Here is a 72,089-nt window from a genome sequence, read left to right as displayed (position 1 = left end):
CTTTTATTGTGTCGTAGATGACGTCGTCTTTTCATCAATCATCCAGGCTATAACCACTTGAAAATAAATGCGAAACAGCAAAGAATGCATGTGCCGCATGTTCGCGTGTCTTTCCATCCCCGCTGTACGTATTCCTCAGGCAGTCTGTCAGTCCGTGCTGCCGGTTCGATACTTGCACTCGAGTTTGATAGCATTCGCGTTTTATTTTCTATTTCAGGCTATTGCATCCGCCCCAATGCCTTAGTATGTCATACTGTTTTGTTCCACTCTGCAAATGGAACTGAAATAAATCACGATTGTCTTTTCTTGATTTCCCTTTATTGATAAAGAAAAGAAATCTCACAGGGTCCCTTATGTATTCACCTAAGACGACTGAAAGGTGAAAGCCATCTTCTTCTGTTTCTTCCAGTCAATGTATTGAACATTCCCTGCCTCCCTCCGAGATATTTCTGCGACTAACGTGGTTTTCTTACAGCCGCAAGGATCGGAGGCAGTGCAAGCTTTCTGCACATCAGCGGAGGCATGCACTGCCTTCGTGATCGGCCCATTTTGACCAAGCGAAGATGTAATATGACGACGTCACGTGATGTGACGTCACGATGATGTCACAAAATTGTATTATCTGTGACGTTATATGATGACGTCATCACGTAATTACTTTTTGAATCACTCGTGCTGACGCCGCCGACGGTCAATTTTCGCGTTTGATGAGGCATCTAAGGCTTTCGCCTTAATACATTGTTCGGCTGCCATTCCATGAAATTCCAGCTGCCGCTGGTGTTCGGTAGAGGTGGCTTACAGTAATTAGGCGGGATAATTGCTCTCCTATTACATCTTCAAGCTACACTAGAATATGCAGCCGTCGTTTACGACGCGAAGATTTCATAGAATATAAGAAGCGGCGGCTTAAGAAGGATGCAGTAGCGTCACTCTTTGCAGACTACCCTTCACGTTTGCAGCCCAAGGTAACAACTGAACCAAGCATGCCAAGTATCCCTAAACGTGACCGTGTTGCGTCCGAACAGTCAACCAATGGATGTAGTACCAGTAGCAACGCTGCCTCGCGATCGCCGCCGTGTGCATGCAGCGCTGACATTAGGTCCAGAAGCTGAAGAATCGGAGCCCATGGACACCACATGCGCTACCGGCGAAACAACCGACAGTCATTATGTACATTGTCACAACAGATGAGTGCACAAGGCTGAGCAGGCTGCCCTATGCGACAAAAGCGTCCAGGTCGACAGCCATTCGGCCTCTATACTTTGCTCACTACCGAAAAGGGCAAATGGAAGAAAAAAGAAAGATACCTGAGGAGCCAGATACAGAGGCTACAACAATCCGCCGACAAATACAAACGACTTGCTCAAGCAACTGACAACAGGCCGCGCCATTTTTCACGCCTTTCACATTCGCTCAAGTTTAGATTCGGCACTACGACTTTATACCTGAACGACAGCGTCTGTTCACACACATCGGTCAGTGTTGCAGGAAGCGCGCGGCATATGTCGCTGTTTTTATTTGTTTTTCATACCACCATGATTTAACTGGTTGAAGCTCTGTAATCGTGGAATCACTTGGCATATAGTTCCTCTTTTTCTGGCACCAGCTGTTGCTTTCTCTCGGTGGCAACAAATGTAATTCTCCAAAGCTTTACGAAGGGAACGGGCGATCACGTATATCCCTGGAAGCAATCTAGTGACATTTCATGCTATTTAGCGCATGAACTCCAGGTTTGCGTATAGTGTGCTACACCAGTAGACGGTAGCACGCATCGCGGAACTTTAAGCGCCCAAGCTTTCAGTATTAGCTCTTAGCAAACGCTGCTTTCGAAAATCGACTGTCAGACAGTCAAAAACCAACTCTCAGTCATGCAAACGTAACGGTGACAAAACAATTTTCCGCGCATCACTGGCATGCGCACGCTATCGGTCTAGCAGACGACGCGCGAACGTCTCGATCAAATAGCCGCCAAAGACACATGTCTTCGAAATGGACTGGTTGCCCAGAACGACAAGTGCTTCATGATTCCCGTTTACAAGTTTTCATTATACTTTAAACAACGCGAATACAGCTGAAAACTGAACCATATAGCAGCTTCGAATGCAGCCACGGCATTCGTTTCCACGAGCGACGACGCGTCGGCGGGTCTACTTCGGTGGCGGCGCCCCGCGGCTAAAAGCCGCACTAACGCCGACGGTCGGTTCCCATTGCGCTCCGCTCCTTCGCCCAGGCACAGAAAAATAGAGGAGGCGCTGGTTAGAGTCAAGTCCTCCGTGCCGCTGGAGAATCACCCGCCGATTAAGACGCGAGGCAGCTAGCCGAGCTTTGACCATTGTGAAGCAAGATGAACTTCTCGCCTCGTTTTTTCGGCTCTCGCGTCATGCTTGCACTCTCTTTTTATTAGGATATCGACTTGACAGGCGTATAAAACCTGCTGCGCCAACGCGGCTAGAAAATCGCACAAAGTCAGAAGGTGGTTACTTCAAGGTTACAATTGCAAAGCATGCATTAAGTGCCAGTTATATTTAGCGGCTTAAATATATATCACCCTAATAAAGTGATAAAACAAAGCAAACCTGCAGAACGATGTCAAAGCTTGCTGAAAATGCACAGAAGTCCATTCCGGCGTGATAAAGCAGCCTTCCCGACGCGTGAATTGCAGGCGCCGAACTTCTGACAATGTGCCGAGTTCAGTTGAATTCAACCAACTGCGAAACGCTAAACGACGGGTAGGTCTCACGAACACGGGGAATCAAAACACAAAGTTGTTTCACCTACAACCGTTACTGGACTTTCACAATGCGAGGAGACAGCGAGTAATCATTACTGTAGTCGCTGCGTGCATGCGCCGAGTTACGTGCTGATTCATGTAGTCGAAATGAACGAAAGCGATGAACTCAGACAGCCAAAATATAAGGCGAGACAGCGCTGTCAACTATCCACGCTTGCCGCCTTTATTTCTCGTGCGACACGCCCGGGAACCGATACAGTTTCACACGTGAATCGCGTGCCTTGGTGTTGCCTGCTCTGTTCTGGCAGGCCACGACACCGCAATACTTCGGACCTCGCTTGCGCTTCCGCGGGGTCGCTTCTGCTAACGTGAAAATGCAGCTTCGCACAGCAAGCCTCTCGGTTCAGCGTGCCAAGCTGTTGGCACGGCGCCCCAGTTCCCCGTACCGACTGAGCAGCGCGCGTGTTCCCGCTGCCGACAAACAGGCTGAGTCGCTGAGTCGGCTGCGCTTGCACCCAGTTGCGCCAGAGCTTCTCTCCAGAGCCGCAGCGCGGCGCTGTCGTCGCGCCGCAAACTTGAGTTTGGGTTCCCTATCACATGTGAGCCAGGACATTATGCACATTTCTTTTTCTGCACGCAGCACAAACACTGAGATGTACGCACTTGCAGATGCATCGCGTCAAATTCACCTTAACTAGAATGGTCACTACAACTGGCCCTGTTAGACACAACGCGCGCCAATGTTTTCGCAAAGGAGGAGCATCGTTGTTCACACAGCACACACCACACACAATATTGTCATTTTCAACGTGCGCAAAGGTGAGCCGATATCGTCGCTGCCTTTCAGCGCACAATACACGCCACAGTAAACGCGGCACACTTACAAAAACGATGCCGCTGTTCCTCGCACAGGCCACCACGTGGGCTCACAACCAGCAGCGTGGCAAATTTTTCGTCACGCAATCTACCACACATCTATATGTTCTCTGACACATCCCACAACTAATCTTGGAACGGAAAGACCAAGTTAGAGGTTCAAAAGAAAAAAATTCACAGCATATCCACGGGTGAATGATGAAGAGCTCAGGCGAAGCTCCTGAAGCAATCACGGTTACACCGTGAAATCTTCAGTGGTTTCGCCCAGTAGTAATCAAAGCAATAGCCCAGTACATCCTCAAAGACGTGACAAACACTGTATATATTTATACAATTTAGATGCGAAGTATCTTATGGCGGAGTTCAATCCGGTGGTGGTGGTGTGCGGCGTGACCACCCTTACTGCGCATGCGCATACCCTTACCCACTCCCCTCCCCCTCTCCACATCCCCTCTCCGCTTTCCCCTCTTCCCTTTCCCTCTCTCCTCTCCCTCTTCCATTTCCCTCTCCCCTTCCCCTTTCCACTCTTCCTCTGAAACGCGGGCTAGACATGCCGAAATTCTCTCCTGCGCAACGCCGCGATAAGCACCAGCGCATGCGCGTCCCCTCTCCCTCTCTCTCCTCTCCTACGCTGACCCAATCTCGCACGCCTGTCGACCGCGTTCCCCGCTTGCCCTGTGAGAATTAACGGCCAGGCTAGGGGGAAGACAAGACGCGCGTAGCGTTCCTCTACGCATTCCACGACGCGAGGTCGGTAGCATGCCCAACGAACGCCAACGGAACGCGATCGTGCAAGTGCTCCGGCTTCGCATCGCCTCATGGTCCCCTTTAGCGGGAAATGGTGTAATTTTTACTAATCGTAAGTGGTAGCTAGACGTGGCTTCCGTTCCCCCTTCATTATAACGGCTTTATGGTCGGTGAAGTGATGGATCGGTGATGGGTCGTAGTGGGATGTTTGCAAAGACGAAGTAGTGGGCAGTTTGCAAAGGTGGCTTCCGTTCCTCCTTCATTATAACGGCTTTATGGTCGGTGAAGTAATGGATCGGTGATGGATCGTAAAGGGATGTTTGCAAAGACGAAGTAGTGGGCAGTTTGCAAAGGATCGGTGATGGGTAGTAGTGGGATGTTTCCATAGACGAAGTAGTGGGCAGTTTGCAAAGGTGGTGACGCCGGACAACGGAGACGTGACAAGATTTGACTAAGAGGAGCTTCGCCCCTAAAAGAAAGCGTGCGCCAAGCACCGTGCGACTGTATACCACGCTGAGCCGGCAGCGAGGGTGTTTTGCCAACCGCCGCCGTTGCACGTGCGCCGGTAACGTCACGCGGTGACGTAAACTCTTAAAAAAATGTTGTAGTACTTACTAACTTCGGTTTACTAACTACTTGTTACATATGTTACTACCCTGTTAGTAAGTGCGGTTAGTAACGGGGAGGTTAGTAACCGTTACTGCCCTCGCCATTACAAACACACTTAGTAGCGGTTACTAACCTTCTCGTTGCTAACTAGTAAAATAGGTAGCAATGGTTACTACCAAAAAAGTTAGTAACCGTGATCCTTTGGCCTCACGAGTCTCTTGTTCGGTTAAATTCGCGAGCATCAACATTGCGATATATCATTAGGTAATTATGCACAGTATGTCATGAATCAGAACAGTAGATTGGGCGTGTGGGATGCACATTAAAACTTGTTACACGTACTATCGGCTGCGAATGAAACGCCAGCAGTGGTGCGCGTGATACAGTTCGCACCCTTATGATTAGAGATAGATACGCTCTTGCGGTTTGCCGCTCGTGAGCCAGATTCATGCTTTCGAATGCGCAATGCTACTCAATCGGGTGCGAGTCCTGTCAATGGTGATGACAGGAGGGCGCGCATTATACAGTTCCTGACAAAAATTACTTAGCGCAATGCAAACACAGCACACAAGGAAGGCACACAAGGGGCAAGCGCTGCTTGCAACTGTTTATCAAGCAGCGCTTGATAAACAGTTTAGCAAGCAGCGCCTGTCCCTTGTGTACCTTCCTTCCCAGTCAAAAAATTCAAGTGGTCCAATTGGAAAAATACCAAATGGCACCAACTGGTTTTCAACCAATTGGAATTTCGCCACCCATTGGAACGTACCAATTACATCCAAGTGGTAAACCAGTTCATATCCAATTGGTAAACCATTTGGGTAGAGCTAGTGGTAATTGGTTGACCAGTTGATATAGACTGGAATCCAATTGGCCAACCACTTGAACACGCATGGTCATCCAATTGAAGCTAACTGGTGCCCAAATGGGCAACCAGTTAAAGTGAACTGGTGTTCAACTGGTAATCCAGTTAATCGTAAATGGTCACCCAATTGAAACTAGGTGGTGTTTAATTGGTTAACCAATTGAATAGATGTGGTCATCCAGTTGAAGCTAACTGGTGCACAAATGGGTAACCTGTTGAAGAGAACTGGTGTCCAAATGGGTAACCAGTTAAAGTGAACTGGTGTTCAACTGGTTAACCAATTGAATAGATGTGGTAATCCAATTGAAGCTAACTGGTGTCCAAATGGGTAACCAGTTAAAGTGAACTGGTGTTCAACTGGCAATCCAGCTAATCGTAAACGGTCACCCAATTGAAACTAGATGGTGTTCAACACGAAGAGCCTTTATTGCACAACAGTTGTTCGGTAAAAAGCTCGCATACAGAGGGGGCCTCATAGTACAGCTCTACAATTCCTGCTACCAAGGGTATTCGTTGTCAAACTGTTGCCCGTTCTGCTTCAGCTTCAGGAAACGAGGTCGCGGATATATTCTCGTTGCTTAGGGTTCTTTCTTTGTTCCGCGTTGCGTCAGCAATCAGACATGCTGCGTGAAAGAAAAATATGACAAGACTGAGGAAAATGAGCTACATGGCTGTAGTACAGAGGTTAACACACTTGTCTAAAATGTTGTAACAGCACGCTCAGTTTGAGATAGCCAACGCTCGAGAATTCACCCTAAGGAGTCATGCACGCAAACGTCGTCAGTGCAGTCCACAGCGCGCCGTTCGAGTGTTCTAGACAAGTGTGTTCACCTCTGCACGAAGGATGAAAATGTTCAATAAGGTGGTATGCTGAGCCAGTTGGTACAACATATTGTAGATTGTATGAGCGGAAAACAGCAGGAATAGAAGGAAGGAACTTGACATGACAGACGCTCAACTTCCAACTACAGTTTATTGGAAATTTTTCTCACAAGTACAGCCACCCACAAGAAAGACAAGGCCCCTAAAAGCAGTCTGTCGACTGGCGGCGATTACAGACGAGAACTTATCCGAACCCGGTGATCTCACACCTCCTTTACCCAGACTGGTGGACGACGACGAAGTGTCTATCACCGAACGCTTCTATTTGTGCTCCGTGCAAATTTATCAAGTTTTCCCCTTTTTCGAGGGACGCTGCTCCCTCCCTTGCAGCGACGGACGCGGAGCCTTCCACAGGTCCGCCCAGCCAGACGTCTGCCATGGCGAGCGCCGCTGTAAATCAACGCGCCTGGCTGAGAACCGGTGAGGCCAACACCGATGGCCACCACGTTGTGGCGATGGACGCGGAGCCTACTGCGGCGCCGAGCGGTCTGAGGTCAACCTTGGCAAGCTCATCGCGGAAGCGGACCACTTGCTCCAGCAGCAGCGAGGACACCGACTTGTACTCCATCACTGGCGACGATTCGTCGGATGACAGCTTTGAGTCCGTGAGGAGTAGGAAGGCAAAAAGAAGAATTATCAAGGCGTCTTCACCAGCGAACACCTTAACTTCGAAGGCAAAAGGAGAACGGTGGCCGCACACCATATTATTCATGCCCGAGGATCCTTCCATCAGCCTTCGAGCAGTCAAGAGGCAAGCTCTTTCTATGTTCCTTGAGGGTGTGGCGCCGGATGAAATCAAAGATGTCCGCGTGAACACGCGAAAGAATATCCTCGCCGTGGACACGTCTAATGCAACAGCCTTAGACAAGCTTCGCAGAGTAGCAGATCTGGCCGGCATCAAAGTCCGGCCGGTCATTCCAATGGACGGCGCCTGCGTGGCGGGTGTGATTTATGACATTGATTTGGCTATTGCGAACTCGGACCTGCCCATTCTTATAAAACCTGCCAACGAGGGAGTGGTCATCGCTAATGTGTTTCGCCTTGGAAACACCCGCTGCGTAAAGGTGATCTTCAAAGGTGACTCCATCCCATCGCATGTCAAGGTCGGCCACTTCCGACATCCTGTTCGACCATTTGTCCCCAAACCTCTCCAATGCCACAACTGCATGAAGATTGGCCATGTCAAAGGCGTATGCACAAACAGCACCGTATGCCCCCGTTGCGCTGAACCGCACACTGCAGATGCCTGTCTTGCAAAATATCTAAAGTGCAAAAATTGTAATGGCCCTCATGATGCCGCCTCCAAAACCTGCCCACGGATCAAAAGAGAAATCGCCATTATTAAACAAATGGTCAGAGATAGTTCATCCCACAGAGAAGCCGCGGATAAGGTGCGGCGTCGGCGTAATCGTCGAAGGAAGAGTGCACGAGAGAGGGCTAAACATATGCTACCTGCGCAGAACTCATCAGCTTTGAGCACAAGCAAAGCTGCAAGCAAGAAGCAAAATGAGTCGGAGAAGCCCAACGCTGCGGAAGAATGGCCTGCGCTTCCGCGTACGCAGCCTGCGAAGGTGCCTCCTTCCAGGCATCCTCGCCCTACACCTTCCTCTGAGCCTACTTCAGTTGATGATATGTCAAGGGTCGATCGGCAGATCATTCCGATGCTGCGATCCCTCGTCGCTGTCATGGCGGAACTCCTAAGAAGCCTGGGAACTCCAACCGCCCGAAGCGGTCTGCAAGTTTTGGACGCGCTGAGCCCGGTCCTAGCAACCCTCGCGTAGAGCCATGGCAGGAAATCAGCAATCTTTCCGCAAAGAAGTCAGACAAGCAACTATCATCCAATGGAACGCCAGAGGACTTAGATCTCGGATCTCCGATTTTCGGCAGTATGTATTTTCCAACCGTTTTCCAATCATCGTAATCTGCGAACCGAAGTTGTCAAACCCAATCAGGCTATCCGGCTATGAAGCAATGATGTCCGCAACCTACAACGAAAGCAGCAAGGTCCTGGTGTATATTCGTCGCGAGCTTACGTACCTCATTCAGCCCGTGCCACCTCACGATGACAACCAATATGTTTGTCTGACTGTCAAGAAGAAAAACCTCACCTTTACATTGGTATGTGTATATTTATCTCCCTCAGCGCGATTTGATAGAAAAAGACTGGATGGCATACTCGCACAAAACCCTGGTCCATGGATTATTACGGGAGACTTTAATGCCCACCACACTATCTGGGGGAGTTCAAAAGTTAACGCAACAGGTCAGCGACTGGCTTCGTTCGTGTCTGATCACGATCTGTCCATACTTAACGATTGAAGCCCTACATTTCTACGAGGCTCCACATATAGCAGCTGCTTGGACTTGACGTTTGTGTCACGTCGCTTCGCCACATCTGTAAAATGGTTTATAGACATCGAGACACATGGCAGTGATCATATCCCCTGTTACCTTAACATCAAAGGCTTCGCTGGCTGTCATTCAGTAGGCGCAATCCGAAGAATTGATTGGTCTGCATTTAAAACCAACATCGAAGATGCTTGTCGCAGAGGTCTCTCCTCTGGCCTAGAGCAAGCGATCAAGGAAGCAGCGCAGTCTGCAATGCGCACGCTGACATGCTCCTCAAGGCACTCGGAAACTGACATAGAGTTGGAACGACTTCGTGCGATTCGTCGACGAGCCGAACGAAGGTACCGACGCACAAAATGCATTCATGACCTAAGGACAGCCAGACGCTTACAAAAGAAGATTCAGCGTCGTTTAGATAAATTGGAGTCTCAACGGTGGGCAAAGTTCTGCGAGTCTCTGGACCCCCGAAAACCTCTATCAGAGATATGGCGGACTGTGCGAGGCCTACGTACATTTCCTGAACAGCGATTTCCTTTCAAAGCCTTGGCACTTTTCCAACACCGACGGGATATCGAAGTAGCTGAAGATTTTTGCAGGAAGATCGCGGGCCGTTCGACTTGCACAGGGGCTCTTGCTGCTGATTTCGCACCTCCTTCATTGGACTCATGCATGGACATGCCTTTCACGATTGAGGAGCTGGATGCGGCTATCGCCTTATGCAATCGGTCGTCGTCGCCTGGTCCAGATGGCATATCATACCGCATGTTATGCAACCTCAATGAGCGGGCACGAGAAGCTCTGCTAGATGTGTTCAACGAATCTTGGCGAGATGGGCAAGTCCCACAAGAATGGAAAACGAGCCGTCTAGTCCCGCTTCTAAAACCTGGGAAATCCCCACTAGAGCTGGCATCATACCGCCCAATAGCACTGGCTAGTTGTGTAGGGAAGCTGATGGAGAGAATGATCCTTGCCAGGCTAGAGTGGTTCCTGGAAAGCTACAGCGTATACCCAAATGCCATGGCCGGCTTTCGACGCGTTCGTTGCTCCATTGACAATGTCATTGATCTGGTAACTTACGTCCAACACCAGAAAATGAGCAGGCGGTTATCCGTCGCGCTCTTCTTGGATGTAAAAGGAGCATACGACAATGTTTCTCATGAGGCCATACTTGACGCCCTCGAATCGGTTGGTCTTGGTGGTCGAGTGTACCGTTGGATCTGTTGCTACCTGCACATGAGATCATTCTTTGTGCAAACTGATGATGGGCCAACGTCTCAGCACTACACACACCGTGGTGTTCCTCAAGGTGGCGTCTTAAGCCCCACGTTATTCAACCTTGTGTTGATCGGACTCGTGGAACGTATACCGAGTTCTGTTCATATATCCATTTATGCCGATGACATCTGTGTTTGGACATCAGTGTAACACGGCCTCAGGTGCGTGCAAGACTTCAACAAGCCGCGATTTCAATATCGGCGTACCTTAGTGAACAAGGCCTCGAGATTTCACCTGAGAAATCCGCGTTGGTCGCATTTACGCGGAAGCCAATGACAGCATATGCCGTATCAATCAATGGGCAAAATATTTGTTACGCCAGGACTCACAAATTCTTGGGAGTCATCATCGATAGAGACCTTTGCTGGAGTCCCCATGTGGCTGGTCTTAAGAAGCGCCTGACAGCCATCTCCCATCTTTTCAAATTCCTCGGAGGGAAAACGTGGGGTACATCGGTCCACGCTATGTTGCAATTATACCGGTCTCTATTTCTCGGGTACCTGCGGTACAGTCTACCAGTGCTGACGAACACTTGCAAAAGCAACATACGTACACTCGAAAATGCTCAGGGTCAGGCACTCAGAATTTGTCTCGGACTGCCACGTTGCGCATTAACAGCGGAGACTATTGCCATTTCAAAGGATCATCCGGCTAGCATTGACATAACCTTGGAGGTGCTTAGGGCACACATTAGGCACCTTGCTCGCGCCCCTGCCCACCACCTAGCCTCACTTCCAGAAGATCGGCCCAGTGCCTCCTTTTGCAAGAGGATTTCGAATTTCCGAGAGTGCCTTCCAACAGGCTACACACCTCCTGAAAGAATCATGACACCCCCCTGGTGCCTGGAACAGCCTAAACTTCGTTTGACAGTGCCAGGAGTTCGGAAGAAGGCAGATCTCTCGTCGCCAGCTTTAAAGCAGCTGTCTCTGCTGATGCTACATGAGGAATATGCAGACCACGTTAAACTTTACACGGATGGCTCTACAACTGTTAGGGGATCTGCAGGCGCTGTTATCTTCCCTGCAAAAGCCGAAATCTATCATTTTAGAGCGTTTCATAGGACTACGTCGACTGCTGTGGAGCTTGTGGCACTCCGCAGTGCACTTCGAAGAATTGAACCAGAGTCACCACAGAAATGGGGCATATTTACAGACTCGAAGTCAGCCCTGCAGTGTCTGTCATCAGCTTTACGTCGTGGTGCACAAGACCAGCTAGTATTAGAAATAAGAAAAACCTACCAGGAATTAAAGGACAAAGGGCATGACATAACTTTTCAGTGGCTTCCAGGCCACTGTGGCATCGACGGCAACGAACATGCCGATAGTTCTGCAAAGAATGCTCATGTAGGTGGCGTGCAAGAAGCCATTCCATTATCACGAACCGATGCAGCGTCAAAGATTCGCTCGCTCGCACATGATCTAATGCATTCAATGTGGAATACGTCCGGTTTTCAGCATACCCGCCTTCACCGTCTGGATCCATCACTTCAACTTCAAGTTCCATCCGGACTATCCCGATCCGAAACAACAGTCCTCTGCCGCCTGTGGCTAGGAGTGTCTTTCACGAACAGCTTTGCTTATCGAATCGGAATGGCAGACAGTGCTGCCTGTGCTCACTGTGGCAGCGAGGAAACCATTGCGCACGTCCTGTGTCACTGTCCTCATTATAGTTCCCAAAGACAACAGCTCTCAGCAACGCTAGCACGCCTCCATGACCAGCTGTTTTCGGAACAATCAATCTTGGAGTGCCGGAACGTTCTAGCTTCCAACCAGAAAGCGACGAAGGCGTTGCTGAAGTTTCTCCGCTCAACCGACCTCGTTAAACGACTATGATGCTGCTGTGCTAGAGTGTGTGCGTTTTCCCCCCCTCTTTTTTTTTCTTACTCTTTTTTTTTCTCTTCCTTACCTTTCTATCCCCCTTACCCCTTCCCCAGTGCAGGGTAGCAAACCGAAAAACTTCTGGTTAACCTCCCTGCCTTTCACTTAACCTTTCTCTCTCTTACCCAGACTTATGCAAGACAGATAAATGCAAGAACTGCGGTTCTACAGAGCCACGCAGCACACGCTGTGGGAATGTCGAGGGATAAGGAAAAATACTGGGGACGCAGCCTCCGCGTGTGCTAAGAGACTGCGTTGCAGAGCTCTGCACTTGACGATCAACTTTGGGCTATCCAGCGGGCCGAGAAAGCCGCCAGGACCCAAGAACTCCTGACCGTCACCTAGGCGGGACCTTTTGCCCATCACAAAAACTCGCAGGCCCTTTCATTAGAGTTATTTGTATGCGTACGCTACTGCAGTAAACACTTTGAAAAGTAAATTACAAACAAAAAATTACAGCATATCCGCGTGCGAATGATGAAGAGCTTGGGCGAAGCTCCTGAAGCAATCATGGTCTCGGGATCCGCTTCTCGTTGAGCCCGTTTCGCAGCGGCGTCCTTGTCTCGCACCGTCTCGGGATCCGCCTGGCTGCCGCCAAGCGAGCGCGGCGCCAGGCGGATCTCGAGGCGGTGCGCGCCCGCGAAGCCGCCGCCAAGCGCGCGCGGCGGCAGCCTCTCGAGCTCGCACCTCGGGATCCTGCCGACGAGCACGAGACGCAGCGGCCTTCCGCACCCGGCGCTCCTCGTCGTCCATGGTCCGCCAAGCAGCACGATCCGGCAAGCGCACTCCTCCACGTACGGCGACGATCAAGGAGAATGAGAAATAGATTACGAAGTTTCAGGGGCTTTAGCCAAGCGCACGATTGCTCCTCCCACCGGCGCTTCTCCGGCGTCTTCATCGTACATCTGAAGGGGGAAACAAGTTGACGGAACTCGCAGCAGACGGCACGTATCTCAACTGCCGTAACAAGCAGAAAGTCGATAAAGCGCAGCAAAATGTAGCGCGCATGTCGCACACCAAGATTCTACTCGTGCCGGGGAAACCCCACATGCTTACCTCAAACATTAGCGTCATCGACGCTTTGGTAAACGTAGCAGTGGGAACTCTACGAACGGGAACCGCTGGGTGATACGCACTTGCTCAGGTTTCGCAGTAGTGAAGCAGCACTTAGCGCAGAGTTTAGAAGTACATCAATCGCTACAAAAGGTTTTTTCCCTTGGGTGGGGGGGGGGGCAGCACCGCGTGTACAATACGCGTTTTAAATATTGCCGGACAACGACCTCTTGTTGGTATGTTATTGTGTTTTGTCTCAACCTATTTCGCTGTGCCGTCTCTGAGATGCGATCAGCGAATCCAAATGATCGAGTCCTCTCTTCACAGGATTTCGGCAGTATGACGAAGAAGGACATGGTGGTGTCTCTGGGCTGCTTCGCATTGTTCGCTATCACTCAGCAGATAGCTGGAACATGCGTAGACGCCAACCTGGTGAGTTTATATCTTGGTTTGGGCTATACTTTATGGTATTGGTTCATGACTGACGAAACATTTCGGTGCAAATTGAACGAGAACGAACAGCACACAAAACAACGGGCGGGCGCTAACTTCCGGCTCATTTTATTTGGAGAGGTGAGCTCACTCCGGACACGTGGTGGTAGTGCGCGCGCATCACGATATTTTCTTTTTTTTCCTTCACATTACTCGTGCCTAACAATGAACGAACGGTGAAGTGAAGCCTAACAATGAACGAACCAGGCCTGCGCGGAGCCGCAGCACAGTCACAGCGAAAACTAGAAGGGCGGACTTTCTACAGCCTTTTGTACACTCTTTTGGGGCAACTACTACAAGTACACTTGCATGGCACTCACATCGATCATCATAAGTTTTGTGAAGTAGGGAAGCACCCACTACGCCATTATTCGTTATGCTGCGGAGCAGCTCTTACGTTGTCCTCCATCTGTAAAAGTGTACTCGGTGGAAATAAAGATTTGATTTGATTTGAAGCGACGTAACCGCTACGTGCACTTTTTTGATGCTGTGGCTGTAGACGATGAAGTATTATGTCTGAGCCCTTTCTAATGGGTTGGAAGCTTTAAACGACCCACTAGTCACGCAAGTCGGATTGTGTGACACCTGGTCGTTATTTTACTCTTTACCACGCTATTTTGCATATATGTTAACGTGATCCCTCGGCAACTAATAAAAGCACACTTGCGAGGTCCCCACTACACCATAAATCATAATTTTTGTGAAGTAGCGAAGCATCCACTACGCCATTATTCCTCATTCTGCGGAGAAGCGTGGCACCCGCTAAACACCTATAAGGTATTATGTGCACTTTGTTGCTGCTGTGGCTGATGACGATGAAGAATTATGGCTGAGCCTTTTGTAATGGGTTGGAAGCAGTTACGCAATTCGCATTGTGTGACGCCTGGTTACTTTGCTCTTCTGCCACGCTGTACTGATAGCTTGCACGCGACGTCATGGACGCTCGACATGGCTTCAACATGGCGGCTTAGATGACGTCAAGGCAGTATAATCACGCGGCGATTAACCTGGCAAGTGTGATAACGACGTCGCTGGAACGTTATTGGGTCTTTGTGCATGAGTAACGAATTAGGAACAGGCATGCGATGTGTACTGGCACGGCCGCTACATAAAAAAAAAATCACAGCATATCCACGGAGTGAATGATGATGAGTGGGCGAAGCTGCGGAGATTCATCCGTAAACCGTGAATCTTCCGTGAATTCTGCCCAGTACATCATCACCGACGTGAGATCGGGCGCGTTTATACTAAAGGTTCGATGAGAGTTATGACGACTTGCAGCCCACTTTAATTTTACATGTACGCTGTGAATTTTCATTGTTTAATCACGCACAGGAGAAATCGCACACACGCACTACCTTGGAGGTCAAAATCCAGTGCCTATATATACGGGGTGGTCAGTGAATGGTTGTGCAGCGCGAGCGGTCGGTTTTTTCAATCAAGACGCTGCCGCGACGCTGCCTGCGTCGGCGCCGCTGCGCCGCGAGGCAAGGGGGGGGGGGACCGTAGGAGAGGAGAAAGAGGGGGAAGCGTAGGAGAGGAGAGGGCGATACATATCAGGGGGGGGGACCGTAGGAGAGGAGAAAGAGGGGGAAGCGTAGGAGAGGAGAGGGCGATACATATCACGTACTGTCGCAGCGCATTGTCTTTAGGGAGCCTTCATGTGTGCACGCCCCCTCCGTTTTTAAGACTGGTTACACACTACTACGACGGGGACGAACGGGTGCCGCTATTCGCCGCGAGATCGGGCTACAGGTGGCAGCACCGTCGCCGCGCTAGTGTGGATAGGCGGTTGTCGGCGCGTATACAAACGTGCACAACAGCGCTTCGTTGTGAGCGATGTGACCCGATTTCCGGCAAACAAAATGCGTTGACTGCAACTTTGTGGTAATATGTGCGCTCTTCATTCCCGAATTAATGCACGAAGCGCGCCAAACGTTACAATTACTTGTGGGAGACGCGCATTCTGCAAATGAACGGGTTGCTCGCCTTCGGCGACAGTCGGCGTTTTCGCAATGGGTGACGTTTTCTTGTTGTTGCTTTTTAGGGGCGAAGCTCCTTAAAGGGGCCCTGCAACACCTTTCTTAGTTATATTGGAATAGTCTCATTATTGACGTATGACTCTTCACGAGTCATATGCCGCAAAAATTTTTCGAATCCGTCAAGTCTAAGTGGTGTTACCAAATTATAGAGATCACGTTCCGCAGCTTTCTCCCTCAACTCAACGCCGCGAGCGCGCGGAGAGCTAGGCAGCGACTCGAGGGAGGGAGCGCAGACGAGCGAGGCTTCGCCCAAGAGCGCCGGCGGAAATTTTTTCTTCATTTTTTTCTCTCTGACGTCTGGGCGCAACCACGTGGTCTGTGCCGCCACTTCCGGTCGGCTTGCGTCGTTCTCGTCGAGCGGAGCCGATGTGTATCGCGCGTGCTTGAAAACTGCGCGTCGGTTTGGTAATGTTGGGTGTGCACCTCGAACGCCGTAGTGTTTTCATCGCTCTGCCAACCACGGAAGCAAACCTGCGCGCTCGTTTGGAACGAATGACAGCTGAGATCGGTTTCGGCCCATACTCCGATACACCGCCTCGTAAGACGGCACTGGCAGACGACCCCGAAGCGCCGCCATTACCGGACGCCAGCATTGTTATCGGAGACATGCTGCACGGCTGCCTCGGTCGGTCGTGAGAACGTGCCGACGATGCAGTTCCCAGCTGACGAGGCAACACTCGAACGGCTGCCACTCTCAACGGCAACCGGCGATGGTCAAAAGCACAGAAATATTCACGTTTTCGGCACTGCGCATGGCGAAGAAAACGGAACCACGCAACTACGAGCAGACGAGCTGTCGGTGAGACCGGAAGTGCTAATATTAATGTTTGTTCGGTGTTTTTAACGCGATAACAGAATATAAACATACATATTATCTACTTATTGAACTTAAAATTAACAACGAAAGTAATAATGAGGGTGTTATCGCGATTATAACATCAGCCAATGGTGGAACTGCCGACAATCGCGTCATATTTTGCGGACTAATACATCATTTGTCGAGAGAAGAGGGAGCGATTTTCAGCTGACTTTGAGAATTTATTGTAAATTCCAGGCCGTGCGCATCGCTATAATATTTGGCTCGCGTGTTCTCGGGAGCCTCGACTACCGATCGGCAGCGCTTTTTGAGCATGCTCGAAAAGTGTTGCAGGGCCCCTTTAAGGCGGCACCCGTTCGTCCCTCGTAGTCGTAGTCGTAGTAGTCGTAGTGCGTAACCAGTCTTACGCTTTGACCTCCAAGGTGGTGCCGGCGGGAGATTTTTCTTGTGCGTTGTTGAACAATAAAAAATTCGCAGCGTGCGCGTTAACTAAAAGCCGAATTCTTCTCTCTCATTCCCCATTAGCAGCCATTGGCATGTTCCAGTAGGAAACGTTAGTAGAAGTAGAAGTGTAAGTGTTAGCTAAAAGCCGACTTCTTCTGTCTCTCATTCCCATTAGCAGCCATTGTTTACCTCCAAGGTAGTGCCTGGTGAGATTTCTCCTGTGCGTGATTAAACAATAAAAATAAAAATAAAAAACAATAAAAATCTCACGTCGGTGATGATGTGCTGGGCAGAATTCACAGAAGATTCACGGTTTACCGATGAACCTCCGCAGCTTCGCCCACTCATCATCATTCACTCCGTGGATATGCTGTGATTTTTTGTACATGTTTAGCTTGTGTTCCACCTACTACGCACTGCTGTCTAGCGCGACTGAATTAACTATTTACTTCTTGTTCATTTGGATGCCCCTCAACAAAAAGAAAGCCCGTATTCCTGCAGGATACAAGAAGCTGCATACAAGAAGAAGCAAGTAAGCTAGGTATAATTTACAACAAATAATTGAACATCAAGTCATTCTAAAGACAGATTTCCAATTACAGATGTGCACAAATGCTGTCATGTATTTATTAACGACAATCATAACTACTCACAAAGCGAGGCACCTGTTGTAGAATGTTGCACTATTTGTCAGCGACAGGCCGGCATAGCTGTAAGCAAGCAAACGCTCGCTCGCACACATACACCCACCCACACACGAGCTGTAACCCGCAGAACAACAAGATGACCGACCTGGAATAGGGCGAGTAAGTCAGGCTTACGATTCGCAACGGCGCGTCCTCCGTATATAGTTTCGCGTTCGACCAAGATTCAACCACCAACCAAGAACTGTCAAAAGTTCTAGCAGTAATGAAAAGTCAGGCACACTTAATTTCACTTACCGAAAGAAGTAGGTTATCCGAATAGCTGCTTGCTAGCTGCAACGAATGTGGCGAGCAGATCAGGCCATTGTTGTAACGGACCGTCGGCGAAAACACACAGTAGAGCTTGTTTGACGAATCACTGATGGAAAATATGCGGCAAATGGCATGAGCACAGTTACTTCATGCCAGATAACAGCCAGTGAACCGTACAGAAAAGCTGGCATGCTACACAAAATGCGAAACGATGACAGCCGAGCCAACGCAAAACGACGCGACAACGCCAACGGCGTCTCCGCAGTCGCCGGTGCACAGCACGATCGCGAAGGACACGTTTCAACATGAGTGCCGCCGAAGCTGATTGCACGGTGCGCCGCATGGTGCGCCGGGTGCGCTGCGTGCGTAAAGTGCCTGCGTTTTGCCGGTTTTACTACTGTTGTCAGTCGCTGCTGTGCGAGCGTGCTGTTAGAGGCATCGTTGTGAAACAAATTATTTTGGGGGTATGGTTGTCTGCGTCATTTGTTTGAGTAAAACCGACGGTAACCGCTCTTTTGACATGCCGTTTTTGTATATTGGCCCTTCTAGAGAAAACATTCGAAGAATCATTGAGATAGTCGTTGTGCACTCGTACTTTCAGACAAAATGTCTGAAAAATGTCTCGAACTAGGCGTTATGAACTTCTTTGGCAAAATAGACTCTGGGTATGCCGTAGCTGTTGAAAATGCTAATAAAGAGTATGCAAGCACATCTGAGGGGCGAATTAATGCTATATTTAAAAAATACACATATTTTTGGTCTTCTCGTAAACTAAGACGTTTTTTAGAGGTTTTGTGTTTCGTGGGAAGAAATTGCAGTCACGTTTACGTATGTGCGTCACCCATTCACCTTTCTCCTAAGCACGTAAATAATCGCGAGAAATGCCACGAATGCAATGCATACATGCTCGCACAATTATCCATGAATTATTTCTTCAATCACATATTTTCCGAAAGATAAAAATTAGCGGCGGTTTCCATATGCTGCAAAATCAGTTTCACGCATTGTCAGATGAACTAGCGTGTAGCGGTTTGCATCCAAACAGCTTTGCAATGTCCGCACGGCCATCTCCTGTCGACGTCCTCTTGATATCCACGCCTGGATTATTGAAAACGTCCACGTGCTATATATTCTTGGACGTCTGTCGGAAGACCTTTTTTGGACATCCAAAACGCGACGTCCGCTGCACGCCCCGTGAACCGCCGTTCTGGGACGCGGACGTTAGGCTCTTCTTCGGACGTCGTCAGGATATTCGTTGTCCATTGGGAAAGGTCCGGTTATTTTACGGGACCAAAGTACGTTTTAAATGCGAAGCATTTCTTAGCGAACTTCTGCGACTTTGAGCGTATCTATCTATCTATCTATCTATCTATCTAGCCGCCTACGACTTTGTGCTCTCCTGGCCGTTTCGTTAATCGGATGTATACCAAAATTGGTGTGTCATAACATGGCCTTATTACGAACATAAATGACAGGTCATATCATGAAAATCATGACACGCATGTCATGAACAGCATGATTTACATTCCACGGCCTTTGGTCTCTTGCGGCCGTTCCGTTAATTTTATATATACCAAAATTGGTACGGCGTGACAAGATTTCATGACGAACATAATGACAGGTCCTAAAATGCAAATCATGGCGCGCATGTCATGTGCAGCATGATTTACATGACATGGTCTCGGGGCCCTCGTGGCCGTTTAAATGAAGGGATACATACGAAAACTGGTATGACGAGACATTTCTTTACGACGAACATAAATGACACGTGGTAACATGAAAATCATGATATGCATGTCATGTATGACATGATTTACATGCCACGCTCATGGCGCACTCGCGGCCGTTTCGCTAGATTGATATACACCAAAATTGATATTGTGCGATGTGGCTTTATGAAGAACGTGAATAACAGGTGGTAGCATGAAAACCATGACATCCATGACATGTATGTCATGATTCACATGCCACGCTCGTGGTGCATTCGCGTCCGTTTCACTTGCGTGATATACACCAAAATTGGTGTTACATGACACGACTGTATGACGAACGTAAATGAGACGTGGTAACATGAAAATCATGACATGCAAGTCATGTACGACCTGATTTATATGCCACGCTCATGATGCGCTAGCGGCCGTTTCGCTAGATTGATATACACCAAAATTGGCTTCGCGCGATGTGACTGTATGAAGAACATGAATAACAGTTGGCAAGATGAAAATCATGACATGCATGTCAAGTATGTGATGATTTAATTGCCACGCTCATGATGCATTCGCGGCCGCTTCGCTAGCTTGATGTATCCAAAATTGGTTTGCGCGAAGCGACTGTATGACGAAGGTAAATGAGACATGGTAACATGAAAATCATGACATGCATGACATGCACGACATGATTTACATATCATGCTCATGACGCACTCGTGCCGTTTCGCTTGCTTGACATACACCAAAATTGGTATTGCGCGACGCGACTGCATGACGAACGTAAATGAGAGTGGTAACATGGGAATCATGACAAGCAGGTTATGTATGTCATGCTTTACATGCCGCGCTCATGGTGCATTCCAGGCCGTTTCGCTAGCTTGGTATGCACCAAAATTGGTATTGCGCGACGCGACTGCATGACGAACGTAAATGAGAGGTGGTAACATGGAAATCATGACATGCATGCCATGTATGTCATGACTTACATGCCACGCTCATGGTGCATTCGCGGCCGTTTCGATAGCTTGATATACACCAAAACTGGTATTGCGCGATGTGACTGTATGAAGAATATGAATAACAGGTGGTAACATGAAAAACCATAATATGCATGTCATGTATGGCATGATTTACATGCTCTACTCATGGTGCACTCGCGGCCATTTCGCTCCTTTGATATACACCCAAACTGCTATTGCGCGATGTGACTGTATGACGAACATAAATGAGAGGTCTTAACATGCGAATCATGTTATGCATGTCACATACGGTATGATTTACATGCCACTGTCATGGTGCGCTTCCGGCCGTTTTGTTAACGTGATATATACCAAAATTGGTATGGCATGACACGAGTGCGTGATGAACATAAGCGACAGGTCATGCATTTATATACCACAATATGCGTTTCATTGGCACGGTGTACACTATTGTGCATGCATGCGTGCATGGCAAACGTGCGATATATGGTGGACTAGATGCCATGGCATGAATTATTTCATTTGGCTCAAAGACAAACAAGGCGACGTGTGCAGCTCTTTGCTGGCTGCTTCGCATTACATCCATTCCCACAATGCGTGGGATCTGCCAAATTTTTCATACGAATAATGTCCGCTGCCTTCCGTCAATCTAAACAACGCAACAGAAACGCTCACTAGATAACGTTAAAAAAAAAAGATATGGCTTCGCGTGAAATTACTGCGGCATAAATGTAAACTACGCCGTTTGGATTAATTTTGACCATCAGCGCTCTTTAACGCGCACCTTAGTCTAAGTACACGGGTGTTTTTGTATAAATTTCGTCACAAGTTAAAATTGCGCAAGGCAACTCAGTTTTGCGATTTCCGTGTCACTCATTTTCTGTTCTTTTTAGGGAAAATTTAAGTACCGAAGTGTCAGACGTGACTTAACAAAAATATTTCTCTCTAGTGAGACCAGGACCGTACACAACTAAAGCTCGTCGCGTAACGTATAAACATCTAACCACAACGCTCAAGTACATGCGAGCCTTTTAAATGCGAAGCATTTCTTAGCGAACTTCTGCGACTTATAGGTCATATCATGAAAATCATGAGACGCATGTCATGAACAGCATGATTTACATTCCACGGCCTTTGGGCTCCCTGGCCGTTCCGTTAATCGGATGTGTACCAAAATTGGTGTGTCATAACATGGCCGTATCGCGAACATAAATGACAGGTCATATCATGAAAATCATGACACGCATGTCATGAACAGCATGATTTACATTCCACGGCCTTTGGGATCCCTGGCCGTTCCGTTAATCGGATGTATACCAAAGTTGGTGTGTCATAACATGGCTTTATCGCGAACATAAATGACAGGTCATATCATGAAAATCATGACACGCATGTCATGAACAGCATGATTTACATTCCACGGCCTTTGGGATCTTGCGGCCGTTCCGTTAATCGGATGTATACCAAAATTGGTGTGTCATAACATGGCCTTATCACGAACATAAATGACAGGTCATATCATGAAAATCATGACACGCATGTCATGAACAGCATGATTTACATTCCACGGCCTTTGGGCTCCCTGGCCGTTCCGTTAATCGGATGTATACCAAAATTGGTGTGTCATAACATGGCCTTATCACGAACATAAATGACAGGTCATATCATGAAAATCATGACACGCATGTCATGAACAGCATGATTTACATTCCACTGCCTTTGGGCTCTTGCGGCCGTTCCGTTAATTTCATATATACCAAAATTGGTACGGCGTGAGAAGAGTTCATGACGAAAATAATGACAGGTCCGAACGTGCAAATCATGACGCGCATGTCATGTGCAGCATGATTTACATGACATGGTCTTGGGGCGCTCGCGGCCGTTTAAATGAAGGGATACATACGAAAACTGGTATTACGAGACATTTCTGTGTGACGAACATAACTGACACGTGGTAACATGAAAATCATGATATGCATGTCATGTATGACATGATTTACATGCCACGCTCATGGCGCACTCGCGGCCGTTTCGCTAGATTGATATACACCAAAATTGGTATTGCGCGATGTGACTTTATGAAGAATATGAATGATAGTTGGTAAGATGAAAACCATGGCATGCATGTCATGTATGTCATGATTTACATGCCACGCTCATGGTGCGTTCGCGTCCGTTTCGCTTGCGTGATATACACCAAAATAGGTGTTACGCGACACGACTGTATGACGAACGTAAGTGAGACGTGGTAACATGAAAATCATGACATGCAAGTCATGTACGACCTGATTTACATGCCACGCTCATGATGCGCTAGCGGCAGTTTCAGTAGATTGATACACACCAAAATTGGTATTGCGCGACGTGACTGCATGATGAACGTAAATGAGGGGTGGTAACAGGAAATCATGACATGCAGGTTATGTATGTCATGATTTACATGCCGCGCTCATTCTGCATTCCCGGCCGTTTCGCTAGCTTGGTATACACCAAAATTGGTTTTCCGCGACGCCACTATATGACGAGCGTAAACGAACGGTGGTAACATGATAATCATGACATGCATGAAATGTACGACATGATTTACATGCCATGCTCATGGCGCACTCGTGGCCGTTTCGCTAGATTGATATGCACCGAAATTGGTATTGCGCGATGTGACTGTATGAATAACATGAATAACAGGTGGTAACATGAAAACTATGACATGCATGCCATGTATGTCATGACTTACATGCCACGCTCATGGTGCATTCGCGGCCGTTTCGATAGCTTGATATACACCAAAACTGGTATTGCGCGATGTGACTGTATGATGAATATTAGCGACAGGTGGTAACATGAAAAGCCATAATATTCATGTCATGTATGACATGATTTACATGCTCTACTCATGGTGCACTCGCGGCCATTTCGCTCCTTTGATATACACCAAAATTGGTATTGCGCGATGTGACTGTATGACGAACATAAATGAGAGGTCTTAACATGCGAATCATGTTATGCATGTCATGTACGGTATGATTTACATGCCACTGTCATGGTGCGCTTCCGGCTGTTTTGTTAACGTGATATATACCAAAATTGGTATGGCATATGACACCAGTGCGTGATGAACATAAACGACAGGTCATGCATTTATATACCAGAATATGCGTTTCATTGGCATGATGTACACTAGATTGTGCATGCATGCGTGCATGGCAAACATGCGATATATGGTGGACTAGATGACATGGCTTGAATGTTTTCATTTGGCTCAAAGACAAACAAGGCGATGTATGCAGCTCTTTGCTGGCTCCTTCGCATTACATCGATTCCCACAGTGCGTGGGATCTGCCGATTTTTTTTTTTTACCACCGCGCCGCGAGAAGGCCATATTCACATGAGATTTAATACTTCTCATCGTTAGGGCAACGCCAAGTGCACTTTGCAATGCGCTTGAACCACAGAGCGGCATCTACACTGACTACACTGATATGACTCTCGTGAACGGAGGGTACGACGACCACACACAGCACTCTCGACAAGTGCACTCTGTGATCTTATTATTGCGATAGCAATTATATGGACAGTCTCGGCTGGAAAATGTCCGTCCCCGTCGCCGTCATTCACCGTATATGTATAAGTATGTATATATATAGAAAGGCCACAGAGAAAAATTAAGAAATTCTTTCCATAGAGTTAATATACTGACTCTAGAGGAAAAGCTCCCCATAGGGCCCATGCATTGAAACCTATAACCGCATGGGTTCCGCCATGATGGAACAAAACGATCGTTGCCAGCGTTGCCAGACCCTGAGACGCTCGCTATAATTGACGGTTGTAATCAGTTTTAATCTACCAACCTAAGCCAGCTACGCGCTGTTCAGAGAACATCAGCTGTGTTTGATGCGTGAAGCCGTGTGTTAGTGTACGGTTGTCTGTGCAGCTGGTCCGGTTGATAACAGTTAAAATTTCCACCTGTTTGTGCACGGTTTTTACTAGGCACTCCCTACCAAAGTTTCTCCGTTCGCTGGCACAAAGGTCACTCGACAGATTCGCAGCTCGAAGCAAAGTCCGTAGGCCGTGGTCGCGCGCTGATTCGATTTACAATGGCGAGACACCTGTATCCATGTTCTTTTTCAGCTCATTGCTGCCGTACTTCAGCGCAGAGAGCCGTAAAGCAGAAAAATGTCGATTGCAGCATGCAGCGGCGAGTGTGAGTGAGACATCTCCCGAAAGCTTCAATCGAAACTAAAGTTACACGGCCCACGAAGCTTTATCGCCGTTAAAAAGTGTAAAAAAATCGGTTGCGACTAGTTCGTACATAACCTTCAGGGCTTGTCTCATCTCTTCTTTGCCGTCCGTCCTGGTTCGCACTGATGCACTGAAGTTTCCAGCTCGAAAGAAAAAAGGGCTGTCGCATGAAGTCGAGTGGTATGCGGCGACAGAAAACGCACACAACGGGACACTATGACAACTACGAGATACACGACGCGAACGAAGTTTCAGGGGCTTTAACAGGACGCGCAAACCGGTGCAATCGGCCGCAAGCACACACTCGCGTACTCGCGAGTGTTGATATGGTGGTGCCATCTAGTTAATCAGCCTGCAAACGCTCCTTTCCGCGCGCAGTAAATTGCATAAATAGCCGTCGTATCCTTTCGTAGAAGTATTCAAAATAAACACAAAACAATATCCGCAAGTTTTTAATTGTGCAGATGCTTCTTTAAGATTGATATGTGATGGCAAGAATGACAACGTTCCAAGATGTCAGCGTTCTTGTGGTTATAGGTTTCGCGGCCCAGCTTTTCCTCTAGAGTCAGTATATTAACTCTATGATTCTTTCCGACGCGCGGAATCGAACGGGCGACCTCTCGCTTTGCAGCCCGCCGCGTTAGACGTTAGGCCACGACGGCACCGTCTCTCAGCCTGCTAACGGCGAGCTATTTATATACACCATGTAATTCAGCATGCTTTCTTAGTGGCCACATAGATGGCGCGACGTGCGCGCGTGTTGCGCGCTTTAGAGATCGTCGCCCCGCCCCTGCGAACGCCGTTGCTGTTCGCTCTACAGGGCATCGTCGCTTTCGTGCGCTTATCTCAAGGAAAGAAGGGGCGGCCGGTGGGGTGCTTCGCTTCACTCGCTGCAGCGGCCGCGTTTGCGAAAGGAGCGCGCTGTTCAAACAGAAAAAAGTAACAACTGTGACAATTAGTTCGCGCTCGTCTCGTGTGTACCTGTTCGTTTGTTTCGTGCGTCCTGCTTTATGTCTGAGCAGTGCGCTTCAAGTGTCGAGCTGTGACGCATTAGTTCGCGCTCGTCCTGTGTGCGTTCTTTTCGTGCGTCCTTTGGGCTCGAGCGATGCGCTGGCAATTTCGAGCTGCTTTCCGTTCTTCGCGTTACATTACAATTTATTGCTATCGCAATCATTGCTTCGCCGTTGCGGCGAAACTGTGACTTTTTAAAGTACATATGCAGCCGATCAAGGCCAAATGCTTCTTTACATCGTGTTAGGCATACGTACGAGCGGTTAAAGTTGCACTAACGAAACGGACCAAACCGCCTTTTGAGGATCTGCATGACGCACGCGCTCATGCAAACACAACGGGGCTAGCAGACGACGCATGGAGCAATCCACACTTGGCGCGGTTTAGCCAGAAGCCGCTAGGCGGCGACTCCGCTCGATCTCGCGGCCAATAAGGAGCTTCGCCCCTAAAACAGGTGCGGCCTGCTGCGTGGCGCCGAAACGGCGTCCGGGGCCTAGTTCTCCTTGCGCCCGCACTGGCGCCACCACACTGGTACAGCTAGCCGTTCACGGAGAAGCGCTTCGACAGCCGCGTTTCTACGCCCGACACTTACTCCAATTAGGCCGTATCAGGGTTGCCACTGACTTTGGAGTCAAAGTCGCCAAACGACGAGAAAAAAGTCGCCAAAAGTCACAATTTTTTTTTTCATATTTCGCCAAAAATGTCGCCACTCTAGACATGGGCGACGTACCTAGCAATAATAATTTCCTATTACTTATAGCCCCGCAGATACAATACCATTCAAAACCCTTCCGTTATACTGACGTTTTTCAATGCCACTCGCATCGCCCGCTTCGCCATGGGAGTGCTTCGTGCGCCTGGTTCCCCGACTAGCCGCGAGACGAGCTTGGTGCCGCAAGGTTTACCACCCATTATGAATGGAACGCTCATGATATCCTTCCATCCACGTCAGTTCCTTTCAAAGGTAAAAGTGCGGTAAACCTTGTGTGAAAACTATGAAAGCGTTGTTTGTAGACAATGTTACGTTCCCATATCTGAATTAAAAGGTTTATTGAAGGTGACAGGGCTGGAACCGATCATTAGTGAAGTATATAACTTTTCAGTTTCAACTGATATGATACCGGTGATGGGATACCACATTTCAAGCTTGCGCTTGAAATGTGGCGCGGACACGTTCTTTATGACAGCTGCGCACTTGATACGGTGCATTCAAAAATTTCCGTCGAATTCTTCTGGCAGAATTTCACCAAGCTTCTCAACCGCACTTGGAGATGCGCGTGTAGCTGTGTACAATGCAATTCGGACTTCGCGCCTTGCTTGGTCAAAGTTTGGCTTGCTAACCTGAGCAAGAACTGCTTGAGCTGCTGACTGCTGTGGGGGACGCGCCAGTACCTCCTGCAGTACCTCCTGCATCTAGATTGATTGAGGAGATACACACGAGTTACAGGGCGGACGTACCAAATGGCGCGTAATGTGTGCCTTTTATTGGTAGGTCTAAAACCAAGAAAAATAGAGAGAACGTTGTCGCTTATTCGTTGGGAAGACACTGAGATTAACCGCGATGAGACCAAGGCCGAAAATCGCCAAAAATTCGCCATGTAGTCATTCATAATTTTACGTCGCCAAGGGCCTCTCAAATTCGCCAATTTGGCGAAAAGTAGCCTCCACTGGCAACACTGCCGTAGATAACGCGTTTTATAGTTGCACATTACAGGTTGAATGTTGAAGTCGTTATTAGAACTGCCGATTACCCCACATCTGTGAACAGTTTGCCATAGGAGTACCAGTGTTTTGTAGAGTGGGCCTCAATACTCTCCACGAATGCTGCCCGTTTGACTCACCTGAAATGATAAGTGTCACTCAATCACAGATCCCGTTAATGGGCAGGCAGTCGTCGGGCAGATTCCAAGGGCTGACTTATCGGCCCATCGAAACGCACCACGAAAGCACACAAAATTTAAATGTAGGTCCTGTTAGTGCGCAAACAAATGCCGGTTGTGGTCCAAAGCAAGAGTTAGAGCCAAGAGTTGACAACACAAACAAAATATATTCTCAGTTAAGGCAGAAGCATCACGCAAACATCCACACTCGACAGGTATCAATTACAACTCACAACATCGCTTAGTGGTGTTTAAAACAACGGCAACAAACTTACCATGGTACAAATGCACTCTCCTCCATTACAAACTATCCAAGAACACTTAAAGGCCTTGAATATTCACCAAACGTGTGCAGCTCACAACTCTTCCAACGTTTCTGGAATATCTCTCTTCCAGGAAACACTCAAACGAACTCCAGCTCTGGTCACCGTCATTCGGCGACACTCTTCTAAACAGTGCTCCCACGGTGTCATCACTAGATCATCCAAGATCGACTGACCGCACTACACGACTCACACGAACAACATAACTTCTTCGCCGACTTCACCATACCGTCCTACCCTCCATCGTCTCTCGTTTGGGTCCTTCTCGGTCTCGCGAACATTCCAAGTGATTGTTCGGCTCGTAGCACGTAGCGCAGCGACAGCTAGGGGAAAGGGATTCGTCTCGCCGGTTCGTCTGCGGAATCGGTCGGTTCCACTTTGATTTCTTGAATTCTCCCGATCTGCGCGGGTGTTAGCCTGTTGCGACCGCGACGGCGTCTTCGGTGGAGGGTAGGGGTTGCCCTGGGCGCCTTTTGATGCTCGTCTTTTTAGGGGCGTAGCTCCTCTTAGTCTAACCTTGTCACGTCTCCGTTGTCCGGCGTAAACGGATCTCCCGTATGATGCAATAGATGGCACTGTCTCATAGAAGCGCATACAAACTGCAGTTCAGGGACGATATTCTAGATGGCGCTGTACACAATCTGTGTCGTCATCACCATTTCTCGTCTCATTTCCTAGATGGCGTTGGTCCAATAGAATTGTGTGCAATATGGCGCTTGTGTGAATGGACACCAGATGACGCTGGAAGTGCCGCTGCTCTTCGATTGGCTGCTGCGCGGGCTGCGCGGGGATGCGCGGGGAGCGAGCGCCTCTCTCATTCTCCTGGAGCGTCGCCGTACGTGTCGGATCGTTGGCGGAGCGTGGACGATGCGCAGCGGCGGGCGCTCGCTTGGCGACAGCCAGGCGGATCCCGTGACGGTGCGTGCCAAGGACGCCGCTGCGAAGCGGGCTCAACGAGAAGCGAATCCCGAGACCATGATTGCTTCAGGAGCTTAGCCCAAGCTCTTCATCATTCACCCGTGGATATGCTGCAATTTTTTTTTTCGTTGTGCGCACCCGTTGGGGGTAACAGTCGGCGCAGTGCCTTGATGCTGTCGGCAGGATGCGGCGGCGCGCGCCTGTTTTAGCGCTCGCTTGTGACAGAAAGAAGTGCTCTGTTACGAATATTACGCTTCCCGACACTGTAGATCGCATGGGAATACTTGGTACTTCACCGTAGCGTCTTTTCACAGGTTCGAGTTGCACAGCGGCACACAACAGCTTCGCGTCATCACACCGCTAGAAAAAACCGTCTGCCACACACGCGCGCACCAAAAAAACGTACTCAAGCGCAGGAAACATGAGGCAAGCTGCTCACACGCGCGGTCACACACAGAAAGACACGAGAAAGCACACGACAATGCACACGGACACGCATAAATCCTGAGGCGACCACATAGTAACACGAACCGGCGTCTGCCTTGAGGACCGTGCTAGTGGCGCCCTCACCCAAAACAGCTGCCGCTCAGCCGACCCGCGCTCGCCCATTGACGGCGACGCGACGCAGCAGGCCGCACCTGCTTTTTTTTTATGTAGCGGCCGTGGTACTGGAAACACTAACGTGACATCTCAAAGTTGGCGTCCCACCATGTTGGCGCTCCAGCGTGGCTGTTTCAGTGACGTCAGTGCAAACGGTCCAATGTTAACGTGGTTCCTTGCCCGACATGAGGTATATGTGCAGGGTCTTTTTGCGAAGGAATACGAACCCCAGAGCCACGCCGGTGCTTCACGTTCCTTCGCAAAAAGTCGTCGCTTCCTCGCGACGACAAAGGCAATTTATTTTAAAAGACAGGGCGTGCAAACACGGACACAAGAAAGAAGTCAGGACACCACAAACGCCGACTAACAGTTGTTAGTCGGCGTTTGTGGTGTCCTGACTTCTTTCTTGTGTCCGTGTTTGCACGCCCTGTAACTGTTAGTCGGCGTTTGTGGTGTCCTGACTTCTTTCTTGTGTCCGTGTTTGCACGCCCTGTCTTTTAAAATGAATACTTACCAACTAGCTCAGCTCTCTGTTATTCTAAGACAAAGGCAAGCTCGAAAGATAGCGCCTCGGCGCGGGCTGAAAAAGCAGCAAGGTGTACAAATGTGAAGAACCGGACTGGCATAGGTTGGAAAGAATGATGCCTCAGTTCTGACTGCGTCTCTATGATTGCCTGGTGTGTATCTGTCTGATGTGTCTGTTTGAATTGAAGAAAGGCAGTACGGCGTTGTTTTGTGGTGGAATACTCGGCTACCACGCGGAGGGCCCGGGTTCGAATCACATTTTGCCCTGGATATTTTTTTCTCTTATCTCGCGCTATAGCGGTTACGGACTCCGGCGGCAGCGGCGGACAGCTACGGCACTGCTGTTGTGATCTCACAACAACTTTCGCTGTAAAAAGTAGTGCGCATACTATGAGGTATTAAGTGCTTGTCACAATATTTATTACCTTTTTAGTAGCTGAAAGTAGTAATTGCCAAGTTAGTAACTACCTACAGGGAAGTAGTAATACAAAGTTAGTAACTTTACTACCCTGCCAAGTCCAAGTAAAACAATGAGACCGTTCACTCTCATAAAAAAAGATCGTTATATTCACTAACTTAATAGTACTAACCGTTTACTCGTCGCAAAAAGCACTAACGTCTTAGTAAGTGAAGGTAGTAAAATGCAGGTTAGTGAAATTCGCTTAGTGGTTATTACTGGCGCCAAATGGTTAGTTATATAGTGAATAGTTAGTAACCGCACAAGCAACTCAGTAACCATAATTTCTAGTGAACAGCAATTTGTCAACTAGAGGTTTGTGCCTATTTTGTTTATATGTGCGTGTGCATTGCCACGTCAAGTTGATTCTATTGCAAAAGCATATACCAGATGAAAAAAAAATTCGGCAGATTCACGTACCATGGGAGTCGATGCTATGCGAAGCATGTGGCGGGAAGGTGGCTGTGGCGTAATTTTTTTACTGAGCGAAACGTTGCAAAATGACGCTAGGGATTTGTATAAGTTTTATACGCACACATATATGTTGAAGAGCCGCATATGTGTTACATAACCAGTTGTTTACAGTTGGGTAACGCTGCTAACGGCAACGTCAGTATTATACCAACACCAGAAGCGGTAAGCTGGCATGTAGTGCTTACACTTGTCCCTTATGATGGAGAACGCACGCACGTTTCACGAACCCGTGTGCATGTGTGGAAGAAGTTCTTGACAGTTCTTGAACAAGGTCATCATCCTCGTGATCAGCAGCTGGTCATGACTTGTTATCGGATCAGGTCGTGATCGCGGTGACGAGGGGTCCATGTGTACTGAAGTATGAGGTATAGTACAGCTGTTGGAAATCGTGGATGCCTCGGCCATTTCGTCGACACATTATCTGTCGATAGAGCAGGAGACATGTCGGTATCTGAAGTCACCCTTCGCGTTGGTGAGGTATAGGCCGTCGAGGCTGGTAGGCCTGGACAGTGCTACGTAGGCCAACAACAGTGGATGGCGCTTGTCCTATTCGTAGACTACCTGGGCGTACGTGGCCTAGAGCACTGCACGGGCTCGGCCCTACCCGGAAACCCGGGCCCGGCCCGGCCCGTGGGCCGGGTCGGGCCTCGTAAAGTAGTTCTCACGGCGGGCCCGGGCCGGGCTCGGGCCTGAAGCTCCAGGCTTAGGGCCGGGCCCGGGTTTGAGGTGGCGGGCTCGGCTCGGGCCGGGCTTGGACTTTCCTGGGTTCATAAATGGACACTATAGCGAAGCAGTGAATCGGTTTAGACTGATAAAGTGAACTCGAAGAACTCGAATGTCATTCATTTCACCATCATCAGTTTATTATCAGACGAGAAAATCAAGGTCGAAATTCCATTTTCTAAATTTCGCGTCGAAATCTCTGAGCCTGACGTCACGAATTTCAAACTGTATTTGTCGTATTTGGGCACATTGGCTGAATAAAATTTTCTTAAACTTGGTATGTTAAGTCTATAGCCCCCTCAGAGGTCAATGTACTTCATTTTTAGTGATTAGGAACTACGTAGGCCCCATTAGACGCCGTCAGAATCTAAGGTGTCACGGTGTCTGCTGCGCGAATTTAAAGGGGGCGTCGCCACCCGCATTTACCTTTTTGCGCGTTGTCTCACTTACCAAGAGTCTTGTCCCGGCGAGCGTGGTGTTTTAGGAATCGCAAAAGAGTAATGTACTGATAATAGAGAAATTGTTTTTCTTTCTAGTGCCTCATCAAGTTTGTTTCACATACGTTGTGCATACATACATATGTTTCACATTTTCTCTCGAAAAAAAAACGCTTTTTTGTGTGGGGCAAGATTTTTGGAGACATTTTATTAGAGACAGGGGCGTAGCCAGAAATTTTTTTCGGAGGGGGGGGGGGGGGGAGTGGGTAGGTTCGACCACACTTTATGTACGTTCGTGTGTGCGTTTGTATGTCTGCGTTGTAGGGTTTAGCGGTTTCATCTAGCCCTGAACCCTTTAGAGATGAGGCCGAGATTCAAAGAGACACATCTTTACTGGTCCCAGCCTTGGCCGCAACTGCCCGCTGCCAGCGGCTGCCGCGTGACACGAGCGCACATGCGATCGTCGTTCTCTTCTACTTACGATCGGCGCGCTCGCGGCCGCCGCTACCATAGCGTGTAATATACACATGCAAAATTAAAAAAATTCGAGGGGCGTTTGAACCCCCCCAACCCCCCCCCCCCTGGCTACGCCCCTGGTTAGAGACAAGTACTGAACTTATTTCGCTCCTTGCATATGGGGCTACTTGATTTATCTTAAATGGCCGAGCTAGAGGTAGATATACCAGACGCTTATATAGTTAACATGTCGTTATTCTGTGCTTTATTTACATTCATTACCATTTTATATCCCAAATGTTATCCTGTAATCGCAGTAATAAATGTAATATAATAAATATATACCTGTAACTTATCGCAAGAGCGATCACAGAGCTCCAAAGCGGGGAAGTGTTTTTGTTGCTGCCTTCCACTAAAACGAAAGGACTGCACGGAGTCTCGTTACCTAAAATTCCTATACAGACACATTCTTTTTCCGTGGCTTCGTCATGACCCTAGTGGTCATGTGGCGCGAGAAGGACGCGCGCAGCCGGCTTGGTGTGCCCAATTTTTTAACATTTTAACTTTCGCCTTTTTCTGTTATATCAGGGGTCTAAACCCACCTCAGCTAGCGGGCCGCATTCACGAAAATTCACTCCCGCAAGGACCAGGACAGTAACGCAGCTAAACGCGGGGGGAGGGGGGGAGGGGATAGGTCGTATCAAATGTCAGCTAACGTTGCCATTTAAAAGAACAGCTTTCCCATATATCACATATGTGTTGTTTCTGAAGGGTATTTGGCGGCAGGATTCCAACAACATATCGATACCTATCTTCAACATGACTAAAATCTGGACGCCGATATTGAAATACAGAGTTTTGTTTCACGGATGGTGGCCGCAGGGGATGCCTCACGACAAAAAAGCTTTAGTCCTGTCATGCCTATGTAGCTTAAGAACAAGACAGTCGTGTGCGGGCCGCGGGCCTTTAGGGAGAGGCCCACAGGCCGCGTGTTTGGGTCCTCTGCGCTATACAGGTATAGTGTGAGAGCTACATTACACTGCCGCAACACCGTTGGAATGTGCAGGAATAGCATAGGTTCAAACAGCATAAGGCGTGAGGCATAATATATTCGCTTGACGAAATATCGGGCTTGAAAAAAGACAATTACGAATTCCATGCCGGGTGATGTCCCTTTACCTCGAACCATAGGCATCCAATGAGTAAGCGTCGAGAAGCTTATTCGCGCCTTTATTACCAAACTGTAACCAACACCAAAAATAGATCGAAATCGCTTCGTCCACCTTCCTGCCAGTCCTACCCGCGTAGCGCAGTGGTCACCTTCCACCAGTACAATATCGTTAGGAAGGCACAGAGCATTATAATACGGGAAAAAAAATGAGCGCGGTGCAAGCCGTGCATAACATACACTGCTGAAAACTGCAAGCAGAAGCCCTCAAAGAGGAGTTTTATAGGTGATACTGAATAGTGTCACGACGTTCGGGAACGATAGAAATGAAGGGATAAGCTGCACAGCTAAGTTCATTCTGCAGAGGTCCACAAAGACATTTTAAATTTGCTTCAGTGGTGGAGGTTAAGAGCAACGACTGCCGACACCTTCACAATTCGCAAGGCAGATGTGCACCCCTGCGGCTAGCGTATGCAGTGCGAGAAATTTAGCGCGGTAGGGTATGTGATGCAACGGTGGATGGCGTGCTTAAAGCCGGAATCTCTAGATAATTTTACTTTTTGCACAATAACACGTGAAGAAATAAACTATAAAATATGCCACAAAAGACTTATAGACGGTATATAGTAGCAGTGGTGATATATGAAACATAAAATATATCAAAGGAATGCTACCACAAATACTTTTTTCGTTCTTTCGGCTGCCTATACGTATTTCTAAATGCATGCGTGGTGCACACGGTTCGTTATAATTTTTATCTAGTTTAGTGTATCTACAGCAAGATAATAAACTTGGCTTTCTTCCTCCATCTTGCTGTGGCAAGGTGCTGCCATGCTGAAGACAGGTGTTACATATCCGAAAGGGTGCTCGATTGGCTTTGTCGTTAGAGTATGTTTTAAGTTTCAGTAAAGAGCGCAATAAAAAATTCGGCAGATCCCATGTATCGTGGGAGTCGATGTTATGCGAAGCATGCGGCGGGTAGGTGACTGTGGCGTAACTTTATTTACTTAGCGACACGTTACGAAATGACGCTAAAGAGTTGTATAAATTTTATACGCACACATACATATATATGTTGAAGAGCAGCATATGTGTTATATAACCAGTTGTTTGCGGTTGGGTAACGCTGCCAATGGCAAGGTGGGTATTACCAACACCAGAAGCGGTAAGCTGATATGTAGTGCTTATACGTGTCCCGAGAACGCACGCACGTTTCACGAACCCGTGTGCATGTGTGCAAGAAGTTCTTGACAGTTCTTGAACAAGGGCATCATCACCGTGATCAGTGAGCACCAGCAGCTGGTCATGACTTGTTAGAGGATTCGGTCGTGATCGTGGTGACGACCCTGGTAGCACGCAATGTTGCCACAACGTTGAAGCAACTTTCTAAATGTTGCGGCAACGTTGTCTGAACATTTGGTGCTACTAGGGGAGGGGTGCATGTGTAGTGAAGTTTTTGGTATAGTAGAGCTGTTGGAATTCGAGGATGCCTCGGTCATTTCGTCGAGAAATCGTCTGTCGACAGAGCCGGCGACATGTCGGAACCTGAAGCCACCCTTCGCGTTGGTGAGGTATATGCCGTCGAGGCCGGTAGGCCTGGATAGTGCTACGTAGACTAACATCAGTGGATGGTGTTTGTCGTATTCGTAGACTACCTGGGCGTATGTGGCCCTACGTAGCCTAGTCTACAAAGCGGCTGTCAATCAATCTGGCGTCATCCTCGGTCGGCATGAGGCCATCGCCCAGCCTCGTAAGACATGAAGAGGACACTCCGTCGTTCTGGTGGACGAAGTGCACCTTACGGTGCGGTGATGTGGATATCATATGTAACTTTCGTTAATGTATACCTCCGGGGTCGAGCAATGCTTCAATATATCTTGCTGAATCATAAAAATACAAACATATTGTTTATTAGACTGCTATCAAAGCGGAGCCAACACTGGAACCACTGACATTAATCTGATATGACGCCTGTATCGTAGGAGTACACACATCGTAGGAGCATCGTGTAGTGTTTTTTGCTTTCTTGTAAAATTAGATAGCCACCACCACAACCACAATTGACGTTGTACCGATGTTACGCCTGCGTAGGCTGTTTTTCCAGACCAGTTTATAGACCTGGCGTGGCTCAGTGGTAGAATACCTGACTGCCAAGCAAAATGTTTGGGTTCGATTCCTGCTAGGATCCTAATTTTCATTCTTTCCATTCGTTGAGTCTACGCTGCCAATGTTCGTTTTCCTTAACGCTCTAGCATTTAAGATACCAATGTCTGTTCTCACCTTTCCTGGGTAGATATAAACTGTCAATCACCTGTGGCGCATACCCGTACACCGCGGCCCGTGGTAAACGGGTATGTGCCACACGTGTCTAGTGGAAAGGGTTTGACGACATACGCGGCAGGATTTTAACGTTATTCATGTCATGACCCGACAATCATATTCGTCAAATCCTCTCACCCTCCCATGCAAATTTCTGTCTACACCAATTTAAGGAGGCGATCATGAGAACACCTAGACGTAGGCGGCTAGATAGATAGATAGATAGATAGATAGATAGATAGATAGATAGATAGATAGATAGATAGAAACGCTCAAAGTGCCAGATGTTTGCTAAGAAATGCTTCGCATTTAAAACAAATTGAAGAGAGCATTCTGTTCTCTGTCTGCTCTCTTCTTATTGCGCTTCCTATCGAAACTGAACCCATGCTGCAAATCACTTTCCTTGCTGCAATGTCTGCTAGAAAACACTCTTGATGATCCCCATTGCATTAGCAAAAAAAAAAAAAGTTATAATGTACCATTGCCGACCAAACGTTCATTGTACCCAGTATGTCCACTCAGCTGTTTCCACTGTGAACCCCTTTTTACACGAAATTACCGTAGGTTAAAGTAGAATTGTTAGCGAAATATTCGCCAACAAAGCATAGATATTTGCTACTTCAAACAGTTTGCTGTAGATTCTGTGTTCTGGCAACACCACCTATATTATTAGCTCGGGCCTCTGTCGGGCCTGATCTGCCGTCGGGCCGGGCCGGGCCGGGTAGGCGAAACTTTTTGTCGAGTTCGGGCCGGGCCCGGGTCGCGTATTGAATCACCAGGCCGGGCTCGGGCGGGTGAACTTGAACGAGTTCCGGGCCCGGGCCGGGCCAGGACCCGAAATCACGGCCCGTGCAGTGCGCTAACGTGGCCTACGTAGCCTAGTCTACAAAGCAGCTGTCAATCAATCTGGCATCATCCTCGGTCAGCATGAGGCCATCGCCCAGCCTCGCAAGAAATGAAGAGGACACTGCGTCGTTCTGGCGGACTATGTGCACTTTATGGTTCGATGATGTGAATATTATACGTAACATTAGTTAATGTATTCCTCCGGTGTCGAACAATGCTTCAATATAGCTTGCTGAGTCATAGGAATACAAATGTAATGTTTATTAGACTGCTATAAAAGGGGAAACAACACTGGAACCACAGACGTTAATCTGATATGACGCCTGTATCGTAGTAGTATACACATCGTAGGAGTATCATGTTCATTACTTTCTTGTAAAATTAGATAGCCAGCACCACAACCACAAGTGACGTTGCATCGACGTTACGCCTGCATAGGCTGTTTTTCCAACCCAGTTTATAGACCTGGCGCGGCTCTGTGGTAGAATACCTGATTGCCACGCAGAATGCTTGGTTTCGATTCCTGCTGGGATCCTATTTTTTCTTCTTTGCATTCGTCGGGTCAACGCTGCCGATGTCGGTTTTGTTTAACCTCCTCGCATTTAATATCTGTTCTCGCCGTTCCTGGGTAGATATAAACTGTCAATCACCTGTGGCTTATACCCGTGCACCGTGGCCCGTGGTAAACGGGTATGTGCCACACGTGTCTGGAGGAAAGGGTTTTACGACGTCCACGACAGGATTGTCGCCTTAATCATGTCATGACCAGACAGTCATATTCGTCAAATCCTCTACCCTCCCATGCCAATTTTGGTCTACACCAAGTTAAGGAGGCGATCATGAGAGCACCCAGACGTAAGTGGCTAGATAGATAGATAGATAGATAGATAGATAGATAGATAGATAGATAGATAGATAGATAGATAGATAGATAGATAGATAGATAGATAGATAGATAGATAGATAGATAGATAGATAGATAGATAGAAAGAAACGATCAAAGTGCCAAAGGTTCGCTAAAAAATGCTTCGCATTTAATGAAAAAACGAGACATTGTCCTTGCGCACTAATTAATGACCACTAACTACTTCAAGTAATTACCATGGTAAGTACAAAGCACAACTACATAGAGGCAAGAACGGACCACAAACAACAACAAACACAGAAACGCACACACAGAATGTCAAGACTTATCTACGTACCCGATGTATACCCTAACAGCACCTTGAAGGCTATTTATGCTCCTACTTTGGGATAGCAAACAGTGTACCGGTTAGCAGTCATTGAATTTATAAGAATAATTAATGTTTTCTACCCATTGACAATTGTGCCCTTCTATTTACATATATGTGTGCCATCACGTAGCATGAAACTGTTACTCCAGCGTAATCAAGAAAATTAAAGTCCGTCTCAATTTTGCATAACACATTCCGCCAATCAACCTGGTCCTGTGCTTTCTGCTGCCACGTTATACCTGCAAACTTCTCAATCTCATCTACCCGCCTAATTTTCTGTCTCCCCCTCACGCGTTTGCCATCTCTTGGAATCCAGTCAGTTACCCTTAATGACCACCGATTATCCTGCCGACGTGCTACGTGCGCGGCCCATATCCATTTCTTCTTCTTGATTTCAACTATGATATCCTTAACCCCCGTTTGTTTCCTGACCCACTCTGCTCTCTTCCTGTCTCTTAAGGTTACACCTATCATTTTCCTTTCCATCGCTCGCTGCGTCGTCCTCAATTTAAATTGAACCCTCTTTGTAAGTCTCCAGGTTTCTGCTCCGTAGGTAAGCACCGGTAAGATGCAGCTGTTATATACCTTCCTCTTGACGGATAGTGGTAGACTACCATTCGTGATTTGATAATGCTTGCCGAATGAGCCCCATACCATCCTTATTCTTCTAGTTATTTCACTCTCATTATTCGGCTCCGCGGTTACTACCTGTCCTAAGTAGACGTACTCCTTTACAACTTCCAGTGTCTCGCCACCTCTCTCAAAGCGCTGTTCTCTGCCAAGATTGTTCCACATTACTTTAGTTTTATGCATATTAATTTTCAGACCTAATCTTCTACTTTCCGTATCCAGTTCAGTAATCATGAGCTGTAATTCGTCTCCCGCGTTACTCATCAATGCAATGTCATCAGCGAATCGTAGGTTACTGAGGTACTCTCCATTAACTCTTATCCCTAATTCTTCCCAATCTAGGGCTCTGAAAACCTCCTGTAAACAGGCGGTGAATAGCATTGGAGAGATCGTGTCTCCCTGCCGTACGCCCTTCTTTATTGGGATTCTGTCGCTTTATTTATGGAGTACTATAGTGGCTGTGGATCCGCTGTAGATTTCTTCCATTGTGTTTATATAAGCTTCGTCGATGCCCCGATTCCGCAGTGCCTGCATGACTGTCGATGTCTCCACCGAATCAAATGTCTTCTCGTAATCTATGAAGGCTATGTATAGGTGTTGGTTGTATTCCGCGCATTTCTCTATCACCTGACTGATAGTATGAATATGGTCTGTTGTTAAGAAGACTGTATGAAATCCTGCCTGGTCCTTTGCTTGATTGAACTCCAATGTCGTATTAATTCTGTTCGCAATTACTTTTGTAAATAGCTTGTAGACAGCAGACAGTAAACTGATGGGCCTGTAATTTTTCAGGTCCTTGACGTCCCCTTTCTTAAGGATCAAGATGATGTTGGCATTCTTCCAAGATTCTGGTATCCTCCCCGTCGAGAGACACTTCGTATACAGGGTGGCCAGTTTTTCTAACATAATCTCTCCACTATCTTTCAACAGGTGTGATGTTACCTGATCCTGACCAGCGGCTTTGCCTCTTTGCATTCCCTTTAGGGCTTTCTTTACTTCTCCTGTCAATACTGGTGGGATGTCAGATTCCTCTGGGCTATTACTGCTCCTTACGTTATCATCCTGACTGTCTCGGCTGCTGTACAGATCTCTGTAGAACTCTTCCGCTGCCTCAACTATTCTATCCATATGGTTGTGACCTTGCCTTCCTTGTCCCTTAATGCATACATCTGATTTTTGCCTATGCACAGTTTTGTCTTCATAGCTTTGAGACTTCTTCCGTTCTTTAGAGCATGCTAAATTCTCTCCATATTGTACTTTCTTATGTCGGCTACTTTACGCCTATTGAATAACTTCGAAAGCTCCGCCAGCTCTATTTTGTCCGTTGCATTTGTCTGTTGCACTCTCACGATTACCTCATAATACAGTGCGGCATCTACGAAGCATGTGACAACATAGGTGGCTTAGTAGTTACCTTGTCAAAAGCAGTCACAAATCCTCCGTGGTTAGTAACGGCAAAATTTACCAGCTTTATAATGTAGCTGCGGCTGGTAAAGGGATGCCGCGAAGGTAGTAAAGTACGCTCAAAACCAGTAAATACATGCGTTTACTGACTAACTTCTTTTCTAAGAGTGCATGGCATTTGTCTCTTCATGTGATTACCATGGTAAATACACACCACAATGACTTGCTCGGATAATCATGTACACGAACACACGCACGTACATAGGCACACATAGAATATCATGGCCTGCACGCTACACACACTCTAACAGCAGATATATATTGTCACGGGGTCGTGACGTTGACGAAGGCAGCAGTCGGTGTGTCCAAGATGAAAAATTTATCTGGCCGAACTTGTGGCCGGGAAACGGAAAGTCACACTACAGAGAGTGCACATACACACTGTACGGTGATAGCGGTGAAAAGAGCGTCGGCCGTCGATGAAACTGAACCGCGGCAAGGCGTGTCGGCATTTGTACATGCGGCATCGAACATTCCAGCTTTATCGCTGGTGCAGTGTTAATTCGATAATGAACTCGGCTGTTCGCGTTTGTGCGCTTAAGCATAAGAGACGATCCTAAATTAACCTGACATTCTGGCGCGGTTTGCGCAAGTCAGCAGCTACACGTGCAATGGGCCGGTAACATAAAAGATATAAAGAAAGGAGCGTGTGTGGCATTGCCCCCCTCTGAAAAGGTATCGTCCCGATGCTTGTAACAGAACATGGAAGGGGGAAAAAGTGCACACACAAAGCAAGCACAATAAAGCAAGAAAGTACAATAAGCAATAAGCACAAACAAAAAAGTGCAATATTGAAGCAAAAAGTACAGTCCTCAGGTTCGCCAACGCGCATAAAATGGCTTAAGGCGCACGACACGGACGACTTTAGGTCGTGCACGGCGCCGTTGAGAGTTCGTAATGCCGTCCGGGATAACCTCGTAGTCTAGAGTGCCGAGACGCTGAAGCACGTTGCGTGGCCCGAAGTATCGCCGAAGAAGCTTCTTGCTAAGTCTCCGTCGGCGTATCGGCGTCCAGACGCAACGCGGTCACCGCTTTGTTATTCTATGTGGCGTCGTCGAAGATTATAGCGACGGCTGTCGACCCTCTGCTGGTTCTTGATGCGCAGGCGGGCGAGCTGTCGGGCTTCTTCGGCGCGCTGAAGGTAAACAGTGACGTCGAGGTTTCCTTCGTCGGAGACGTTGGGTCACATGGCGTCGTAGACCAACTTGTAGGGCGTCATCTGCCTAGTTTCTTGCACGGCCGTTGTAAGGTCCGGCGTGTCGAGAACGGGGGGGATAGTTGTGTCTTTCCCCCAGAAGGCGGCTTCCAAGAAGCCAGCCTCGGAGTCGAGGGTCGAAGCGCAGCGACGCTCGGTTCGAGTGTAGGAAGCGCGGGAACAAAAGAACACTTCCGAGCTGCCCATAACCGTTCGAACAAAAAGACGCGCCCTATTGACCATCGGTTTAACGACCAACGCAGCGGCCCGCAGCCCGCGGGGGGTCCGGGAGCAGTGCGAAGGGAGCCAAGACTGGGACGTCAATAAATCTCGCATAGGATCCGTGAACGCCTGTCGACAGAGACGAGATGTCGCCGAGTACGGTGCACGTGGCATCAGTAAATCTCGCAAAGTGTCTGTTAAAAGCCTGTCAACGGATACGAGATGGTTCCGAGGAGGGATGGCATGGCTCCGCTAGTTAACCGGCCGCACAGTGTATGAACGAGCAGAGTAACTGAACGGCGCCACCATCGTGTATGTTTTTTTAGTGCACTTCTGAAAATGTCGTTTGCCGGACGTCTTCCACGTCTCTCTCTCAGGCAGGGGGCTCAAAAGGCTTCAGAGAGAGAGAGGGTGGAGGCCTCGGGCTGACCAATTTACATTTGACCCAATAAGCGGTCTGAGTGATTTTGATTTGCCGTGGGGAAAACTGGGAGGAGCAATGATGGTGTTAAAACCTGGCTCCCGGCTCCTCACGGGCGTTCTTGTCGCAGGAGCGGTGCTATGCACTTGTCGGCTCTGCCGAGTTATATTGCGAAAGTTCCAATGTACATAGCTGCCATGTACCCTTGTATATATACCCTGTATATAAATATCGAGTTGTTTTGCAAAGAAAGGAGTCGTCTCCATCCTTGAGGAGCGTGAACAACCACGATATGAGGCAAGGCAGCTACGGCCAACCTTCCACTCCCTTCTGCAACTGACAGCGGCTACGCAGCTGAGAGAGCTCTGCTCTGGAATCAAGAGGGAGTGGGGAGAAGGTTGGAAATTTACTGCCGTGTTCCATGCGAAGGTCACGTAAGGATAGATGGCATCCCAGGCCTTGTGTTCGACGTCGACGTACATGGCCAGCATGTCGGCAATGGTCTCATTTAGGCGCTCGGTGAGGTTATTGGTCCGTGGGTGTAGGCGGTGGCCCGGCAGTGGCTTGTCTCGCTGTATCCCAAGATCGCCTGAGTTAGGTCAGCAGTAAAGTCCGTACCTCCGTCGGTGATGAGGACCTCTGGGGCACCATGACGAAGGACAATGTTCGAAACGAAGAACTTGGCTACCTCGTCGGCTCTGCTTTTGGGTAGAGCCCTTGTTTCAGCGTAGCGCGTGATGTAGTCAGTAGCTGGGTGTGTCCAGATAAGATCGAACACGAGGTCCTGGTCACCATTCCCGATTTTGATGGAATTTGCTGTAGGTCTAGGCATTACACCCAGAACAATGGTTTCGAAGTTAGTTTTGCGAAAAAGAAATTTTGTTCGCCTGAAAAAAATATGCAAATTTTGGCCGCAAAAAACACTTTTCCGCCACTTTCGCGATTTCTGAATTTTGAGCGCGCCTAGGGAAAAAACGGTGCACTTCTCGGCCACAATATTTATTCCCCTTAAAGAACAAGTTAAATACAATCTTATGAGTATATTATTTTTCTTACTTGTCGGAGCACTTTTGAAGAAAAAAATCACAAACTTGGCAAATTGCACAAAGTGCCTGCATTTGAGGAATTTATTGCTCCAAACAAGTGAAAGTGAGGATAATAAAAAGCGGTACATATTAACTTTGATACTTTCGCTATCTTTTAAATTAATTTTCTTGGTTTTATCACGCTCCATTTTGCTCGATAATTGGGCTGAAACGTAAGTGATTTACCAAAAACACCGAACTTTGAAAACAGTTTTCTCAAAAAGGCCATTTTTAATTTTTTTTTAAAATCCCTCTGATTGAAGTCAAGGACGTCGTCTATCATTGCGCATAAAAAAACGTTGCATTATTTTGGTTGCTAACAAGTTATAGTGCGTCAAATGTGACCAAGTCAGCCTAGCGGCCGCGTCTTTCGTTATATGCCGAAACTCGGATATAAGTTGTTCAAAATACTTGTACGTGACATATTCACAAATCAGTAGCTCCACACCACGGTGTAAGAATATTCAGGTGTTGACACTGCGCTCGCCTAAGCGGCCAGAAAATGTTCGGTCGTTGGTCCGTTGAGCGGTGCGCCATCTAATGGCTTGAGGCGGAGAGCGCCCGCGAGTAGCAGAATCACGGTGGTGCTACGTCATCGCCGCCGTGCTCGCCGTGCCCTCTCCTGTTGCTCTCTCGATTTCGCCCCTCAACGCCGCTTGGCGGATGCACATTATCCAGCAAAATGGCACAGAAAAATGCACGTTATCAGCAGCATGCGCGTTGCTATGGAGACGACTGCCCCGCTTTTCGTAGCGCCCTCTGCAAGTCATCTGATAAGAACCCGAACATTATCTGGACGCGCGTGGATTGCGGTTTCCCATGCGTTGGGGGAAGAGTGTCATCACCTGAGTATATTCTTACACCGTGCTCCACACCAACAAGTGCGCAGCCAGGTGTGATGGTTGAGCAAGCTTTGTCTTGCGATCAGCCGCTTGACAAACCCGCAGTAGCGGCCGCTCGAAGCTGCTGGCGCTCACATTACATGAGTGCCGCTTCGACTGCGGAAGAGCTCAGCTTGCGCGCCAAACTACGCTCAGAGGACGAACGAGAGAAGGAAGGCATCACTGCGAAAGATAAAAGGCTGTTAAGTGCCAACAAATGTCGTAATGTGCAACGAAAACTCTGCCGGCAATTTCGCAGTGCGCGCCTTCAATACAGCATGCATGTATATTTTTTTCCCTCCTGTTATGCCCGCAGCCGCAAAATATCGTGAAAAACGCTCGGCTTGCGTTGAAAATATATGCGGACGCACAACAATACAGTATTGTAATAGCGGTGTTTTAATGAAGCAAAGGACTTGCACTCACTTCATTTCACTGCCGGCTGACACAAGTGTTCTGGCAAGAGATAGAGAACAACTGCAATTTGAGTTGTTCGACCATCGGAAGCAGGTATCAGACATTTCTTTAGATGTCAATGGCTTGCTTTTGTGTCATATGTTGCTGATAGAGTGAACCTAATTATCTTTAGGTCATCAGGAGAGAGAAAGCAACACATGAGCCCACTGCTGGAGGCGCGCACCTCGAAATTGCCGGCAGTTTTCGTTGCACATTACGACATTCGTTGGCACTTAACAGCCTTTTATCTTTCGCAGTGATGCCTTCCTTCTCTTGTTCGTCCTCTGAGCGTAGTTTGGCGCGCAAGCGGAGCTCATCCGCAGTCGAAGCGGCACTCATGTAATGTGAGCGCCAGCAGCATCGAGCGGCCGCTACTGCGGGTTTGTCAAGCGGCTGATCGCAAGACAAAGCTTGCTGAACCATGACACCGGGCTGCGCATTAGTTGGTGTGGAGCTGCTGATTTGTGATTATGTCCCGTACAAGTATCTTTAGCAACTTATATCCGAGTTTCGGCACATAACGAACGACGCGGCCGCTAGGCTGGCTTGGTCACATTTGACGCATTATAACTTGTTAGTAATCAAAATAATGCAACGTTTTTTTATGCGGATTGATAAATGACGTCCTTGACTTCAATCAGAGGGATTTAAAAAAAAATTAAAAATGGCCTTTTTGAGAAAACTGTTTTCAAAGTTCGGTGTTTTTGGTAAATCACTTACGTTTCAGCCCAATTATCGAGCAAAATGGAGCGTGATAAAACCAAGAAAATTATTTTAAAAGATAGCAAAAGTATCAAACTTAATATGTACCGATTTTTATTATCCTCACGTTGACTTGTTTGGAGCAATAAATTCTTTTAATACAGGTACTTTGTGCAATTTGCCAAGTTTGTGATTTTTTTTCTCCAAAAGTGCTCCGACAAGCAAGGAAAATAATATACTCATAAGATTGTATTTAACATGTTCTTTAAGGGGAATAAATATTGTGGCCGAGAAATGCACTGTTTTTTCCCTAGGCGCGCTCAAAATTCAGAAATCGCGAAACTGACGGAAAAGTGTTTTTTGCGGCCAAAATTTGTATTTTTTTTTTCAGAACAAAATTTTTTTTCGCAAAACTAACTTCGAAACCGTTGTTCCGGGTGTAATGCCTAGACCTACAGAAAATTTCATCAAAATCGGGAATGGTGACCAGGACCTTGTGTTCGATCTTATCTGGACACACCCAGCTACGACGATCCATTTATATCCGGAAGTCGACGTTGGGAACGGCCCCAGTATCTCCATCCCGATTTGCTGGAATGGTCGGCGAGGAGGTTTGATCGGCTGAAGAAAGCCTGCTGGTCTTATCGGCGGTGTCTTGCGTCGCTGACAGTCTCGGCATGTCCTTACGTAACGAGCGACGTCGGTGGCAAGGCGTGGCCAGTAGTACCTTTCCTGTATTCTTGCGAGCATGCGGGAAACGCCGAGGTGTCCAGCCGTCGGATCGTCGTTTAGGGCCTGGAGGATTTCAGGTCATAATGCTGAGGGCATCACGAGAAGGTAGTTGGCTCGAAGTGGCGAGAAGTTCTTCAGAACACTGTGTCGCAAGAAAAACGACGCCAGTCCTGACTTGAATATCTCCAGAACAACAGCTATCGTGCCCTCGAGGTGTTCCACGAGGCCCCTGCGCTCCGGGTCGGCTCGCTGTCGTTCAACGAGTTCGTCGGCGCTTATGGTTCCCAAGAAGCAGTCATCATTCTGGTCGTCCTGCGGCGGTGGGTCGACGGGGGCACGAGACAGGCAGTCGGCGTCGGAGTGTTTTCTTCCGGACTTGTAAACGACGGTAATGTTGAATTCTTGAAGTCTTAGGCTCCACCGTGCGAGGCGACCTGAAGGGTCTTTCAAGTTAGCTCGCCAAAACAACGTGTGGTGGTCGCTCACAACATTGAAGGGCCTGCCGTAGATGTAGGGGCAAAACTTGTATGTAGCCCAGATGATGGCAAGACATTTCTTTTCTGTTGTGGAATAGTTTGGCTTCCGCCTTGGATAGCGACCGGCTAGCATAACTGATAGCCCTTTCCTTTCCGTCAGTCCTCTGCACAAGGACGGCGCCGAGTCCTACGCTGCTTGCGTCGGTGTGGATTTCCGTATCGGAGTATTCGTCGAAATGCGCGAGTATCGGAAGCGTCTGCAGGCGTCGTTTCAGTTCTTGAAATGCCTCGACTTGCGCCATTCCCCACTTGAATACCACGTCGGTCTTCGTGAGTTAGTGGCTCGGCGATCCGTGAAAATTCTTTGACGAAGCGTCTGTAATAGGCGCACAAGCCGAGAAATCGGCGTACGGCCTTCTTGTCGATGGGCGGCGGGAAGGCAGCGATGGCAGCTGTTTTCCGTGGGTCGGGGCGAACTCCAGACTTGCTAATGACGTAGCCAAAGAACAAGAGCTCCTCGTACGCAAAGCGGCACTTTTCTGGCTTCAGGGTGAGTCCGGAGATCTTGATTGCTTGAAATACAGCTTCAAGGCGCCGGAGGTGTTCGTCGAAGTCTGAGGCAAACACAACGACGTCTTCCAAGTACACGAGGCACATCTGCCACTTCAAGCCAGCCAGTACTGTATCCATAACACGTTGGAAAGTCGCAGATGCCGAGCAAAGACCAAAGGGCATGACCATGAACATGAACTCGAACAGGCCGTCTGGTGGTATAAAATTAAGGCAGTCTTTTCTCGGTCTCTCTTGTCAACTTCGATTTGCCAGTAGCCGGTCCTGAGGTCCATCGACGAAAAGTACTTCGCGTTGTGGAGTCGACCCAGTGCGTAGTCTATCCGTGGAAGATGGTGCGCCTCTTTCTTCGTGATTTTGTTCAGGTGACGATAACCGACGCAGAAACGTAGGGTCTCATCCTTCTTCTTCACTAACGCTACGGGAGACGTCCACGGACTCTTGGATGGCTGGATGATGTCGTCGCGTAGCATTTCGTCAACTTGTTTCTTAACGGCGTCCCTTTCTCGCGTCGAAACCCGATATGGACTCTGACTGAGTGGTCGAGCATTTTCTTCCGTTATGATACGGTTTATAGGGACTGATGTTAGGTCCGCTATAACAATGCGCGTGGCGGCGAGCGAGAAACCAGGGAACCGTTCAGACCGATGTCTGGAGCAAAAGATGATGATGATGGTGTGCCTCTAGACATGGCTCATACCCACACTGGGGAACTGGCCAAGAATCCTTGATATGAAGTTTTAAAGTTATAACTAATGAGTTAACACAAAAGACAAGCAAACATGTAAAAGAACGAGTGCAATAATTATTTGTACATTGAGACCAAACTTCTCATCCTAACTATAAATTAGAATAATGAAATTAATGTGTTACCGAACGTCTTATTCTTATATATTGATTTTAATCCTATTCCGCTATATACATCAACAATGTTCTATGGTGGGGCCCATAGAGCCACAAATCATAATCTGGTGGTCTTGTCGGATGAAGGCCCACTGTTCTCAGGTAGCGCCGCCGTATCTCATTCAGGCCAGGGCATGTCCACAACAGGTGCTTGATTGTAACCGCGGACGCTTCGATGGTACAGAATGGGCAAGTATTCCCAAATGGTCCATGCAGATGTTGTGGCCAGGCATATGTATATAGCGGAAGCCGGCCTCTACCTGTATATTTAACTATGTATGCCGTTGGGGAAACTCTCGAAATTAAAAAAAAAGATCCTATTCTTTATTCTCTTTTCTTTTAACCTCGCAGCCCGCAGCACGAGGAATGGGGAGCATGGGCATGCACATGCGCCTGTGCGCGCCATAAATAATAGTCGGCCGATGAAGATGACAATGGCCGCTAGAGGGCTACCCCTCCCTTTATGATATAATATGATTATTAGAAGAATTTTATTTCTAATTCATTTATGCTTCTTTCGTATTAGTTAAACAAAGTTTGAACTTCAATTTCAATTTTGCCTTTAAAAACTAACCGGTTCTTGGCCAATCCCCCAGTGTGGGTATGAGCCACAGGTAACAGGGTCTACTCTACTCTAGAGGCGGCGAAGCACTGGCGTCAAAGAAACTATATTTGATGTCAGAAGGCCGGGTGAATCCTTGGTTACAGAGGTGGCTTGGTAGTCGAGAGCGCATGATGGCAGGACGGTTGCTAAGTAGGCGGGTTTGACTCTGTCCAGTGCGACGACTTCTTCACGCCCGTTGAGCTCGATAGTGACAGTTTTTTCTGTCCGGCTGAGCACCTTGAATGGGCCGTCGTAGAGAGGCGTAAGGGATGGTCACATTCCTTCACGCCGGACGAAAACGTGGCTCGCTGTGGCCATGTCCTTGCTGACAAAAACATCAGTCGATGATGAATCCCGACTAGGGCAAGGACGCAGGCGTGAAAATAGGAAACGGAGTTGTTGAACGTAACTGTCTGGATCGTCGTGGCGACAGTAGCGGGCGCGAAAAATTCACCAGGCATACGCAACGTTGTACCGCAGACCAACTCCGCAGTTGTGCAGTCGAGGTCTTCCTTGATGGACGAGCGCATGCCAAGCAGGACGAGAGGAAGGTCTTCAGCCCAAGACGAACGAGCCTGGCGAGCCATCAAGGCGGCTTTAAGTTGACGATGAAGGTGTTCAGCCATTCAATTTGCCGATGGGTGGTAGGCGGTAGTATGTATATGGCGAACGCCAAGCAGGCGTGTGAGTTCGCGGAAGAGATCGCATTCGAGCTTTCTGCCGCGATCGGTAGTCACAACGCTGGGGCATCCCAAACGAGAGATCCAGCCACTGACGAATGCTGAAGCCATGGTTAGTGCCGTTATGTCGGCGAGAGGAAACGCTTCAGGCCAACGGGAATAACGGTCCACACAGGCGAGGATGCAGCGAGCACCTCGGAATTGTGGAAGTGGGCCAACGATGTCGATGTGAACGTGATCAAACCGAGCATTGGGTGGGCGAAATGAGTGAATTGGCGATTTCGTGTGTCGTGTCGTCTTGGAGCGTTGACAGTGCAGGCATTCAAGCGCCCAACGGCGCACGTCGGAGTTCACACTCGGCCACACAAAGCGGGTCGTAATGAGAAGCTGCGTAGCACGAACTTCTGGGTGACTTTGCCGCGTAGTCCCATCTGGCGGTATTGGCAACGACGGTAGGTATGCCCGCTTCCCCGTAGTGGTAGCTGAGCGGGTGGTGGTCAGGGGCGCGCCAAACGTCGGTCTTTCTAGGGGTTTAGCGCTGGCCGACATTAAGGGGTGTAGCGCTGTCGGACGTTAAGGCGTCGGTTGCGGCAGAGGCGGCGTCTGGCGACGATACTGTGGCGGTTTGGCGTCTTGGCGTGGGGGAAAAACATGACGGCGGGCTGCAGCAGCATAGCTCATAGCTTGCGGCTGCGGCTCTGCTAGCTGAGGGGTGCCCAGTAAATGCTGGATCTCCTGGCGCACGACGTCGGCGATGGAATCCACCTGAGGTTGCGATGAAGGTAGAATTTTTTGCAGCTCCTCTTGCGTGATTGCTCTTGTCGTCTCACGCAGGTCGGCGGTTCCTAGCGCTTGAACGTCGGCGTAGTTTGTGGCCAAGAAGCTGCGGTTGTATTGCCACGTTCACATCTCAAGCGTTTTCTTCATTGTCGAAGCCTCCGAAGCAAATTCAGCGACCGTCTTTGGCGGGTTTCTTATCAATCTAGCGAAGAGTTCTTGTTTTACACCCCGCGTGAGGAACCTTTCTTCTCTTCGGACATACCTGGGTCGACGTGTCGAAACAGGCGATCCATCTCTCCCGTGTAGATGGCAATGTTTTCATTGGGCAGCTGCCCACGGGTCTCCAGCATAGCTGCGGCCCGTTCCTTGCGGACCACGATCGTGAACGTGCTTAGGAACGTCGTCCGAAAGAGATCTCAGGTTTGTAGCGGGGCTTCTCTGTTCTCGAACTACGTCCTCGCGGCGTCTTCTAGGTAGAGGTAGACGTGACGCAGTTTTTATTCGGAGTCCCAGTTGTTGAAACTGGCGACTCGGTCGTACGCCTCCAGCCAGCTTTCTGGGTCTTCAATCGATGATACACCGAAAATTGCCGGCTCTCTGGTTTGCCGGAAGAGATGTAGATGTAGATGTAGATCCTGAACTGCTGGCTCACACCCACTCATGGGGATTGGCCAAGAATCGGGTAGCTTAGGAAAAAATATTTAAAAACTAGTAATGAAAATAATAATTTAAAGAAAAGGCAAAAGGTGGGTGGAATTAATTTTCATCAAATAAGAAATACATAATATAGAAACGAATCTGTGCAGCCGGCACAGTGGCTGTCATTGTCGTCGTTGTTGTCGAGGTCAGGGTCTTGGTTTGCCGGGAACGCGCGCGCGTACGAGAATCTCGCTACTTTCAAGATCAAGGGCTCGCACTTCCTCAGGTTTCACGGTAGTGGAGATGCGTTAAGCGTGGGATTACACCATGAGCTTACACAATAACAACATCAGCGCTACATTAACCCTGGAAACAAAAGGCGCGAAAAAACGTGGGACTAGAAGAAGAAAGCAACAGGACAAGCGCATACTAACAAGTGAACATTTATTGAAAAACCGAATATATTTATACCAAGAAAACCACATGTTCACCACACACAGAACCCACACCTCAGATGTGCGCATCCAGATACCCTATCTCAACTTTGTTCAAAGCAAGAGAAGGCTTTGCCACACAGTTATCACCACCTCGTTTTGGGGGCACACACACCTGTTGGTTGATTCCCCACGATCAGTAAAACCTATTTTAGACTTCCGCTCTAGCCATTCCAAATTAGTGAAGAATGGCATCGCGATTTCGTGTTTGACTTCCGCTCTAAAGAAGACATGCCCTCACCTGTTGTGTTGGAGTTTCACTAAGCAGCTGGATAGGCTCCGTGAGGCGTACTACCCTGTTGCTGTTCTGGGCCGCGGTTGAGAAAGGATGCTCGGTAACCTTAAATCTGAGCTCAGAGGTCACGTTGTTTGTGAAAGGTTTCGTGAGAAGAAAGTGCTTGCCAGTATTCCTTTTTTGCACGGGATTTCACATCGTCTTAAGAAGGTTAGTGCGAGATATGGGATTGATGTTGTCTTTTCAGCTAGAAATAATATGGGTAGATTATGTGCCGCGGTTGAAAGGAAGGTGGACGGGACTGCGCAGAAATGGCATGAGTGCAAGGTAGAACACAGGGACGGCCTTTCAGTGTGTGGTAAATGAGTTTTTTATGAGGTGCCTTTCACTTGCGGTAAATGTTATATAGGACAGACAGGCCGCTGACTGAACGCTTGCCTGCAAGACCACCGGTTATCCTTGAAAGGGCAGCCGTCGTCTAACTCGGCCCTGCACTGCCGTGAGTGTGGTTGCACGCCGGTCTTGACTGATGTAAAAGTGCTTGCACGCCATCGTGACTAGACGGCACGTGAGCTCATGGAAGCTTTCTTTATTGGGAAAGGCGGTGATAACTGTGTGGCAAAGCCTTCTCTTGCTTTGAACAAAGTTGAGATAGGATATCTGGATGCGCACATCCGAGGTGTGGGTTCTGTGTGTGGTGAACATGTGGTTTGCTATGGTATAAATATATTCGGTTTTTCAATAAAGGTTATGTAATGTGGGTAGTGGACATGCGGCTTCGGTAGTAGACATGCGGCTTGACCAAGAGAGAAGATAAAGACGACGACGAGCCATAGCTACCCGCGCTGCTAGTTAGCCCTTGTCATAGTAAAACCGGTGTCCAGTTGTCGCGACTCCTGCCTTTAATACACCCTCGTTTGAATTGGTGGAGGTGCGGGGTACGCCTGGTCTTCATCCTGGAACTGCTGGAACTGCGTAGCCGGACACTACCGCGACCCGTCACGATGGCTGATGCGGGACCGTCCCAGGGCGCTCCCGATGCCGCACCAACGCCTGTTTTCTGCCCTGGCGCACTCCGGCAGCGTGATCCTCCCATATTCAGTGGTACAGATGAGCACGACGTGGAAGACTGGCTTGCCGAGTATGAGCTGGTGGCCGCTTGCAATAAGTGGGATGCCAGCGACAAGCTGACTAACCTGAACTTCTACTTGACCGACGTTGCGAAACTCTGGTACAAGAATCACCCAACCGATGGCACCACCTGGTCGGATTTCACGACAACGTTCACGGAGGTCTTTGGACGCCCTGCTGAACGCCGGCTTCGAGCTGAACAGCGCTTGCGTGGCCGAGTCCAAAGACAGGGTTAAACGTTCACGAGCTACATTGAGGATGTGCTCTCGCTTTGCAAGCTCGTCGACTCATCCTTGGACGAAGCAGGCAAGATCAAGCACATCCTGAAATGCATTGATGACGATGCATTCCAGGTACTTGCTGCGAAAAGTCCTCAAACGGTCGCCGATGTCATACAGCTCTGCCAGAGTTACGATGAGCTGCTCAGGCAGCGCGCTTCCACTCGTGGCGCTGCTCAAGATATCGCAGACCTTTCAACTCTGGGCATACGCCGTGACGGCGCCGATCACACGGCTTTGCTTCCACAGATAAAGCAGTTCATTCGTGAGGAAGTCGCACGGCAACTCTCTATCATCACGACCAGATCGGAGCCGATGGCGTCCTTGACGCCTTCTCTTCGTCAAGTCATCGAGACGCAAGTTGCCGAAGCATTGCCCTCTAGTTCGACTCCGTTGCCTGCTGCTGCTCCACTCACCTACGCTGCGGTTGCTGCTCGAGCGTGTGCTCCGCCGCCCCCTGCCGCCTACCAAGCTACTGGCAGAGTTCACACGTCTCAGCCACTACCGACACGTCCACCTTCAGCACCTTATTCCGCAAACGGTGCCCCTGCCCTCAACCCATGGCGCACGCAAGATAATCGGCCCATTTGTTTCTTCTGTGGCATTCCAGGTCACGTCGCTCGCCACTGCCGCCGGCGCAGCTTTTCTCTTCGTGACAGTGCAGGGGCCTCAAACTACGTTCAGCCTCAGCCTCCATATGCCGCAGCCTCCAACTACGTTCACGCTCAACCTCCCTATGCCGTTCCTGCTGATCCTCCTCCGGACCCGACAACCAGTCACCGATCATCCGATGCACGCCGGTCCACTTCTCCTCGTCGCCGATCTATCTCCCCAATGCTGCGTCACCGCAGCCCACCACGAGGGGAAAACTGACAGCCGCAGTTCCGGAGGCAAGAGCTGCGTTACTGTCGAACATTTCAAGACCTAATCTTTGTCCTCCGAACGAAATTGAACTATCTGTAGATGGCGTCAATGTACGTGCCCTTGTCGACACCGGAGCAGCTGTATCTGTTATTAGCGAAAAACTATGCCGCAATTTGAACAAGGTGATCACTCCCCTTAACGACATCTCTTTGCGAACGGCTACGTCACACCACATTCAGCCGTCGGCATTGTGCACCGCGAGAGTCGTTATTCAAGGTGTCATGTATGTCGTCGAATTCGTTGTCCTGTTCCGTTCCTCGCACGACGTTATTCTTGGATGGAATTTCCTATCGTCATATTCTGCTCTAGTAGACTGCGCCCGTTCTGAACTAACATTATCTGTGCCGTGCTTCGACCCCGCAGGCCGCCCATCTAGTAAAGTGTTTGCAGCTTCGGACGTCACCATTGCACCGCTCTCCGCCGCTCTCATTCCGGTCTCATGTACTCCTATTGCGAAGTACCTGTTCTGTTTACGCCATCAGCCAGTACCACGCGCCGTCGGAATGTCTTGCTTCCATTCGCCATTGTCACATTCGACAAGGGTTATTCTGAGATGTACGTGTGTAATCCTTCGGCTAGCGCTTCATTAGTACTCCGTGGGGAATGTCTCGGAGACTACGAAGTTTTCGACTGCGTTCTCCCCGCTGCTATGCCCGACCCTGCGGTGTCAGTCTCGATTTGTGCCGTCACACCACCTACTGCGACCACTGACCATGAAGAAGTTTTCTCCAACGCTATTGATCCTGAGCTCACGCCCAACCAACGCGGAGAAATCATTCACCTCTTACAGCGTTTTCGCGCTTCATTCGATTGCGATCAGCCATCCTTAGGCCGAACATCAACAATCGTTCACACTATTGACACCGGCCAGCAAGCCCCACTACGACAGCGTCCGTACCGTGAGTCGTCTGCTGAACGCCGTGTCATCAACCAACAAGTGGACGACATGATGCAACGTGGAATCATCGAACCATCCAACAGTCCCTGGGCTTCGCCGGTAGTCCTCGTTAAAGGACCCCTGACAGCAAAATTTTTGTTGATGACTTTTTTACTGTAATTTGTAGCTTCGTGTCTGGCAATCCCTAAGTTAAATCGTAAATGCTCTAGCGTATCGCATAACTCATTCTACCGTGGTTAATTGCGACCATTTTAGCGTCACTTCAAAACGCCCGCCTAAAAACCACAAGAAACAGGCGCCCCATGCGGGGGAGCGTCAAAGACCACGTGCACACAAGCTGTGGTGACGTTGAAAGCGCGGTTTTCAAATCGGGGCCCCGCGCGCGGTTGAGATTGAAAGTATGTGGGTGCCTCGGTATGGGTTAAACCTGTTAAGCGCGTGTCCCCTCACGAAAACTACCTCGAGAGCAGGCCGACAACAAAGTAAGAGGGGTGCGGAACAATAGGCCTCGCCGGGTGCCCGTCGTCGTATTGTGCACGTGCGCCCCGCAAACTTTCTGTGACGTCCACAATACTTGCTTTACTCGTGGAACGTCACGCGGGGCCTCTATCTACGTCGTACCAGGATGTCGCGAGGTGCAGCCAACTCAAGTGAGCACTCCACGCTTACTTTAAAACCAAATTAAGATATCTTAAAGGCAACGTTCGTCATTAATAATCGGTCAGATGTACCCCCGTATACAGGAAAGTCAAACAACACAAACATCTCGAGGTTTCAATTTTGGTGTCAGGGGTCCTTTAAGAAAAAAGTCGGGTCCATCAGGTTCTGCGTCGACTACCGCAGACTCAACAAAATTACGCGCAAAGACGTGTACCCTTTACCCCGTATTGATGACGCATTGGACTGCCTACAGGGAGCAGAGTTCTTTTCTTCATTGGATTTGCGTTCCGGCTATTGGCAGGTGCCGATGGCAGAGGCCGACCGCCCGAAGACGGCCTTTGTGGCTCTACGAATTCACCGTTATGCCCTTCGGCCTCTGCAACGCGCCAGCCACCTTTGAAAGAATGATGGATGCTACTCTTCGCGGTCTGAAATGGAACACCTGTCTTTGCTACTTAGACGACATTGTGGTATTTTCAACCGACTTCGCGTCCCATCTTACTCGCCTCGAGCAAGTCCTGACGTGCCTCGCCACGGCGGGTCTTAAACTTAATTTGAAGAAATGCCACTTCGCTGCCCGCAAGCTTACCATCCTCGGCCATGTAGTTTCAAAAGACGGTGTTCTTCCGGACCCTGCCAAACTTAGTGCCGTTGCCGCGTTCCCGAAACCGACCACCGTTAAAGAGCTTCGAAGCTTCATCGGTTTGTGCTCTTATTTCCGACGCTTCATCCGTGATTTTGCTTAAATCATGGCCCCTTTGACCAACCTTCTCGCCGGCAGTTCTGATCTCTCAGCCTGGTCACAGGCGTGCGACGATGCATTTCAACAACTTCGGCGCCTTCTCACTGCTGCGCCAATACTACGATATTTCGATCCGTCAGCACCAACCGAGCTTTTCACGGACGCTAGTGGCGTCGGGCTTGGTGCCGTACTTGCCCAACGCAAAGGTGGCTTTGAAGAGTACGTAGTTGGTTACGCCAGCCGCACGCTCACAAAAGCTGAGAAAAACTACTCAGTCATAGAAAAAGAGTGTCTCGCCATTATATGGGCCATTGGAAAATTTCGCCCATACCTGTACGGATGTCCTTTTGACATTGTGACCGATCATCATGCCCTATGCTGGCTATCTTCGCTAAAAGATCCGACTGGTCGGCTCGCTCGCTGGGCATTGCGCCTGCAAGAATTCGACATCCGTGTTATTTACCGTTCTGGTCGGAAGCATTCTGATGCGGATGCCCTATCCCGCTCAGCTTTGCTTGCGGAGCCCGTCTGCTCATCTATTTCCGTGGGCGGTGCCTTTGCCATCAACATTTCTGACATGCCTTCCGAGCAACGTAAAGACCCCTGGATCGCCTCGCTTCTCGACTTCCTCTCGAACAAGACGCCTTCTCCTGTCACTCGGACGCTTCGGCGCCAAGCCCAACACTTCGCCGTTCGAGATAACCTGCTCTACCGCCGCAGCTACAACTCGATTGGCCGAAAGTGGCTGCTTGTTATTCCACGACAACTCCGCTCCGACATCTGCGCCACGGTTCACGATGATTCACAATGCAGTCACGCTGGTGTCTTAAAGACATACACACGCCTGCACCTTCGGTACTACTGGCGCGGTATGTACCGTTTCGTTCGCCAGTACATCCGGTCGTGCCCTACGTGCCAACGACGCAAGACGCCACCTCAACATATCGCCGGCACGTTACAACCGCTACCGTGTCCTGCCCGACCTTTTGAGCGCGTGGGAATTGGCTTATACGGTCCCCTTCCTTACACTCCGAGCAGCAACCGCTGGATTATAGTAGCCATCGATCACTTAACGCGGTATGCTGAAACATCAGCGCTAATTTCTGCCACCGCGAAAGACGTCGCTGGCTTCATACTCCGGAACTTTGTCTTAAGGCATGGAGCGCCTCGAGAATTACTCAGCGACCGCGGCCGTGTTTTTCTGTCCGATGCTATTACAGCCTTGCTGAAGGAGTGTCGCATCATACACCGCACTACCACGGCATATCATCCCCAAACTAATGGGATGACGGAGCGTTTCAACCGCACCCTTGGCGATATGTTGTCCATGTACGCTTCATCGGACCACACCAATTGGGACAGCATACTACCTTTCGTCACGTATGCATACAACACGGCAACACAAAGCACCACCGGATTCTCACCTTTCTGTCTTCTTTATGGAGATGAACCTTCTTCCACAATGGATACAATTCTTCCGAACCGGCCTGACTCCTCCGAGTTCACAGCCGTTTCAAGAGCAGCCGCATATGCCGAAGAATGTCGCCAGCTTGCTCGTTCATTCACATCGCACGACCAAAGTCATCAGAAACATCGCCACGATGAATCGACTACTGCGACATACTTTGATCCCGGCACACTGGTATGGTTGTGGGTTCCATTCACTCCTGCGGGACTCTCCCACAAGCTATCGTCGAAGTACTGCGGCCCTTATCGTGTACTGCAACAAACGTCTGCAGTCAATTACCTCGTGGGGCCGCTCGACGTGTCTTCAGACAACCGTCACCGTGGACAAGAAATCGTGCACGTTTCCCGGCTCAAGAAGTACTGCGATCCCCTTGTGTGCACTAGCCCTTAGGTCGCCAGGATGGCTCCCTTATTGCCCGGGAGTGATTGTAATGTGGGTAGTGGACATGCGGCTTCGGTAGTGAACATGCGGCTTGACCAAGAGAGAAGATAAAGACGACGACGAGCGATCGCTACCCGCGCTGCTAGTTAGCCCTTGTCATAGTAAAAATACACCCTCGTTTGAGTTCACTTGTTAGTATGCGCTTGTCCTGTTGCTTTCTTCTTCTAGTCCCACGTTTTTTCGCGCCTTTTGTTTCCAGAATAAATTACCAACTCGCCCAACAGTCTATCCTTCTGAGCTACATTAACCGCACTATTTTTATTGCGCTCATTTCAACAAGCCATTGGCCGTGTGTCTTTTTCCGCATCATTGCACATCAAATACGAGGTCATTGCAAAGCCATTTCTAATCCAGCAAGGACGTACCAAATTCAAACTCGGTTTTGCGCTAAACCACAGACCAGTCACTTATACACAACTCGCCTTTGTTTTTGATCCAGTAAGAATTCCATTGTTTCCCGGGCCAGAGCATCTGAGCTTTTCGCAACAACCATAGGCGGAGATTACGGGGGAGGGGGGGGAGGGGCTCGCCCCCCCCCCCCCCCCCACTCCCATGAGTTCGTGCTCCCTGTAGCTCTGACGTTCAAACACCGACCAGTTTGGCTGATGTGAACACGACCACAACTGAATGGGATTTCATTCATCAACCGAGCAATCGTTTCTCCCCACACGGGGAGGTGATTGAGAAATGCGTGGACACAGACTAGCCAACTTGCGTGGCGCAGAAAAAAAAAACGATGGCAGCTCCACTACTGTGAAACCTGGGGAAGTGCACGGGCAGCGAGCGATTCCCGTTCGTAGAGTTCCCACTGCTCCGTTTACCAAAGCGTCAATGACGCCAGTGTTTGAGATAAGCATGTAGGGTTTCCCCAGCACGAGTACAATTTTGTTAGGGAGATTCGCAAACTCGATGTGCGACACGTGCGCTACTTTTTGCTGCGCTTTATCGACTTCCTCCTTGTTAAGGCAGTTCAGATACGCGTGGTCAGCAGCCAGTTCCGTGAGGCTGTTTCCCCCATCTGCCAAGTTCCAACATCAGATGTAGCGACGCAGCGCCGGCGAAGCGTAGTGGGGGAGGGGCATTGAGTCGCTCGGCGAGGCGGTGGCGCCCTTTTTTACGCGGCCACGGAATCAGCCGCCGGTTTCCGAAACGTTTTTGGCGATTTTTAGGTTATTCTTGGATTGCTTCTTGGTTACTTCTGTTAATTATATTATTTTAGACCTTGTTCGTTCATTTTATCCCACTTTTGAGCATTGCTAGCCGCGTTATGGCCTGTATTGAGCGCTTTACCGTGGCTTTACTGTGAGCGTGATCATGCCACATCATATACATGAATGGACAAGCCAAGCCCCTAAAGTGCTCCGCACTTAAAGGGACCGACAACCAATATTTAGGGCACCTATTTTTTTTAGCGCAACGGAAAGCTAACTGGTCAGAGTGTCTAGCCACGGAATGGTAACGTGGAAAACGTTGTGAAACATTTTAAATGCGAACCATTTCTTAGAGAACTTCTGCGACTTTGAGCGTATCTATCTATCTATCTATCTATCTATCTATCTATCTATCTATCTATCTATCTATCTATCTATCTATCTATCTATCTATCTATCTATCTATCTATCTATCTATCTATCTATCTATCTATCTATCTATCTAGCCGCCTACGACTTTGTGCTCTCCTGGCCGTTTCGTTAATCGGATGTATACCAAAATTGGTGTGTCATAACATGGCCTTATTACGAACATAAATGACAGGTCATATCATGAAAATCATGACACGCATGTCATGAACAGCATGATTTACATTCCACGGCCTTTGGGATCCCTGGCCGTTCCGTTAATCGGATGTATACCAAAGTTGGTGTGTCATAACATGGCTTTATCGCGAACATAAATGACAGGTCATATCATGAAAATCATGACACGCATGTCATGAACAGCATGATTTACATTCCACGGCCTTTGGGATCTTGCGGCCGTTCCGTTAATTTCAATATACCAAAATTGGTACGGCGTGACAAGAGTTCATGACGAACATAATGACAGGTCATATCATGAAAATCATGACACGCATGTCATGAACAGCATGATTTACATTCCACGGCCTTTGGGATCTTGCGGCCGTTCCGTTAATTTCAATATACCAAAATTGGTACGGCGTGACAAGAGTTCATGACGAACATAATGACAGGTCCTAACATGCAAATCATGACGCGCATGTCATGTGCAGCATGATTTACATAACATGGTCTCGGGGCGCTCGCGGCCGTTTAAATGAAGGGATACATACGAAAACTGGTATGACAAGACATTTCTGTATGACGAACATAACTGACACGTGGTAACATGAAAATCATGATATGCATGTCATGTATGACATGATTTACATGCCACGCTCATGGCACACTCGCGCCCATTTCGCAAGAATTATATACACCAAAATTGGTACTGTGCGATGTGACTTTATGAAGAACATGAATAACAGGTGTTAGTACGAAAACCATGACATCTATGACATGTATGTCATGATTTACATGCCACGCTCATGGTGCATTCGCGTCCGTTTCGCTTGCGTGATATACACCAAAATTGGTGTTACGCGACACGACTGTATGACGAAAGTAAGTGAGATATGGTAACATGAAAATCATGACATGCAAGTTATGTACGACCTGATTTACATACCACGCTCATGATGCGCTAGCGGCAGTTTCAGTAGATTGATATACACCAAAATTGGTATTGCGCGATGTGACTGTTTGAAGAACATGAATGACAGTTGGGAAGATGAAAACCATGACATGCATGTCATATATGTCATGATTTAATTGCCACGCTCATGATGCATTCGCGGCCGCTTCGCTAGCTCGATGTACACCAAAATTGGTATTGCGCGAAGCGACTATACGACGAAGGTAAATGAGACGTGGTAACATGAAAATCATGACATGCACGACATGATTTAGATGTCATGCTCATGACGCACTCATGCCGTTTCACTTGCTTGACATACACCATAATTGGTATTGCGCGAGGCGACTGCATGACGAACGTAAATGAGAGGTGATAACATGAAAATCATGACATGCAGGTCATGAATGTCATGATTTACATGCCACGCTCATGGCGCACTCGCGGCCATTTTGCAAGATTGATATACACCAAAATTGGTACTGTGCGATGTGACTTTATGAAGAACATGAATAACAGGTGTTAGTACGAAAACCATGACATCTATGACATGTATGTCATGATTTACATGCCACGCTCATGGTGCATTCGCGTCCGTTTCGCTTGCGTGATATACACCAAAATTGGTGTTACGCGACACGACTGTATGACGAAAGAAAGTGAGATATGGTAACATGAAAATCATGACATGCAAGTTATGTACGACCTGATTTACATACCACGCTCATGATGCGCTAGCGGCAGTTTCAGTAGATTGATATACACCAAAATTGGTATTGCGCGATGTGACTGTTTGAAGAACATGAATGACAGTTGGGAAGATGAAAACCATGACATGCATGTCATATATGTCATGATTTAATTGCCACGCTCATGATGCATTCGCGGCCGCTTCGCTAGCTCGATGTACACCAAAATTGGTATTGCGCGAAGCGACTATACGACGAAGGTAAATGAGACGTGGTAACATGAAAATCATGACATGCATGACATGCACGACATGATTTACATGTCATGCTCATGACGCACTCATGCCGTTTCACTTGCTTGACATACACCATAATTGGTATTGCGCGACGCGACTGCATGACGAACGTAAATGAGAGGTGATAACATGAAAATCATGACATGCAGGTCATGAATGTCATGATTTACATGCCGCGCTCATTGTGCATTCCCGGCCGTTTCGCTAGCTTGGTATACACCAAAATTGGTTTTCCGCGACGCCACTATATGACGAACGTAAACGAACGGTGGTAACATGATCATCATGACATGCATGAAATGTACGACATGATTTACATGCCATGCTCATGGCGCACTCGTGGCCGTTTCGCTAGAATGGTATGCACCGAAATTGGTATTGCGCGATGTGACTGTATGAAGAACATGAATAACAGGTGGTAACATGAAAACTATGACATGCATGCCATGTATGTCATGACTTACATGCCACGCTCATGGTGCATTCGCGGCCGTTTCGATAGCTTGATATACACCAAAACTGGTATTGCGCGATGTGACTGTATGATGAATATTAGCGACAGGTGGTAACATGAAAAGCCATAATATTCATGTCATGTATGACATGATTTACATGCTCTACTCATGGTGCACTCGCGGCCATTTCGCTCCTTTGATATACACCCAAACTGCTATTGCGCGATGTGACTGTATGACGAACATAAATGAGAGGTCTTAACATGCGAATCATGTTATGCATGTCATGTACGGTATGATTTACATGCCACTGTCATGGTGCGCTTCCGGCTGTTTTGTTAACGTGATATATACCAAAATTGGTATGGCATATGACACGAGTGCGTGATGAACATAAACGACAGGTCATGCATTTATATACCAGAATATGCGTTTCATTGGCATGGTGTACACTAGATTGTGCATGCATGCGTGCATGGCAAACATGCGATATATGGTGGACTACATACCATGGGATGAATGATTTCATTTGCTGGCTGCTTCGCATTACATCGATTCCCACAGTGCGTGGGATCTGCCGATTTTTTTAATAAGAATTTTTCTATATGACGCGAATATGAAGTCTTATACACACTTGACAACACATGCTGCAAACAATGAGCGCGAGAGCGGTTCGTGTTCGAGCTCGGCGGTTTACTGCGCATGCGTGCACTCTGCGCGCGTGCGCAGCAGCTCGACATTGGCCACTGGCGGCCGCGAAGGCAGCGCCGCTTCTCACCGTGCAGCTCCTTTTTCCTCGTAGGCAGCACAGAACAGAGCGGGGATAGATAATAATATACATATTCTAACTTTGAGGACCAGTTATGGCGCGCAAGACAGCATCAGATTACGTGACTACGTACAGCAAAGTGACTGACTGCATAATCCAGCTTCAAGGCTCTTCCGCTAGGCTGCGCGACATGCCGGTTTTTGTTACTTTAAAGCACGATTTAAAAATATAAATCCTACTCACAACGCGAAAAGGATGCTCGAATCTGTCACTATATTTCACGGTCTTTTCATTTCTACCAGGATCTAATCGCACGTTCTGCCCAGTTGTCTGTCCCTTTAGAACTACAGGCGCATTGTACCTGCTAGCCACGTTGTTGAGGTTGTGAGCTACCTTATGAACATATATAAAGTACAACCATGGGTCTTTTGACCATGCATAGGCTGCTTGCTTTGTTTTGTGCCCTTCAACTTTTAAAGGATGGTTTCAGAAACTGATATGATGACAGATAGCCAGCTGAATGCAGCTGTTTAACCTGATTCGGGAAACTACCCTGCATGCTGTGACGGCAAGATTTTTGCAGCGCCCCCTCAAGATACATGGCGGCAATGGCCCCTTTAAGAAGTTTAGAATGGGGCGCATCGAAGGGTAAAAGCTCTTTGCGTGCGCGTATGTGGTGAGCCCAACACGCAAGTCGCTCCGAGAAAGAGTGTTCCGGTCTAAAAACTGTCATTTATTGTCAGTGGGAAGCTCATCCGCATGAACGAAACACAAGCCGTCATGAATTAAATTTTGTTCTTCCTTGCTGGTTTAGAAATGGCTCTGCAGTGTCCGTGTCTATGATGTGTAATGACGTGAGGCGGTGCCGTTTGAGCACGTGTGTTGCCACGCGCGCTTCTTTTGCTACGTTTATGTAACTGGTCAATTACACGTGTAATCGCTGTCTTGCGCAAACCGCGCCCGAATGGCTGGGAACCTTCCAGATTATTTCAGAATCTTCTTATAGGCCTGAGCGCGCAAACGCGAACAGTTGAGTTCATTCTGGAACTAACGCGGCCACCAGTGATAAGGCTCGAGTGTTCGATGCCGCATATATAAAATGCTGACGCGCCTTGCCGCGGTTCAGATTACCGACGGCCGACGCTCTGTTCGCCGCTATCAGTGTACAGTGTGTATTGCTGTAAGTTGACTTTCCGTTTCACGGCCACAAGTTCGTTCAAATAAAAGAGTCTCATTTTGGACACGCCGACTGCTGCCTTCGTCATCGTCACGACCGCGTGGCAATATTTTTCTGCTGCTTTCCTGCTAATAAGATAAGTTGAGAGCGACACTCTTTCCTTGTGCTTCTTCTTTCTGCTGGCAGTGCTCAGGCGTCTACGTGTTTCTAGAAGTACCAGTAACAAGTTCTTCTACGCTGTCAATTTAACTATTGCAAGGCATTAGGCCGAACTAAAGATTAAGCTTGGTATAGCTCGCACATCATCACCCCGGTATAAATGGGGCGCTCGTATCGCATGCATCCACCGATCCTTTTGCAGTGTTGGCTGCCTAAATACTGAAGCATTTCGGATGTTTTGTCTTTTACACACAATACTTATTTACAGATTCCTCAAAAATGTTTCATGGTTTCAGCTGACGGACTTGCTGTTGTGCCAGCACGACTACGTTGACAACAAGTATCTCGTGAGTTTGCTTAGCGTGAAACACTTTTTAAGGTAATCCGAAATAACACGAGCACTGTTCCTGCCAGTTGCTTCAAGAGTTGGACAACGTCAAGACACGGGACGATATCATCAAGATGATGGAAGATTTTAAGGTAATTACAACAACTCTCTCCCAAAACTAGCAGTTGTTCCGTGTACGAATGCAACCGATGAGCGAAGCACCTTAGAAATGGGACGCAAACGATTATGCGCCTGATCTAGCTGCTGGTTTTCATGAAGGGCGGTAGGGTGGGCAGTGGGTGGGGAGAGCGTTTGCTGCACTCGGTGGCGGGATCAGTGAGTGAGTGTGCGGCGCGCGCAGCGTAGGGAGCTAGAGGTAGACAGGTGGGAGAGGGGTGCGAGCGGTGATGCGGCGAGGACCTTCGACGGCGGCGGCGCGGCGGCGTTCGGCGCGCGCAGCGTTTCATTGTCTTTTTGGCTTACCCCGGCGCCGGGTGGAGAGACCGTCTGCTACTACCGTCGACAAAGCGCCCGTGGTGCGCTAGAATGATGGTTGTCATATCACAATCCACGATAAAGGTGGTGAAAGTGAAGACGACCACTATATTGTGCACAGAGCTTATTTCTTTTAACTTCGAATTTCTGGTGCGCTAGAACCAAACCACTCAAGGCCTAAATATTTCCTCTTAAATCACCGACCACTGCAAGCTAAAGCGATGCTTAAGAGAAGAGAGCTTCGACTGCGCAGATAGGGTGGCTAGCGCAGAGGAGTGCGGGCCCAAGGAGCTTCGCTCCAAATATATTAGCCAAACACTGAGTTGACGGCCGAGTGTCGCGAGACAGTGAGAAGTTTAGCACGGCTGTTTGTTTTAAGTTTATAGACCAGAACACAGCGAATTCCATGCGTAGCGCCATATTGGCATCGCGCCATCTATCGCAAACTCGACGAAGCAACGTCCCTGGACTGCTATGCCAGCAGACGCTACACAGAGCAAACGCGGAACTCCCGAAACTCAGCCCGTCGGAAAGCGTGTTTCACGTTTTTTCTAGCCTGGACATTTTCGCCGTTTTTATTAGAACACACCTTGCTCATGCAAGTCCACAATGCATACGCTATATATACGTGCTGAGCAGGCTGCGGAAGCAACCTTGTCAGGTACGTACGCTGTTACATTTGTATATAAAACGTCCCCGCTGTAGTACGCGTGAGTCGTAATTGCAGTGCAGCTCGCGAAAGAGTGAAACGATGCTTTGTTGCCGCATATTACAAGTTGCGCACAAAGTTTTGTGAAAACTCGTCATTTTAACATGCATCGCATAATAATTAGAGTAGGTTTTGCGCGTAGTTTCGCAGAACGTAATTTTTTTTCCACGAGCGCTCTTACAATAATGCGTCTTGCTCACAAAATCATGCTATCAGAGAGCATCACCTGCAGTGACGTTCATCGATCCCTTTTGGAAGCTATCTGCGCGATTTTAATCCTGGAACGATGATAATTTACACGCGAACATATGCTACCCTTAGTTAAGCCGATAGTGAAATGGGCGGAATCCAGCTGTCTCTTATTAAATGTGTGCTGTGTAAATATGCTAAAAATTTAGCTGCTTGAGCTAGCGCTACGCCTGCGACGTAAAGGACACTGGCGCGAGTACTGTTTACTTACGTGCCAATATATGTATTATGTGCAACTGGATGCCCCGTGTCCAAATAAATTTGGGAACATCAAACACTGAAATGAAAGCACGAAATTCTGGCCAGCTCTTGAGGAACCGTACCATCTTGAATGAATAAAACGCGCGAAAGATCGTTCTTTCGCGCGTTTTATTCATTCAAGATTGAATCACACCAACTTGCCCAGTTAAACGTTCTAATGAAGTACCACTTACTACCTTTTAAAGGCGAAAGCTTGTAACCTTGAAGGCGTGGGTGCCATCAAAAGCACTAAAGCTTGACACTACGTTGAAAGTGGCAAAGCATGCTGATTGCTTGTGCTTGAAAGCACTACCTTGCACTACATTTTCGTCAAAGGAAACGCTTAAGGGTATGAAGTGCACCCCCACACAAAGTTCGCGCCTGGCTTCAACCCAGCTGCGTGTCACGCAAATTAGGTTCGTAAAATGAAATAGGTGGGCATCACACTGCAGAATACGCGCAGTTAGTGTACTTACTCGCGCATTTTCACTCGGCTCCTAGTTTTTCTGTTTGAATCACAGTTATCCATTCGCGGCGAAGCTCAAAACACCGCGCCGGCGCTATTTCCGTGGCGCGTCGTGATCGCCGCAGACAACGCTAAGTAATATCCTCCTGTTGCGCTGCTTGTTTTGGCATCCAAAGACGACGCAGTAGTGCCCAGACGAGCTCTTATACGCTGAAGTGGCGTGAACGGGTACTTTTTCGCACTTTAAAGCCTCAGAACTGCAGCTTGCCCTGTTTACTTGGTGCAACCCGCGCGCGCGCCTTGGCAGTCCGGCCAGCCCGGCGTCTGGGTGCGAGAGTATCCGCTCGTCTCGCCAGCAGCCTGGGTGCGAAACAGGCGTGCTCTGTGGCGCGATCTTGTACGCATTCCAAATAAACACGGAGGCGTGGCGTTACATCCAGCCGCATGCGATAGGCCCAAGTGAACCGCAACAGACGTCACTGCCCTGCATTGACCAATCGCGTGCGGTCACTTGCGGTCACGTGCGGCTGGATGTAATGCCACGCCTCCGTGTTTATTTTGGAACGCGTACAAGATCGCACCACTGCGGCGGTATTTTGTAAGCATTCCTAAAACGGACGGAGGCGGTCCGTCCGTTTGAGTCGCACGCGATTGATCAACGTGAGCCTGACGAGCGCCGCGACGTTGATTGTCACGTGAGCCGTGGCGTCACGTGTCTCCTTTCGGACGGAGGCGAAAGAACGGTCAGAGAGACTGGCTGTGTTCCACTTCTGGACAGCATCGTAGACAGTCTACGCTGACAGCTTAGAAGACAGCATCGAGCCCATATTGTCCGAGAAATGGAACGCGTCTAGAAGACGTCTACGCGACGGTGATGCCACCTCGCGTCGAGAAGAGAAAGCTAAGAAAAACAAACGTAAATGTTCTTTCTTTAGCCTATTTCGTGTTCAAACTTATGAAAAAATTAACGTAGCTTACATTGAGCACCTGGAAAAGCGCCTACTGGTGTACAGACGACCATACCGGCGAGATCCGAGCTATCCGAGCAGTTCGCTGAGCCGCCATCTTGTTTGGACAGCAAAGTAGCCTGCATCGTTTTTGTCTTTCTCGAAGCTGTCTATTTTGCCGGCTACGTGAGAATTGGAATGGGACTTAAGATGGCCGCTGTCCACTTAGCTGTCTATATAGCTGTCTACGGTGAGTATTGGTAGTATTGGAACACACCCACTGTCCGAAACGAAACGGATGGATTAAACTGGCTGCCAGACGGCTTGGATTGGATTGAACGCAGGCTTCCACTTCGCTCATTGGCTGTTTTCAGGCTCACAGTGACCATCTTAAGAAAAAACTGCGCAGCAGGACGAGACACCAAGAAAGAACTGACGAAAACGAGCGCAGACGACGAAACTGCGCTCGTTTTCGTCAGTTCTTTCTTGGTGTCTCGTCCTGCTGCGCAGTTTTTTCTTAAAGGAGCACTGACATCAAATTTACTCGTGTCAAGATTTTTGCGTCAATGAGTAGCTATCGACCCCCTAGTAGCGATTCGCGACCTAAAACGCATCTGAGTGACGAATGAATATCTGTAATATTGAATATTATATTCGCTATCGAACGAGGTTCAAAATGGGTGGAAAGCCCGCCAAATTGTAGTGCTGGCAGCGCCACCTCGCGGCCACGTCGAGGCCGCGGCACAGCTGATGCCGCTTCAACAAAAACTGGTGACGTCACATTGGCATTCGTCTGCTAGGAGCGCACGTGCAGTCATCCCAGCTGTAATAATAATAATAATAATATCTGGGGTTTAACGTCCCAAAACCACCATATGATTATGAGAGACGCCGTAGTGGAGGGCTCCGGAAATTTTGACCACCTGGGGTTCTTTAACGTGCACCTAAATCTAAGCACACGGGCCTCAAACATTTTCGCCTCCATCGAAAATGCAGCCGCCGCGGCCTCATCCCAGCTGTGTCACTGATGGCGTAGACATGTCTCTGTCGCCAACATCCTCGTCCTCGCCGTCGTCGCGATCAACATCGGCAAGTGATGATGACAGCGACCTGGAATTGGGTATCGCCGCGATTCGCGACGTCGCGAATCATTTCCGCTTCGATCCCTTACAAAGCAGCGACTCGGAAATGGACACCAGTATGAGCAGCGACGAGGAAGTTCCTGCGGACACGCGCATGCGCCACGCTGACTGGTGAGATATGGCACAATCAGCTTTATTAGCGCTATATGCGTGTTACTTGTTGGCGATAATAATTTTTATATAGGTAGCTTGTACTCGTGTAATCGTGCACTGCACGAGCGTTAGTTACAAACTATCTCCTACGATTGTACTGCACTGTTGCTTTGTCGGGCACCGCTGTGCCGTGGCATGTGCACAGATAGCAGTAATCGCGATTGATGCGCGTGGTTAGATAATCGCACACATTTATCAGTCCCGGCCGTACTGTCGGAGCTCAGGAACACCAACTGCGCACCTCATGTCGCGGACGTTTGGCGAGTGGATCGCTGCTTTCAGCTGCAGCAGGGCACACGGTAGGCATCGCCCCGGCCTCGAGAAGGGGCCGCGTACTGCCACCGAAACCCAACTGGTTGGCCAACACGGGATTCACTCTGTAGCAGCTCGCCTCAAAGTGAAGGGAGCAAATGCGGCTGCTCTTCACAGGCGTCCAGTCCCTCGGTCCAACGGCACGTACGAAGTCAACCCACTGGCTGCGTTGAGGTTAGTGGCTTGGAAAGGCATGAAACGTCACGCACTTTCCGCTTTTTCCGCGCCTCGACGTGCAGGTTATCACTGCGCAGCGGTTCCCCGACATTCTGGCACGTCGCTCTGAGTGATCGTACTCACGCAGTGGGGCACAACGCAAATCAGTCGATGCGACACGATCACGCACGCCGCACGCTTCGACACAGCAAAGAGAGTGAAAGCATGGCTGGCAGTCGGCTCCAAACACACTCAGAGATCGTCGACGTCATTGTTACTAGCGTATCGTCACTCAGGGTGATTTTTGTGCAACGTATCACACCGAACACGTAGCACTAGTGTCGATGTTGCAGGGCAGCCGATTTTTTGTTTTTTCTCCTTAGCTTTTCTACGCTGTTTGACATCGAATTAAAATAACTTCCACGCGACGGATGCCGTTCAAATTTGGCCAAGAAGACCTATGCATACCAAGCGATCGAATGATGGGCACATCTCGATCTTGAAATTTGATGTCAGTGCTCCTTTAAGATGTTCCCGTACCAACTCGCCCAGTCATAACGTAGTTCAGCGCAGAAAACAGGCAACAGACGAGTGAGAGGACAAGGACACAGCGCATTCTTCCAACTAAAGTTTATTGGATTGGGACGCATGTATATATACACACAGGGAAAGCAAGAAAAGAAAAAAGAACAAAGAAAAAAAACAGGAAAACACTTTGAAAACACTGCGGTCCTTGCACGCAGTCGGGACCAAAGGGTGAGGGAAATCATCGAGGCTGAGGAAATTAAACGGTCTGGGGACGCATGCGTAAGCATGCCTTCCTTGCATCTTTCTGACAAAGAGCTTTTGTTTTTGGCGAGTCATGGGAAGGGGGGCGGTGTTGGCACACGTGTGTGACTTATCGGCACTTTTCTTCTTTTCACCTTTCGGTTTTTACTTCCTGTTTTTTTTTTCTTTGTTCTTCTTTCTTTTCTTGCTTTCCCTGTGTGTATATATACATGCGTCCCAATCCAATAAACTTTAGTTGGAAGAATGCGCTGTGTCCTTGTCCTCTCACTCGTCTGTTGCCTGTTTTCTGCGCTGAACTACGTTATGACTGACTCGTTCCAACTCGCCCAACAAGCAACGTTGCTAAGTTACAACTCGCCCAACTTTCAACCCTTGTCACATTGACCAATCGCGTGCGATTCAAGCGGACGGACCGCCTGTTCGTTTAAAGAACGCGTACAAAATACCGCCTGTCTGACAAATTGCGTTTATTTGTATCACACAGCGCACGTACATAACGAAGCAACCGAGGTGCATCATCAATTAATAATTGCTGGGTTTCCGAAGCCACGATATGAGTGAAGCCGTAATGTGGTAATCGGGAATAATTTCCATCATCTTTGTTTTAACCATTGGGGCCAGGAATCTCACTGTCTTCATCACTGTCCTACGTTTATTAGTGACTGTACATGTTGTTGTATTCCAGAGCTGCGTGGGAACAACGCCGGATCAGGTGCCGCCGGGGTTCGTCCTTGCAATATTACTCCTTTTCGAATATCTTTTAATTTTGCTGCAATATAAGTTTCCATAAATATTACTGAAGGTAGAAGTACATGCAACCATGGAGCTACCCCCCCCCCCCCTAGCTTCGCCAGTGAACGTTCTGCCCCCTCCCCTCCCAAAAAAAAAAAAACAAAAGAAAAAAAAAGCTTGATCTTTCTTGCCGTTCTTCACGTTTTCTAATTAACAGTGAACTTTGCAGAAATGCTCTGGGTGCGGAGTTTTGGGGACAAGTGAAAATGGCGATTAAAAAAACTTGCGAGGTTTCTTCCAGCAATGGATGGAAAATGTTCAGTCGGCAGTGATGTATTTGAAAAGGATGCGGTATGACTTTCTTACGCATAGCGCTCAATGTTTTGCAATGGAGTCTCTATACGTATACAGTGGAGGGTTCTATAACTAGCTACACGAGTCTGTATGCAAAATGCTTTTAGATTAACTTTTTGCACGCTGGCTCTCTTTTGCAGGCCCGGCGACATGGAGGTAATGAAGATCTTCGTGAGGCCGTTGAAGAAGCTACGAGCTTACATAGAAGCTGTGACCGCGCTACCTGAATATATTACAATAAAAGGGCTATGAAATAAAGAGAATGAAGATTCCGAAAATAATTCCCCTAAGTGATACAACGCACAAGCAATTTTTTTTCCGTCACAGACATTTCATCGAAGAAGTCGCCGGTACCCTATGGGATGCCACACAATAGAAGTAAAATCAATGGTGACTGAATATAGCTTAAAGGGGCCCGGAAACATTTTTTCAGCATGGTCAGAAAACGCTGCCGATCTGTAGTCGAGGCTCTTGAGAACACGCGAGCCAAGCATCATAGCGCGGCACGCGGCCTGGAATTTAGAATTAATTCTCAATGTCAGCTAGAAATCATTCCCTCTTCTTTCTGCAAATGATGCCATATACCCAAATTCCACGGCCATTGGCCGACTTGAGCATCGTGAGCTGCATAGTTACCACGGCCGCCGCGGGAGGCCGCCACGTGCCCGCGCGCGCAATTACACTGAAAGTATTCGTTCGAAGAAGAAAAAAAAAGAAAAAGTGCTCAAGGTCTACTACAAACAAACACGTATCACTCC

The 72,089-nt window shown here is 48.5% G+C and overlaps 1 protein-coding gene across 1 annotated transcript; it reads left to right on the top strand.

The window, feature by feature from the left end:
* The first annotated feature begins 13,585 nt into the window (after positions 1 to 13,585).
* On the top strand, positions 13,586 to 71,601 carry LOC119373324 (uncharacterized). Its single transcript, XM_037643347.2, has 5 exons — positions 13,586 to 13,693; positions 64,556 to 64,606; positions 64,674 to 64,739; positions 70,931 to 70,968; positions 71,472 to 71,601. The coding sequence occupies exons 1-5, from the start codon at positions 13,601 to 13,603 to the stop codon at positions 71,581 to 71,583; spliced, it is 360 nt and encodes a 119-aa protein (XP_037499275.1). The 5' UTR covers positions 13,586 to 13,600; the 3' UTR covers positions 71,584 to 71,601.
* Positions 71,602 to 72,089: the final 488 nt, after the last annotated feature.

The sequence above is a fragment of the Rhipicephalus sanguineus genome, chromosome 11, assembly GCF_013339695.2.
Source record: "Rhipicephalus sanguineus isolate Rsan-2018 chromosome 11, BIME_Rsan_1.4, whole genome shotgun sequence".
Lineage (NCBI taxonomy): Eukaryota > Metazoa > Arthropoda > Arachnida > Ixodida > Ixodidae > Rhipicephalus > Rhipicephalus sanguineus.
Note: the sequence above shows the minus strand (reverse complement) of the source record. Positions and strands in the feature narration are given on the sequence as shown.

Coding starts and splice junctions, on each gene's coding strand:
- LOC119373324 (XM_037643347.2), top strand. CDS start 13,601: ATGACGAAGAAGGACATGGTGGTGTCTCTGGGCTGCTTCGCATTGTTC. Junction 64,740..70,930: donor AGATGATGGAAGATTTTAAG/GTAATTACAACA, acceptor GTTGTATTCCAG/AGCTGCGTGGGAACAACGCC. Junction 70,969..71,471: donor CCGGATCAGGTGCCGCCGGG/GTTCGTCCTTGC, acceptor TCTCTTTTGCAG/GCCCGGCGACATGGAGGTAA.